Raw genomic sequence first — 71,613 nt, forward strand, 5'->3', positions numbered from 1 at the left:
CAAAATGGTACTTAGAGATACATAAGCCTTGAATGCTTAACAAAAAGAAAAAAAAGAGAGGCTATAACTTAAAGAACTAAGCATCTAACTTACAAAGTTAGGAAAAGAACACAAAACAAACCTAAAAGACAAGTGTGAACACAAAAACTTTTTTTTTTTTTTTTTTGGTGAGGAGATCAGCCCTGTGCTAACATCTGCCAATCTTCCTCTTTTTTTGCTGAGGAAGACTGGCCCCGGGCCAACCTCTGTGCCCATCTTCCTCCACTCTACATGGGACGCCACCGCAGCATGGCTTGCCACGCAGCGCGTCAGTGCGCGCCCGGGATCCGAACCGGTGAACCCCGGGCCGCTGCAGCAGAGCGCGCGCACTTAACCACTTGTGCCACGGGGCCGCCCCCGCCCCCCCCCCCCAAAAAAAACTTTTATCCGTGTTCCATTGTCGGTTTCTCATAAAATGAGACAGAGGGCAGTCCTGAAGGACAAGGTGGTACGGAACACAAGTCCAAAGGATGCTCTGGGTGGGGCACATGTCCCCGGAAAACAAAGGTTCATTTAATTATCACACTAGTTTCCAGAAGAGGGAGTCAGGCTCACTGGGTATGAAAATCAGTTCCTGCAAACCCCAGATGTCCCTAACCAAAAAAAAATTAAAACTAAATGCTTTTATAATCACAGCACAGAAATAGCATGTCCAGCTGAAAGCTGACCCAAGATATTCTTTAAAAGCCAGACTAGCTGGATCACAGGGAGATTAAAAGATCTGAGTCCAAATTAACAGCACAAGGGAGGGAGAATCTGTTCAGAATAAAGTAACAATCCCCTGTGAGAACAGGAATTCTCTATCTAAACCTCTTCTTTGTTACTACTAAAAATAAAATAACTATCTTAGCAGAAAAATACCATTAACACCAGCCAGTAAACTTTATACTTCCAAATATGAAATAATTTTAAATCCCAGAAGTTATATTTTAAGACAACTAGACCCAATATAACTCCTCAGCTGACTGGGCCACTTTGAAGCTACCCATAAACAACTTGGAGCACTGTTCTTTACAGCCGGTTCACCTAGGAGACTTATTCCTCTTGGTTACCATCTGCTCTGATCATATTTCTGTGACTATGATGCTTTAATTCTGTAATCCCAAATCTGATTAACTCACGTATCATATTAACACTAAAGGAGAGAGCCAAAATAATAGTCAGAGTATACCAACCTTGAATTATTTTCTCCTTGTTAAATCTTGTTTCTCCACTAAAATAGAGAGAGGGGAAAAAAACTTTTAATATAAAATTAGGTTATTTTTGAGAAGAGAAAAAATCAGCAATGAAAGGTAATGATATTCAAAAAGATGGCATATCAATTTTGTAACATAATTCATAGTCTAATCTGTAAAATTATAGTTTATTCTAAACTAATATTTGCAATCATCTACTCTAATGTACTTAATGAGCTAAGAATTTCAAACTGCCTCAAATTAAAATGTATAGATCATAAATCAATCTTAACCGAATTGAAGGTAGAAAATTCTATTAAAATATATATATACATATAATTTTTGTTAAATAATCTTGTTATAATAATGTCAACCAAAACTACCTTCCCAGGCAGCAGGACCAAAACATGAAAGTCAGTCCGTTCGTTGCCGGACCGAAGGAGAAAGCACAAGGGAATCTGAATGGATGGGAAAGAAGCTCACAAGCCTTCAGATCCCCTGCCTTCTCCTAGTTCCTAGATCTTCTCAAGCTGCTCCATTGTGCAGTGCTGAGAACGATCTTGCAGATCACACTGAAGAACAGAGGTTTGGTACTACATTTTTAAGAATTAGACAACCAAACCAAAGCAAAACAACTTTGAAGCAACCAGAAGAGTGAAAGGACTGCATACTGTCACAAAATAATGGGCACTCGACGCTGGAGGGGAAGAAAGTGGGGGTGCAGGTACCCGGACAAGACTGCAACGGGGCAGACCTACAGTAAAAGCCATCGTCAAATACATGGAAAGCTATCAAGGACAATTCAGGCGAGACTCCCTTGAGCTCCTCCTCCGTGCTAAGTACAGCGCTATGCACTGGAGACACAGAGACGCAAAAGACCTGTGGCTGCCCTGAGAAAGCAGCTGGCTTGTTCCGTGTGGGCACTGGACCTAGAATTGGAAATGGTGGGTAAAAACAGTAAACAGGTTTCTTCAGAGCAAGTGATTTCCTCATTTGGAATCAAACTTCTACAGCCCAAATTTATATCCCTCTATGTCAACGAGAGGTGAAAATCCTTTAAAATAAACTTCATTGCCATATAACAGGCTCGGGAATAAAACTGCTTCAGCTCTACGCTTACCAGCTGGGTTAATCTCAAGTGCCTCAGTGTCCTCATCTGTGAAATGGGGATAATAATAGTCTCCATCTCACAGGGCTCTTGTGATAATTGAGTGAATACAGGTAAAGCATTTAGATCCGTGCTTAGCTTTTAGTAAGCACTCAATAATTATACTTGTAAGTCATTTTTGGACAGAGCTATACAGAAATCAAAGAGTTAACTTAATGCATTTGTAATCTTTTAAAAATTGTGAAATAAACAATATAAGCAAATAACGTAACTATAAAGCCAACATCCACATAATACCACCCAAGTTACCAGATCACTGCCAGCCTCCTCGACCCTGTCCCTTTCCCATCACAATGCCCTCCTAGCCCCAGTGGATCCACTACCTTGGATGCTCTCTGCTTTCCTTTCCCATCCATGTAGAGCACAGATTAGTTTGCCTGTTGCTGAATTTTATAATAAATTGCACCTTACTACAGTATTCCCCCCTCATCTGTGTGGGATACATTCCAAGACCCCCAGTGGATGCCTGAAACCACAGATAGTACTGAACCCTATCTATACTACATTTTTGCCCATATTAAGTACTTATCATGCACTGTAGCTGTAACTTTTGCAGTTTGAGGTGTGACATGAAAACTAGCATGAATTTCTTTTTCCTTCACAATTTCACGGATAGAAGTTTCATTCTTACTGTAGATCTGAGTAACCTCAGCATACAATTTTTTTTCTTTCACCTTTTCACTTAAAGGAAGCACTTAATGGCTTCTCTTTGGCATCTCCGAATAGCCAGCATCTCCACTCTTGTACTTTGGAGCCATTACTAAGTAAAATAAAGGTTGTTTGAACACAAGCACTGCCATACTACACCAGTTGATCTGATAACCAAGATGGCCCCCACAAAGGGATGATTCATGTCCTGGGCGGGATGGAGCAAGATTTCAGCACGCTACTCAGAATGGTGAGCAATTTAAAACTTATGAATTGTTTATGTCTGGAATTTTCCATTTCATATTTTCAGACTGCTGTTGACCACAGGTTACTGAAACCACAGAAAGCAAAGCCACAGATAAGGGGGGCCTACTGTCCATGTAGTCTTCTGTATATTGCTTCTTTGGTTCAACACTGTTTGTGAGACACCTCAAGGCTGCTGAGTGTGGCTGTACTTCTTACACTCTCGTTACTGTGTAACACTGCACTGTAAGAATTTACCCCAATATATTTATACATTCTATCGTTGACAGATATTTAGATTGCTTGCGGTTCGGGGCTATGCTGCCATGAATGTGTTTGTGCAGTGTGCATCAGATTCTCTAGGGCAGTGGTTCTCAAAGTGTGGTCCCCCGACCAGCATCATTGGCATTGCCTGGGAACTTGTTAAAAACACAAATTCTCAGTCCCCATCCCAGACCCGAATTAGAAACTCAGAGGCCGGGGCCCAATCTGTGTTTTGGTTTTTTTTTAAAGGAATGAAGTTCTTTTTTCTTTTTTTTTAAAGAATTTATTATTTTTTATTTTTTCCCCCAAAGCCCCAGTAGGTAGTTGTATGTCATAGTTGCACATCCTTCTAGTTGCTGTATGTGGGACGCGGCCTCAGCATGGCCAGACAAGCGGTGCGTCGGTGCACGCCCGGGATCCGAACCCGGGCCGCCAGCAGCGGAGCGCACGCACTTAACCGCTAAGCCACAGGGCCGGCCCAACAATCTGTGTTTTAATAATCACCAGGTGATTCTGATGCACGCTCATGTTTGAGAACCACTCAAGGATTGGCAAACAACTCTTTTTATAAATCAAGTTTTATTGGTACATAGTCACACCTATTTGTTTATATACTGTTTATGGCTACTTTCACACCCTAATAGTGGAATTGAGAAGTTCAGACAGACTGTATGGCCCGCAAAGCCTGAACAATTTACTATCTGGCCCTTTAATTAAAAGTTTGCTGACCCAAGCACTAGAATTGCTGGGCCACAGGGTATGCCAATATTCAACTTTATTAGATAATGTCAAAGTGGTTATACCAATTTTTACCACCCTGCAGTGCTCCACATACTCACCAACACTTAGTAATGTAAGAGTTTTCAATTTGTGCCAATCTGGCACCTGAACAATTTATCTTACCTTGATTTTAATTTGTATTTTCCTGATTACTATGAAAGCTGATCACCCCTGCTTTGTTTTTAAGTGAAGCACTAGTTTAAAAAGAAAAAATCTCACATGGGATTGATTTTCTCAGATACAGAAAGGAACTCCATCAGATCTTAAAGCCAGAATCACGAACTCGGGTCTCTGCCCGGAACCTTGTCCCTTGTTTACAAGAAATAGTTGCCAAGCCCTGCCTAGAGCAGTGGTTCTCAAACTTGAGCACATATCAGAATTCCCTAGTGGGCTTATTAAAACACAGACTGCTGGACCCGCCTACTACGTGCTCATTCTTCAAGACCCAATACAGGCAGCCAGATCTTTTAGGCAGCCTTTCCTCGCCAGCACTGCTCCCCACCTACCAATCCCTCTTAAACACCCCAACTCTCTGCTCCCCTTTTACCCTGGCACTACTACTTTAAGGTATCATCTGTATGCTAACTAACTTTTCAGTTGTGTGTCTCTCCCGGCTCCAGTTTCTTAAAGGCACAGCCAGAGGTTGCATCACCCTAACATGCCCAGTACCTGGAGAAAGTTCTGGAAAATAACAAAACCTCAGTGTATGTACTCTGTGATGGAGGGTCATCTGGAAATATCAAAATGACAAATCCGTTTACCCTCTGATCCAGCAACTCTATTACTGGGAATACCTGCATTCATCCCGATTTAAAAGAATATTTGCTACAGTATTATTTCTAATAGCAAAAGACGGTAAATAACCTACATGTCCATTAACAGGGAACTGGTTACATTAACAAATAAACAGGGGCTGGCCCGGTGGCGCAAGTGGTTAGGTGCACTTGCTCCACTGTGGCAGCCCTGGGTTCGCCGGTTCGGATCCCGGGCGCGCACCGACGCACCGCTTATCATAAACCATGCTGTGGCGGCGTCCCATGTAAAGTGGAGGAAGATGGGCAAAGATGTTAGCCCAGGGCCAGTCTTCCTCAGCAAAAAAAAAAAAGGGGGGGGGGAGGATTGGCAGATGTTAGCTCAGGGCTGATCTTCCTCACACACAAAAAAATAAATAAACAGTGGTATATCTACATAATGGAAGACTGTGTAACTGTGTCCCCTCAAAAGAGAGAGACTATATGAAAAGATATGGAAAAATCACCAAGATATATTATTAAGTAGAAAAAGAAAGGTGCAGAATAACATAAAAAGATTATCTTTTTAGAAAGAAGAGAAATAAGAATAAACATTTGGATATGCACAATAAAACACTGGAAAGATACAGAAGAAACGAACATGGTCCCCTATGGGGTGAGAGAAGGACAACAGGAAGATGAGGAAGAATTGGTTTGGTTTCTAAATGTGTGGAATTATTAGCTTTAAAAAAATGTATGACAAGTAAATTAAATTACACAGAACTATTTACCAATGATTTGCCATTATCATTGTTGTTGTTAATATTAATGAAAGATTTCTTATACTCCAAAACTCACTCAGAATCATATGAAATGGATGTGAAAGAGGATATTAACCTCTACCACTCAGACAGATAAAGCACCCAGGGCAACGATGCAGTAGGGTTCCCAAACACTGGATTCACTTCCCATCCCAGCCTCATAACCTTGCTGAGACCAAGAATGAAAAAACTGCTGTTTAAATACAAGTGACATCCTCTTTAGATAGTGGTTTTGTGGCCAAATTCAATTTCCAGCAAAATTCAAAGAACCCCACCCCCTCTATCCCATATTTACTTTTATACAGAAACCTCAAAAGATTTTGCCTACTTTATGTGGATTACAAGCTCTCTTGCTCATTTCATAAATTTAAAATCAAGAGTGAAGGAGAAGTTAACAATTTTGGCAGTCCAGGTCTCTACAAATCACAGAAAATCAGCAGAGATGATAACTTTTTGTATGCTTGCTAAAAAGACAGCTCAAGATTTTAATTTAATCCCAAGAGCTGATTTGATAAAAGATTCAGAATAAAATAAAAGATTATATCACTAAAATGTCATCCTATAAAAAATGGAATTCCAGTACTTTGATAGCTTTGTAATGGCACTGCCCCACCATCTAACCATTTTTGGTGAAAGGAGAAAAAATAGCTATAACAAAAGATTTCATTTAGTTATAAGTCAGTAGAAACTGCTGCAGACATTATTCTATTATTAACAATCACTGGCATTCTAATGGGCATTTTGCCTTCAAATTACTTTATAAATATTACAGAGTAGGACTCTAGAAATAGAATTTATTTCCAAAAACATTCATAAATATTTAGTTTTATAGCTTTTATCAGCTTTATCAAGAGCTTTGTATAAATCCTTGAAGCAACCATTTAAAGTTAGTTTGTTTTGGGAGTGGCAAAGAAAAGTAGGTGGCTAAAATAGTTTTGCTGTTAATCTAATTCCCGATTAACCAAAGTCTGGCTTGTGACAGCAGCAGAGAAGGTGGAGGGAAGGTGAAAAGTCAGAGGAATATATTTGGAAGGAGTCAAGAATAACACCACTCATTTTCAAAATCTGCAGTGTGATCCATTTCCAGAACACAACACCCGACTCTGCAAGAATCCAAATGCTTATGCCAAGAAGCTGTCTTATGACCAGCCATTTATAGGCCCTACAAATATGCATCATTCACTTTGTAGATTATCACACTGTTCTTCACTTAAAAAGATATTTTGTTACTTCTAGTTTATATTCTAAGGCATTTCTTTAGAAATAATATGCAAAGCTTAATTTCCCAATCACATCTTTTTAAAGATTCAATTCAGTAAACAAGTACTCAGTTTGCCACAAGAGAGAGACAAATCATGAGAATTAGAATACATTTGGGACAAGTTTTCAAGATACATATGCTTTAGTGTACGTGGAAATGTAAAGCCTCACCTAGTATTTAATCATGAATACAGCTTTATCCTAATTGCTCTACACCAATTAATTCATTTGAAAATACAGAAGATTTCAAGTGTGAATAACAGAGACTTTCACTAGATGGTTTGAGGGGAAAAAGAACATAAGATACCCAACTCATGACACATTTTTGTTTATATATAGATTAGTCTTGGTTGCAAAGTCTCTCCCAACTGATCAACTCCATTCCCAGAAAACAAACATCACAGTAACATAACAATTACATACCTTTAGAAAACTTTATAGATGATAAAATTTATTTTTCTTGCTTTATTAATAACCAGAATAATGATTAACATTCAACAAAAAGTAAGTTAACTGACGCTAGAGGTAAAGAAAAACAAATCAGTGTTGCTATCAATAACTTCACTAATTTATCATCTTTAAGTCATTAAAAGTAAAGTAAATTCAGTTTGTAAAAATATTTTTAAGTTTTAGGAGCTAGTTAAAAATAGAAGTGAAATACGATGGTTTTTCAAGCAGCTGATTGCAAACACCTACAACTAACATTTCAAGGGCACTAGGGCCTTCATTGTGTCGTGTAGGTGATGGAAATGCCAGCCTACATACTGGAGTTTTCAACACGGCTGCACCATATAAGATCATGAGAAGTTACAGTTGAATAATATGAGCAGACTTGAAGTTTAAAATCTTGGGCATTCTATTCCAAAAATGATACATACTGGTACTTTCACTTTCAAATATGATGAAGAAAGATAAACACACATAAAGTAACAGCACAAGATTCATAAAGAATTTGGTTGAACTTAAAGAAATTGCTTTTAAAAGTTTTCTTGCATTGTCTGAAGGCGCACTGTTCAACAGAATTATCCAACTCTTCAAAAACACTGATCATGCCATCAGTTTCAAAGCATCTGACTATCTTATAGAGTTATACAGAATCAGGTAATAGAAAACTCAAGTGCCTATTCTCAACATTATGCTAAATGATCCAATCTTGCTGATTCCAGTACGAGTCAGTGTATTTAACTATGGTGATGATCAATCAAGATTGACATCATTTCTTTTCCTGAAAGAATCATCAATTTTTAGCTTTGAAAACTCTAAAAGAGAAAAGCAGGATGATCCAGACAGTGTAACAGCTAGATCTTAAGTTAGCACGAGGGAAGCCATCTTAGGGAAAGGAAGCAATATTGTAACTATATACGACCCTGACTCACTAGTCTCTGTGAATACATTCTAGCCTGCACGTAGCCTAGATGATTAAGCACCTGTCAATTTTGCAAAATACATGATCTGCTAGTTCTATGACTCTTGCTCACGTATATCTCCCAGCTGTGATAAGGTAACTTTGTTCTCCCCAAGAACATGAGGACCTCGAGAAAGAAAAATTCTGGGTTAGTATCCATCACGAGTGACAGAAGAGATAATGAGGCGCCTTGAAGTTCGTCACACTGGATGGTTGACATCCCTAAACCTCCTCCTTCCCTGCTCATTTCCCCTATATAACTGCCTCAAGATTCTATATGATTTTACCATCGTTCTTTAGGACACTAGTCTGCCATCTTCCGATTATGCTAGCTAATCGTATAAACTTTCCTTTCTCAACCACCGGCTTGTTTGCAATTGAACAAGCCCCTTTTTGCTCAGTTACAACAGGAAAGCAGCTAACCAGGGGGCCAGCCCAGTGGTGCCACAGTTAAATGAGTGCACTCTGCTTAGGCGGCCCGGGGTTCGCAGGTTCAGATCCCAGGCACGAACTGATGCACCGCTTGTCAAGCCGCATCCCATATAAAGTAGAGAAAGATGTTAGCCCAGGGCCAATCTTCCTCAGCAAAAAGAGGAGGATTGGCATCGGATGTTAGCTCAGGGCTAATCTTCCTCACAAAAAAATAAATAAATAAAAATAAAAAAAATAAAAAACTAAGGAAAGCAGCTAACCATAACTCTACCAATTATTTCAACACTCTCACAAATAAAATAGAACAAAGCAAACTATTCTTATCATTCTTCACCATTATATAAGGAGAAATAGAAAGTAGCCTCTAAAATGGCTGGTGATGTTCAAGCAATCTACAAATACTAAGCTTTAACTCAATAAAACAGGAGGCAAAAGAGTACAGTGGTTAAGAGGATGGGCTGTCAAGTTGCTGCCTCCCCAACTTGCCATGTGACTTTAAGCAAGTTACACACCTGCTGCGTCTCAGTCTCCTCACTTGCAAATTCAGGAGCAATCCTTACCTAACTGGATAGTTGTCAGAATTTAATTACAACAGTGCCTGGCACATGATAAATTATTAAGATTAATTGGTTTCTATAGAAATCCTACGAGGAATCAATTAAAAAACCAAGCCCTTTTTAAGAAGCAGAGAGGGGATAAAATCCACACTCCTTTAACTATTGTCTATTAAGAATCTGAATAGGGATCACCTGACTTTTCAAGGGAGTGGTTTGCTACTCAGATTTCCTACAACTTCTGAGCTTCAATTACATGCCAGACACTGTGCTGACTGGGTCAAGGCATCCAGAAAGTGCTCTAACACCGGAAGAAAGGGCAATCAGGACTCTAGTCCCTGTTCTGCTACTGATTAGCTGCTTGACCTTAAGTAGGTCATAAAACGGTGGTAAAGCATTCTATAAAATGGAGAGAGGTGGGGGAGAAGAGAGGTGGGGGAGAAGAGATAGAGAGGAACTCAATTTCTAGTTTAGGCATTAAAATCCTGTGTATCCTAAAGAGACAACTTCAGATGATTCCCAAGATTATTTTCCTATAAAGGAAGAACAGGACAGAAAAGACAGCAGGTACAGTGAGCTTGACAAGGTTAAATCATGTTACTGTTCCTTGTGAGCTCCATGAAGTCAAAAATGGTGTCTTACTTATCTGTGTAACCCAGTCCACTGGGACATAGCACCCACTCAAAATGCTGGTCTGATAAACTGTACAGACATACTTGAGGACTAACTGCATTTTTATTAGAGCTGTCCTTATAGAAGTTATTTAATTCTCAAATATATGTCTTCCTCTCCATTGTGCTATAGACTTGACCTTTCTTCCATTTAATTCTCACGCTAACCCAGTGAGGGAGGTATGATCACTATCCCCATTTTATATACGAGGAAACTGCCCTCAGAAACATTAAGTCAGTTAACAAAAGGCCAGGTTACGAGGCTCCTAGCTGGAGCATGGATTCTAACCTAGGTCTATCTTGCTTGAAAAATCTGTGCTCTTAACCACCCTGAATTTCACTTCCTATTAAGAGTCGGCAAATAACTGAGAAGAAAAAAGATAAGCGACATAAAAATATGCCAGCATTTAGCTCACTGTAATGTTATGATAAAAAGAGTTGTTCAGGGTGACGTGGTCAGCTGAGACAAGGGCGGAGGGCCCTTTTTTCTCTCCCAGAAACGTAACCTCTGGAGAGAAGAAATAAATCTCAAATATACGTCTGCGGGGCTGACTGTCCTGGGAAATGAGGGGGAACAGCAGAGACGGAGAGGGGGCATGGCGGAAGGCAGGCAACCAGCATCAGAACTCTCAGCCTTGGACGAGCTATTCTGCAAACTTGGAATCTGCTGGGGACCAAAACGGTGCAGAGAGACGTCCAGAGACACGGTTGTCTTTCTTCAGCTTTAGCTCTGCCGCCAAGCGGCTGGGAGCCTTCATCATTTTATGCTCATCCAGACCTCACTCTCCTCCTCTGTAACACAGGACTGACAATATCTAGCACCTGCCTTTCTGGCTCAGCGTTGCTGGGGGGAGGAGGGGTCGAAATGAAACAACACGTACGAAAACACCTGGAAAACAGCCCGGAGCAAGCTAACCCTCCGAGGAGTGAGCAAGCAGGGAAGAGAAGGGATGACAGACCAACGGTCCTTTCACCCACAACAAAACGCACTCAATGAAAGGCACCCCGCGACAGCAATACTCACTGTCGGACAACGGTCAGAGCGAAGCGCGTCATCATGCTGGCCCCGGAGGGAGAAGCAGACAAGGCCACAGCCCGGCCCGCGTCCCCCGCCCAGCTCCGCGCCGCTGCTCCGCACTGCGGGCTCCCTCGCCCACCCCACTTCCGCCTATCCCCGCCGGCCGGCCGGCTCCGCGGCCATAGGCCGAGGCAGCCGCCTACGTCATCTCCGGAAGGCCAATCAGGGCGGTAGGAAGCCGACAGGTCGGAGGAGACTGGTGACAGGTGAGGCCCCGCCCAGGGCTGCGGCGCTTGCGCCCCTGCGCGCGGGCCTGTGATTGGCGCCCGAAGGTGCGTGCGGGGCCCGCCCTGGAGTCCGCTGTGGAAGCGCCTCTTGCCCGGGCAAGCTCGCCTCCTGGAGACTCAGGGTAGATAACGAAACCGATGCCCGGATTTGGCGTCGTTCTGATTTGAGGCTGGACGGCAGCCAGTAGCTTACCTCGCTGATGCACAGCGCCTGACCCATTGGGTCCTGTGAGGTTTAGCTTTTAACCCCTAACACTGGGGATGTAGGATCAGCAAGGTCTGCGGACTTAGACCGACCCAGTTTCAGTCCGCTACTGCGCCCTGACAGACACCCCCTGGAGCAAGCTTTAGTCAGGCTCTTTTGAGCCCCCTTCTAGACTAGGCCTCATGCTCGCCGAGCCCGGTGTTGCCAAAGAATCCTGCTAAGCCAGTTTCCCGGAATACCCTCGCCCTTCTATCTAATCAAGTTCCTCTTCCTCCACTCTTGATTTCTGATCAAGTTTCTCTTCCCCCTCACCCTTGATACCTAAGTTCCTCTTAGTAATTTTCCATTGTCTCCCTCACCCTGGCCCCTGGCTATAAATCTCCACCGGTCCCTGTCGTATTCCGAGTTGAATTCAATCTCCCCCATTGCAATATTGATCCCTATTGCAACGGTCTTGAGTAAAGCTCCGCCCTGACGTCCCCTGTTTTTTTAAAGAGCGTCTGATGAATAATTTCTCTTTAACACCCTTCAGGGCCTTGAGAACTGAGTTAACCTCTCTAGCGCTCAAACTGCATAATATGTGAAATGGGATGGCACTACCGAGCCATGACACAGGTAAAGCTCATGTTACCTTTACATTAGTAAAGCTTGATAATGTTACCTTTACAATGTCTTCTATGCATTTTTACCCAAATTCTCATATTTGATAATGCATTTTTTCCCTTGAATCCCCAGTTATATACGAGAAGATGTGTTCAGAGAACTTAAGTGATGCATGGGACACTTAGATCTATAGCCACACTTTCAATACAGTGTCACATGTACAGTCCCATTTGGCCCCCAGAACAACTCTGGGGTAGAGAGGGTAGGCTGTATTATCGTCACTCAAGAGATGAGAAATCTGGCCTAGAGAGAAAGTAAGTAATTTTTCTAGGCTTACAGCTTGTCAGTGGTTACACAGGACTAGTTCAGAGATTCTCCAACCTGCCTGCGTGTTGGAATCATCTAGGACCTTTTGAATGCCAGGCTGCACCCCAGAAAAATAAAATCTGAACTTTTATTCTGAAAAATAAATTCTGAACCCAGGCATCAGTAATTTTTAAAATCCCCAGCTGTTTCCAATGTGCAGCCAGTTTTGAGAGCTCGAAGTTTAAAGCAGTGCTTCTCAAACTTCAGCTTGCACACACATCACCTGGAGATCCTGTTAAAATGCTGGTTCTGATTTAGTAGGTCTGGAGGAGGGGTCAAATTCAGCATCTCTAAAAACTCCCAGGGAAACAGCAGGCATTTTCAGGATGAGATTTTTCAGGAGGGGTCATTCAGAGTCCGCTAACAGGTGGGCCCAGATTACCATGGGGGTACACTGCCTGTACATAGTAGATACTCTCTCTAAATGCTTTGAATGCCTGAATAAATACATCAGTCCAACAGATTCTCCCGGAAATTTGAACTAGAAAAATGAAATTAATTAGGTAGTTATTTGTAAGGGCTAAAGCAGAAAGAAAACAGAGAGATACCGTGAGATAGAGGTAGAGCTATGAGGGAGCATGTAGACCGAAGCTCTGAAGAAACAACCACAAATAATACAAGCTTGAGAACAGATTCACAGAGTAGAGGACAAGAACAAGCAAAGGTAGTGGAAGACCCAAGGACACAGAGAGAAGCCGACACAGGCGAGTGATGCAGAGACTGCCTGGTCCCTAGTCCCTCAAGCTACTATAATACTAAGTACCTTATAGGTTCTAGTTTCTACAATAAAACCTCTTTCTCTTTAAGGTGGTCTGAGTGCATTTCTAAAGCCTAACTAAAAACAGCCTTCCACTTTGTCTCATTTAATATTCACAATAACTCTTCAAGGAATGAGTTATTATTTCCAACTTACAGCTGAAGAAACTAAGGCACATATTGATTAACCAATTTCCCATCTCTCAAGATCTCAGAGCTGAGTTTGACCTCAGGAAGGTATGCTCCAGGTGGTATCAGAATAATAACTATGGGAGTGAGAATTGGCTCTGTTCCATTATCTCCCTGGCTCCTATCACAATGTTTGGAACACGGTAGGGACTCAATGAAAATGTGTTAAATGAATGCATGAGGAATATCTGTTATGATCAATTTGTCAAATGAATCAGACATCTAAAAAGTTAGCTGACATAATGGGAGAGAATTGTTTTAGGAGAAATTTAGAAAATTAAAAAGCAATATTAATTTTTAAATTTATCTAAGAAATATGTATAAAAACAATGTTTCATAAACTTTAAGAATCAGGAAAAAAAACAGTTTGAGAAATGAGGATCTTTGAAAGAATAGACATTATCCTGCTTTATTCATTCAATGGTTCAAGGATTACCCTTCAGCTTATAAAATGAACAGGGAGTTCATTTAAATTTTGTTTAGATAGATGCTAGAAATAACCATTGATATAGTTTTGTTGACAAGTTATCAAATCACATATACCTTTTTTTTTTAATGAAAAAGGGTGCTTTGTTGTGTGGCTCATCACATGATAGAATTCTGAATTAATGAGGATAGGCCAAGTTATGCTGAGGTAACAAATTAACCATGAAATTTCCATGGCTTATCACATAAAAGTTTATTTCTCTCTCATGCTGCATGTCTAACATGGATCAGAAAGGGGATTTGCTCCACATTGTCACTCAGGTACTAGGGCTGACAGACACGTTGACTTCAACAAGTGGATTCATGATTACTGGGGCAGGAGATGAGAACGATTGAGGGTCTTAAACCAATTCTTAGGTGCTTCCTCCATTTATCGTCCAGAACTACTCACACAGCCCTACCCAACTGCAAAGGTGATGGGAAATGTGGGGGACACATGAATACTTAATAAGTAGACAATGTCATGAATACTGTGCATGTTGGGGTATCCTAGGATCTGCCCTTGGCCGCCTTCTCTCCTTGCTCTTGCGGTCTCCCAGGCAATCCTCTTGATATCTTCAGCCTGCAACTTTCCCCTGATCTCCTCATTCATTTATCCAGTTACCTACTCAGCATCTTCACTTCGATCTCTAGTACAGGCATCTCAAGCTGACTTTGTCCACTCGGAACCTTTGATTTTTTTCCTCCAAAGACTGCTCACTCCTCTCATCTCAGTAAACGGCAATACCATCTACTCAGTTGCTCATGTAATCCTTGATTCTTCACCTTAACCTAACACTCGCCATCAATTTCATCACAAATTTCTGTAGGCTCAATAATGCAGTGAGTGCTGGACTTGTACTCTTGTTTTCAAATAAAGATTTAATTAGTCTTCACTGAAGATAAGCCAAGTGTGAAAATGCCTGATCTACTTGGAATGTGGGATTGAGAAGGAGAGTGTAGGTTGGAGTCAGTTCCCCGGGCATTTAAATACTTTCAACAATAGCATTAAGGGTGAAATTAATTATATTGTGACCAAATGCTGGCCTGTTGGTTAACCCGAGTCAGTGAAATTTCTCTTCTTCTTGTTTATAATTTTTTTAAACTAAAGGTTTTTTTATTATTCTGATAGTAAGACTAAAATAGTTATAGACTTAAATCTCCAGGACTTCCAAGATCTTTAAAGATGCACATCTTTGAGATTTGTGGAGACTTGTTTTGTGAACTAGCCCACAGTCATTTTGTGTAAATGTTTCATGTGTGCTTGTGAAGAATGTGGATTCACTCATTATTTGGTGCAGAGTTCTATATATGTCTGAATCAAACTTGTTTATAGTGTTGTTCAAATCTTCCATAAGAAAGGAAGAAAGGAAGGAAGGAAGGGAGGAAGAAATCTGAAACCTTAAAAAAAAAAAGTTTGTTGGCTCTCACCAAATTATGTCTTGAGTCCACCACTTCTCCTTGTGGCCCTACTACATCCTACGCTAAGCCTCCCTCACCTCTTGTCTGGATGAATGTGAGGGCCTATTAACATAGCTCTGCCGCCTATACTCTTGTACCCTATAAACCATCCCCTACTCAGCCACCAAAGTGATGTATTTATAGACATATCATGTCACTCCCTTGCTGGAAAATTCTCTAATGGATTCTCACTGCAACTAGAATAAAGTCCCAACTCCTACAAGGCCTCTGTGACTTGGCCCCTCTCTAGGTCTCCAGTCCCATTCCCCTCTTCACTCTCCCTCTTCACCAAGCTCCAGCAGTAATGGCTTCTCTCTGTTCCTAGACCACGTCGTGCTCATTCCTGTCTCAGGGACTTGGTGTTTCCATTCCTTCTGCTTACAAAACTCTTTCCCAGGATATTTGGATAGCTACCTCCTTCTCAGCCTTCAGATCTTAACTCAAAAGTCACCTCCTCAAAAGGCCTTCCCTCAAGCAAAGTAGCCTTTCCAGTCATTATGTAACATCCTATTTTAGAGCACTTAGATCTGAAATTATATCATTTATTTACTGTTTTTACAGGTTCATTGCTTGTCTCTCTCTGCTAGAATGTAGGTTCCTTGAGGTTGGGGACTGTCTTCTTCTCTTCTGTGCCTTCAGTGCCTAGAATTGTGCCAGGCACATTATAGGAGCTCAATCAATATTTGTCATCATTAGAAATGATGTTCCTAAAGAATATTTAATAATATGATAACATTCCCCTGATATGTGATTCAATGGAAAAAAAAAAAGATAGAAAACTATTCACTATGAGCCTGATTTTATAAGAAAAAACACATACATTAAAAAAAAGACAACAAGAAATATGTCATTTGTATCAAGGGTTTCTCTATTTACAATGTTATAATATTATGACATACTATAATATAATGTTATAATATTTAGCATGTTAAAAATTCTTGTGCTTTTCTATTATTAAAGGATTTTTTTTCATGGGTACATGCATATAATTAAGTAAAATGTCTTTCATAAAGAAAATTATCCAGAGAGTGGATAAGGAAGAATGTATATATTGTTCTGTGTATGTGTCCACTCATACCTACGAAGGCAAGCCAACTTACTATTATTACCATTTAATAGACTACAACTCTGAACATTTGAAAAGAAATCTTAGTTGATGGGTATGTGCGTTCTTGGTATTTGTTCTGTTTACTTCTGATAACATCACTTTACAATTCTGAGATAAAGCAATTTAAGACTCACCAGAATAGAGACAAGAAGATTTTAAGTTTCAGACTAAAACTGGACAGACAACACTGACATCAGATATTAGTATAAACTGAGAGTCTTTGGGACCAACTGAGACTTGTGGTTTTGCAATTACCCAAGTTACACTTCTACTTTGCTTTCTCCTTCTATTGCTTTTAAGTTGGAAATTAAAGTGGTTTATGCAAATTTAATAAGAGAAACTCCTGGACTTTGACTGGCAGGGATTTTCTTGCACCACCCACTGTCATAATTGATTACATGCTGTACCCTGATGGAGGAACAGGATTTCTAGGCCAACGGAAAATCACAAATACATGGTAAACCATCTGCTTTGTCCAGCGACTGAGAAATAATAATGTGACCAATGATCCAAGTGAGAAGGGGCTGCCAGTCCAACTGTGCCCAGTCCTCCATCAGCTTGATGTCTGAAGGTGGAGGGAGATTTGTTTTGGCAGCCACTCTGCCAACATCTGACGTCTGTCACCCATAGTTCCCCATTATTGCTGGTTCCAAAAAATCATATCTGCCAGTCAAACAGCTTTTCTACTGATGGACAGTCGAAGGATGCCTTCTCAGCCTGACCTGCTTCTGGGGAACTCCCCTTTATTTGAATACGTGTATCCACTAATCCCTTTTCATGCCTTTCCTTTTAGCCTGTCACTTAGTGGGGAAAAGAATTCTCCCCAAGCCCAAGTTCATTGCTATTTGGAAGCATGGCAGCAGCACAAGGAAATACTATGAAAGCTGTAAATGCTATGGTTTTACTGCCATGGTATCAAGAGTAGTCTCCTCCATCAGGATCCACAGAAAAACAATATTCCTCTCCACCTCTGCCTTTTTGGGAAATTAACATTTGCCTATGTAACACCTTTAAAAATAATTAACGCGGTACTTGATGTGTTTGCATGTATTCAGATTGGCTGATTCTTGTTGAAGCTTCCTATGTATTAAGCACTTTACATAGACTACCTCATTTAATCCTCTTAATAATCCAGCGAGGTTTGCTCTTTTATAAAAGAACAAGCAGAGGCTCAGAGCTCACACAGCTAATAAGTGGCAGCCCTGGGATTCAAACGCAGATCTTCTGCTTAAGTGAAACTCTCTTTCCACTACAGCATCCTGACTCTCCCTGTCACAATATTTGTGACAATTTGTATGTAACAACTAAATGATACAGTCAATAATACTCCAGGCAGATAGCAAGCATTGGGGGTATTGATTGGGAAGGCCAAAGCGCTTGCATTTGCCAGACCCCTGAATGCTGAGGAAAAGAGAAGACATTTAGAGCCCTAAAATCCTGGTCTCCTGGCCTGAGTATCTGGAAAGATTTAGGGTAGAAAGCAAGTAAGGCAGTAGGAAGTGCCACGTTGAAGCAAATCTTCTGTATCTCTTGATTTTGATTTTACAGAGACACACGGAAATATCAGTGAATGATTGCCTTCAACACATCTGAAGCATCCAGACTTTCTAGGAAAGTATTGACCAAGACGTCCAGAGGCTCACTAAACGGAGCCATGAACGAACCCTGCAGAAGCCAAGCGTTCTCTCACCACTTCCATGCCTCACTGCTGGGCGGTCCTAAATAATGACAGCATGAACCCTTGCAGGGCCTCAGGTTATTATAAGGCTTATCCGTCCAGGATACGAGTTTTTGGAATAATAATCAGTGTTTTTCCTCCAGTATTTTTCCCCTGCATTTTTTGACCCTTTATCTTGTGTCCCCTTTTTCAGCAAAGAGAAGGTGACGACACAGAGCTAAGGAAAAGAATCTCTCTCCCTGGAGGATAATGAAAGTAATCTCGACATAAGCAAAGGCTTGAGAGACTGTGATGAGAAAGCGCCCCTGCCTCCTGGACTAGAAGGATTCTCTGGGCTGAGTCAGGGGGGAGGGTGTTGGAGGAGAAATGATGAGAGCATGCATGTTGGTGGGTCCCTGAGGAACAGGGACAAACTAGAGAGAAACGTGATTTTTTAAAATGACGTAAGTTTGGGGGCTTGGGGGGAAGGCAGAACCCATGCCCCTTTCCCAGGCGGAGCTCCCCTGGATGTGCCAACACCCCAGAGAAGTGGTGGCTGTGCAGTGCCCTAGACAGAGCCTTGGATAATCTTTTGGCTCCAAGCCCCAGCATGGTGTAGGCACAGCAGAATATTTCTTTTACATCCAACAGTAGCAAAAAAAGTCATTGAGAAAGTCACAGTTACAATGTTTGCAATTTTCTTTAACATATTTCAGGATATTTTGAAATCAGCCTATGTGGGTGATTTATGTAAGCTATAACCCAGAAGCCACAAGCATTCTGTCTCAGTCTGCTGGGGCTGCTAGAACAAACTCCTCCTTGGCGTAGACTGCGTGGCTTAAACAACAAACATTGATTTCTCACAGTTCTGGAGGCTGGAAGTCCAAGATCAGGGTGCCAGAGTGGTCAGGTCCTGGTGAGAGCCCTCTTCCGGCTTGCAGGCTACTGGCTTCTCTTTATATCCTCACAGCAGATAGCAAGCTAGCAAGCCCTCTGGCTTCTTCTTAGAAGGGCACTAATCCCATTTTTGAGAGCTCCACCCTCACGACCTCATCACCTCCCAAAGGCCTCACCTCCAGATACTGTCACACTGGGGTTAGGTTTCCACACATGAATTTAGGGAGGACAAACATTCAGTCCATACACATTCTAATCAAGAATGTACAATCTAAGGATGGTCCACTGGCCTCCCAATCAGGAGAACCATAGTCCACAAGAACTTCTGTTATCTGTGTCTTGATTGACAATGGATAATTTAATTAGTATCCTGGATTTCAGAAATGGGATTTTATCTGTCTAAACAGCAGCCTGTCAACTATCACAATGCAAGTTAGATCTGGGCCTCGCTGAAGCCAAGACGGGTGTATTGGCTTATTCCGACATCTTAGAGACACTCCCCACCTCTGAATGGACAGAGTGAAGAATCTGGGGGGACTGCCTGTACCTCGGGGGGCTGCTGGGCCTTGTCTCTTTCACAGCCCTCTGCCCTGCCATAGGATTTGGAACCCTTCTGGTTGTTTGTTGCTGCCTCTAAAGGTAAGAGAATCCTACCTTTGGAATGTTTGCCTGGAGGAGCGAAACTTTCATGCAAGGCTTGAACTGGAGGCCGGAGGATCACACTCTTGCCCAGCCCCTCCAGCCACCCTGAGTGCCGCTGCCAGGCAAACCCAAACTGAAATGCAAAACTGGGGGAAGAGGGAGAACAAACTAAGAACAGCCTGAGAGTTGGATTCTTCCAGTCAAAACAAGTTTTAGGGGAAAATAGTTACATTCCTGTATGTATGAGTTCTGGGCTGAGAACCATCGTGGCTACACATTATAAACCACACATCCTGGGAGAAACCTGAACAGGATTACTGTGAAGAATAACGAAGAAACAAGGCAAAAATGCTGGGAAAGAAAAGGCTACTTCCAGAGCGTAAATCCACCGACAAACTCCTTCTTAAGGTTGTGAGGCCCTTTTCTTCTTGGACCGTGTCTTCACTGAAGGTGGCAGTCCAGCTCCCAATGATCTGAACAAGCGACATCACCACCCAGCCACCCCACCTCGGCTGAAAGTCTCACTCTTTCAGCTCCATTCTCACTAGCAAAATACAAATAAATAAAGCAGCCCAGCGTGGTGGAAGAGGCATGATGTCTGAAGTCAGCCACATCTGGGTTCTAGCCCTAGCCTGACTCCTTACTGCAAGCCGTGTGGACAAGCTGTGTGTGCAACCCTCAATTCACTTAAGTCCAAACTGAGGTATCAGATTGACTATGGGGTTGTGAGACTGACACGAGGAGCCATGAAAAGCTCTTTTAAAACTTCGAAAAGCGCTTAGCTGCCAATTATCTAACAAGTCCCCTTCGCTTCAGTGCTTAAGTTGGCAGTAGTGAGTAGCTAAAAAATTGGTACTTGTCTATAAAATTAACCTTTAAAAAGACTGAATTAGGGGCAGGCCCGGTGGCATAGTGGTTAAGTTTGCACGCTCCGCTTCGGCGGCCCGGGGTTCACAGGTTCGGATCCTGGGTGTGGACGTGTGCACCGCTCATCAAGCCATGCTGTGTCAGGCGTCCCACATATAAAATAGAGGAAGATGGGCACAGATGTTAGCCCAGGGCCAATCTCCCTCAGCAAAAAGAGGAGGATTGGCAACAGATGTTAGCTAAGGGCTAATCTTCCTCACCAAAAAAAAAAAAAAAAAAGACTGAATTAGGTGCCTCTCTCACATTCTGCTGTGGCCTTGATGACAGCTAACATTTACCAGCTCTGGCTATGTGCCAGGTGCTGTCGAGGTGCTAAAACGAATGAACTCAGGAGGTACTGCTATTATGTAACCCCATTTCACAGATGAAGAAACTGAGTCACTGAGGGGCTAAGTAATGTGCCCAAGGTTACAAGCTTGTAGGTGGACTGGTGGGGATCCCAGAGCAGGCAGTCTGCCAGAGCACTTGAGTTCCCTACCACCACACTAAGGAGCAGTCATCCTGTGACTGCTCGTCTGTTTCTGCCATTAGCCATTGAGATCAAGGAGGCAGGGACGTGGGACCTGGAAAAGCAGGCGCGGAAGAAACCTTTGTTGAACGAGGTGTGTGGTGCAGGATGCCCAGAGCGTGCTAGCCTTGAATGAACGAGCAGTGCCCAGGGGCCCCACGTGTGAAAGAGGACGATGCAAAGTTGTCATTTTTAATGGACGGAATGATTGAAACACAGACGTGGGATCTGTACTTTTTCAACGGATCTAAAAATTTCACAGGTTTGTCTCCTCATGGGGTCATTATGGTGCCATGACAACTAAACATGACTACAAAAACAGACAGCAGAGGAAAAGCTGATCTTTAACCTAGTCCACCTGGCCCACCTACAGACCTCAGTGTGGGCTGAGGGGTCTCAAACGAATTTCAAGAATCGGGCCCAGCCCCCGGTTATCTGGTAACTAAAACCCCATAAAGAGATGAGGAGGTCACAGAGCCTAATGAGGAGTGGAGGTCTCTTTTATTTGGGGTACAAAAGTGCAGGGAGGGTCCCAGGCCTGCTCTGCTCCACCAGGGGCTTACTGCATAGCCAGAGAGGTCACAGACACGTTTTGGGCTGCAGAGCTGCAAACTCATTATGGGACAGGCAGGTGATGTCAATGAGTGACACCAGTTCAGTAGGTGCTGGGGGGGGGGGGGCGCAGATAAGGGAGCCAGGCATCCTCAGCTGCAGCCCTGAAGACTCTGCAGGTCTGTCGTTGCCGGAACGTAGATTTACCAAGAGTAGTTAAAACCCTGACTCTTATGAGAAAGCTCTCGTCTTATACTGGTAAGTCCAAGGCAGTTTAAATCATGGTGGGAGGCAAACTAAGTACATCTGCAGCTGGATTTGGTCCGCAGGATGCCAGTCTGCCAGTCTGCCATCTCTGAATTAGGCGCCAAAAAAGAGTTGGGAGAAGTCGTTAATCCCGCCAGCCACTCGCAGATGGAGTCAGAAGTGACAGGACTGAGAGAAGCAGGGGAGGGAGCACTGGTCCTGCTGGTTTGCTGGAGAGGGCTCGCTTCTGGGCAGTCATCCTACACCTGCCTGCACAGGTTTTTTCAAGTTGTTCCCTTCTGTGGCATGAGCGCCACCTAGTGGACCTCCCAGGAAGCACCTACGTTTAAACCTCCACGTTGACTCCTGGAACCGCCAGAGGGTGGTGGACGAGGGCCACAAGAGCCAAAGCAACTCACCACAAGTGAAATGGAAGCCATGTTCTGGATAAGCATAAACTCGAAGCTCCAGGGGATACTGAGGTAGGGTCAGAGCGACAACAGCAGACTTTGTCTTGCTTCTTTCCCAGGCCACCCAGTCTGCTTGACGGAGCCTGCAGTCAGAGCTGACAGAACTGGCCCCTCCACCGCAGGGAGGCCCCTGAGCCCGGAGTGGGGAAGCCACCACTCCTTGTCTGGAAACTACCAGCCTTATTTCTTCAAGCCTCAGGAGAAATGAGGTGGGTGGGAATCCCAAATCCACGTCTGTGGCTGAGTTCATCCTGTTTCCTGAGGATAACATCTGTGTTGATAGTGTTTAAAATACCTTATATTGGGTGTTCTTCAAGCTATTTGAATATTTTCCCTTCATTTTTAAGATCACTTCCCATCTCTTTATTTTTGGAAAAGGTCAAATTTTGTTTCTACTGTTTCCAAACTATGCTGCCTTCTACCAAGTGTTTTCCTAAAGTGCATTTGCTTGAGGAAACCTGTCCTGTCTCCTGGGAAACTGGCCCCTGCCACACCAGGGCATCAGTTTACTCCACAGGCATTGGCATGTGCTGTCACAGCTCTGCGCAGTCTCATAGGCTGTGTGTTTTGTTTCCCTGTTGCAAGCTTCTTAAACCACGGGGCATGGGTTTGTTTTCTCTGCTTTTCCTTGAAGGCCCAGTGTAGGCCCTGCACCCACATGTTGGCTATGGATGCTCATGGACCTTCATGCCCAATCACCAGCATTTTTGCTGTTGTTATTGCTGTAAGAGCAGGGGAGAAATAATCTGCTGTAGTATTCAGCTTGGAATACTTGCTTCATGACAGTATGTTGAGAAGATTACTAAGCCAACTGGAACGTTTTATTTTGATGTTACTTCTGGGTACTGAATAAAAGTTCCAGACTTCTGGAAAGTCGTTAAAACACAAAAATACTCACTAGAGTGCAAACAGAAGACCTAGGATTTCTAGGTCTTCACCCCATCACCAACTTCCACTTTCAGAAGGGCACTTTTGTCTCAAGTTTGAGATGTTCCAATTCTAAGATGAAACGGGTCTGAGAGAGCGTGCAAAGGGGCCATTAGATCTATCACTGGCCAGGTGTGTGGGATGCGGCGCTGGCTTTGCTTTCTTCCCAGCCTTCAATATCCACAGCTCTGAATGGGAGAAGCCCTGGCGTTACTGGATGGCATTTGAAGAAAGAGCGGTGGTGTAGTGTTATTAACAGATATGCCACCAATCCTGCAGGGCAGAGGAGGAGGGGAGGGAGAGGGACCGGCTGTACAGCAGGGCATGCAGAAGAGAATTCCAAGGATGGTTCAGAGTGGTAACCACAGACCTTGGAAACTCCCGGAGGCCCAGCAGAGTCCACTAGGCAGAAACCCAAGAAAACGTGATCCCTGTTTGTCTCCAAGAACGGTGGCTATCAACAGGGGATGGAAACAAAGGGGAATTTCTAGAGTCCTTGTAAGATTAAAAATCCTATTAAATGGAGTTACTTGAGAATAACAGGGAATGTCTTAATCTGGACTTTCCCAATGACTGGTATTAATCTTACTGCTGGCAACTCAGATCAGAATTAAACAGAAAACAGCCTTCAGTGTCTTTGAAAGCGACAGAGAACTACAGAGAAAATGCATTTTTATGATAACATCAAAACGGCTAATAAGCCACTGCCTTTAGCATACCCACCTCTCTCAGGAAAGAAGCTGGTCTGAGGAGCTGAGGTCCAGGAGCAGCTAGGACCAGGACCTGGCAATTCGTTTAAACGCTGACTTGCTTGCCCCTTTCCCTGGCTCTGCCTCACCACCGCTCCACCAAGGGCCGCTGTGGCCCAGTCCTCACAGGAGGCATACAGAGAAATCAGGAATCAGATGGGAGCCATGAAGAGCAGCAGGCAGGAGCCTGGAAAGCTGCAGGGGGAGGACGCTCCAGAGACCCCCCCAGAATCTGGAAATGGCACTAGGGGCTTCTGGCACCTCCAGGCCAGGAGATGCTCACTCACAACCAAGACTAAGTAGCTCGCAGTAATCAGGGGACTAGCATCTGAGGCCCAGTCATGACAGCAGTGGCTTACCCAGGTGGGCTGAAGCTTCTAGTCTATCAGATGGTTGCATGAATGACCCAAAAGGAAAAAAAATGTCATCAATTTCTTGTACGTTATAACACAGATGCACGTGTAGATTACCTTTCAGGTTAGGATTTGTATTTTACGCCACTACCAATTGTTGCCAACAGAGTTCTGACATGAGAAAAATGTATTCCATTCTGAGGACTGCTGGTCTATAAATAATTCAAAATGGCCAGAGAATTTAGGTCAAGGTGAGTTTATTGTCCAAATAGCATAACCTAATCGCATCCAAAACCATTTTCAAATCCATCTTTAAGCTACTCAGAATAACAGGTTATTATTTTTAAAAATCACTTAACACTGAACAGATAGGACCTCTTAAAAGGTAGCTGACTATACCACGTCACCATCAGAGCCAATAAAACATTTTTCCATACTTCCTAAAAACCTCTTGTTTATACCGATCATGCTACTTTAGCACTTGCTAGCATCCCGACCAAATAAAACACCCACACCTCTTATAGAGTACACTGTGAGAGAATAACATTGACTCGATATGGCATCACACTCATTTTAAAGCAAAAAAAAAAAAAAAAATTATAATAATAATAAAAGAAGTCCAAGACGAGAAACTGTAACTGAGAGAGAGAGATCTGAGGTACATGGTACAAGGGTAATGAACATAATGGAAAAAATCCAATGGCCCAGTGATTTGCTGGGGATTGAAGAGTTGGCCAGTAAGAACTAAAACCAATTTAAAAAAAACCCAAAAAACAAATTTTTTTTTTAAGGACAGTCATCTGTCAAAATATATTGGTTACTGTAATGGCTACAGTCAGTAAGGCACTTTTTTCCCCAAAGTAGGCTGCAGGCAAGGGAGTAAATGCTGCAGCTCCAGCGTGCACGTGTACACTTGCTGATGGCTTCTTGAGACCTGAGCCAAGAATCGGGTCTGATGGCCCAGCCAAGTCTAAAAGCAGAGACACACAAATGTAGGAGAACTGTTCGGGCTGAAATGACCGTTCTGGGTTGTTGAGAATCCAGAATCATGAAAAGCCACATGGTACGAGGAAGTCATAAAATCCTCTGGAATCTTCCTGCCCTATGTTGTACAAACGGATGACGGCCTGAGCAGCTCTCGAAAGCCGCCCTGAGCCCACATGGATAGAAGCCTGCACCCACTCTATAGCTACGGAGTTTGCCGGCTTAAGGGGACTTCACCGTCTCAGCACTAATTTCCCTTTTAAAGCTATTCTCAGGGTTGGACTGTCTCAAAGATAAACAAAGAGGAATCCTTTTGGCTTAGAAGCCAACTGGCTTACTCAGACTTCCTCCCCATTCCTACCTCCCATTCCCACACTACCAATATTATCTTCTTGAACTAGAAAATCATTATTTACATGATATAAGGTGCAAGTCTATTTCTTCTCCCAGCCCTGCCCCCTGTGGCCCATAGAGAGAAAATTCCTCTGCCCTCTTTGAGAAAGTCCCCCGATCGTGCCTGACATGCTTAACCTGTCAGTCCCAGAGTGGGGTGAAAAGGCCCCACAGGTGCCGGACCCCAGGAGAGCTGCGGCTGCCTCTGAGGAGAAGCCATCCTGCTCGCAAGGGACACAGGGTGGCACTGTCAGGGCTGCCTCCTCCGACCCACGAGGGCCCCTGACCTGGGGGGTAAAAGAGGCAGGACAGAGCCTCCTGCACAGGGACCACAGGGGACCTGGCTGTGAGACATGGTGAGCTCTTCAGTGGGGTCCTGGGGCAGTTCCAGAATAAAGCGTCCTCTAAGAGAAGCCCCTTCTCAGAGGAGCTCTCCTCTCAGGACGGGGAGACATTCTGCCGAGCGATATGTCCCCTGCGTCCACCGGCAGGCTACTTGGCTGTTATGAACCTGCATGGACTGAATTATGCTTAGCATATATTTTTGGCATACTAGAATTTTCCCCCCTACGATTTGGCCAAAATAGGGGAAGGAACAAAATTTGGCAGGCAAGGGGAACAACTTAGCCCCAAATGATGGAGAAAAACAGAGAGAGGAAGAAGTAGAGAAGAGACAGAAAGACAACAAGGTAGAACAAGACCAGACTAGGTCTGGAACCCCTTGAGTGGGAGGGGAGAAAGAGAAAAACGGAATCCACAGGGAGAAGTGAACTCCCCTGGGACAAAAGTCCTACCAAGGAAACCAAGACCCAACATTAAGAGGGTATTAGCCACTTGAACAAATCCAGGGTTCCTTCTTTTGTTTAAGGAGGGAGCAAGAAGAAAAGCCACACAAGCTAGCACCTTCCCCATCAGCAACCCCACAGCTCCCATCACACTAGGCTCCAGGAAGAAGAAAAAGCTAGAAGGCCCCATTGGCCCCCGGGGCTCCAGGAAAAGTGGAAAGTTACAGATGCAGGGAGAGTCTGCAGGCCTGTTCCCTTCCTTATTTGTCAGGTTCTCTCATTTGCTACTTCAGTGTGAGCCTAAGGGCTAGTCACTGTTAAATGAACGTGTACCATGTTTTCTCTTTAGGCTCCAAGACTCCCAAGAACTCTACAGACCATGCCTTCTTCCATTCTTTGGGACTCCTCAGGGCCCAGAAGAGAGTCCTGTGCAAAGTGGGCTCTTGATAAAACACTGGCTGTTCAGCTTTCCTCTCCAAAACTTCAGAATTCACCACCCACTGCCCCACCAGAAACTCCCTAGAATTTTAGGGTCATGCTAACTCACCAAATCCTGAACCCTTCTAAACACACTTCAAGAGAGACTGACTCATCTGGAATTGCCTCTCTGTAGAGAAGCAGCCGTTCCACCTCCCTTCCACGACCAACCCAATACTCATCTGACCTATTTTTCCAATCATGCCAATTCAATGCAATTTAAAACCTGAAAACCATTGAGTGACACTCAGCAGAGGACCTGGCCTTGCATAGTGCTTGATTGCCGCAGTCCGAGACGCGTGGGAGAAGGAACCCCCGCAACGCTGCCTGCTACAGATTCATATACCCACAGATTCAGACCTAGAAAACCTCTGAGATTATCCTAAACTGGGGATGCCCGGGTCAGGGACGGGGAGAGATACAGGGGAAAACTTCCAAGATGAAAGGACCCTAAGCAGATGAAAGCCCTGCTTTAGAAGGGCCACCAGATGAGGATTTCCAGACAGCCTGCTGGAATTCTTTTTAGTCTGTCTCCTGATACCTGGTACCTAAGTGCAAATTATGACTACCTACTCCACTGCCTCAGTGTTTGTGCTGAATGTCTGCCTTGCAGGGGAGGGGAAATCCCTTGGTTCAATTGTATTTTTTCCATCATGATGAGGATACCGGAGTCAAAATGGAAGCCCGATGACCTTCCTGACTGAACAGGTCCCTGGGTGTGAGACCCTGGGGCCAAACCCACCCCTCCTTCCACCTGAGGGGCACGCAGCCTCCTCCCCGCCTCTGTCTCCACGCTGATGGGCTCCCAAGCAGAAACTGTACGGTTGTGAGGTATTATGAAAACAAAAATATGAATCATTGTCTTTTGTAGCTGTTGATTTTGTCCAGTAAACCTGAGGTAAAGAATACTCTGTCTTTGAAGAATGTGATCAGAGAGAAAAAAAAAAAAACCCAAAAAGGAAAAAAAAAAACCCATGAATACGCTACCAGAAGAAAACAAACTATGGAAGGGCTTTTCCAGTATGAAGAACTCATATCTCAACCATCTACTTCAGGACTTGGAATTTAAGCAGTAAAATAATATATTATAAAAATGTTTATAAAATAGCAGCACACTCTGTGAAACATTACAGCTAGGTACTGTTAATGTGAATAAGGATGAATGATCTTAGCTTCTTAGCAGCGCAAAAAAAAAAAATAATAATAAAAACTGAACACAATAAAATGAAAAATAAGAGACCCTTAGATTTTTCTCCATCTTCAACCCTCATACTACGAAACAAGGCAGAATCTGTGTATAAAATAATTCTTCAAAGTAGCCCTGTTCTGATTTTTCTTTTTTACTTAAAAAAGGCAAATATTTTAACAAATAGCTTCATTACCTGTCAATTATAATTGTGCAAAAAAAAAAAAAAGGTTGTTGCTCCAACCTCTTTGCTAACTGAACGCTTCTAAGAAGTGGAGAGGAAAAAAATTCAAGTACGCTGAATACAACTTTGCAATGAAATTAACAAAAAACGGAAAAGGGAACAAATGCCACACTGTGATGGTCAGCTGTCTTGTCTTTGCACCAGCAATAACTTTTCTTTCCATGTCCAAAGGAGAAGTATATAGGTGGGAATTAAGATCCTTCTGTGCCATCAAAATGGTAACAGATCTTTGTTTTTAGGCTTTTCTGAGGAATGTTGTGATGGGAATGTCAGCGGAAAGGGGTGTCTCTTGAATCCTGGTAGGGACACCAGAACTATGTACCAGAGAATGTCAGATACCAGAGGTGAACAGTTACCCGACTGGGGTCAGGAGGGGAAGGGGCACAGGAGAAAAAGGGGAGGAGTCTATTCAGCACGATTTGCATAAACCATCCCATCTATCCCTCAGGAACAATTTTTCAAAGTGCTTTTCGAATGGAATGGTTTATAACAATGCTAAACTGTGGACCAGACATGCCAATCAGCACCAAAAATTAGTAAGGGATGCCAAGGTCACATTACTCTCTTCAATACATTAACAGAAAAGATTCCATTCCAGATCCCACCCTTGATCTCCATCTGCCTCCATTTCATATGAGTTTTGGTTATGGCCCATAGCTAGATTGCCCCCTTAGATAAAAATATGGTGGTGTCTGCAATGAACCATGTTTGGAAGAAGAACCAAGATGTCAAACCCCAGGAAACCCAGGATCCAATCACCTGTGTCCAACTGGCAAAATCAAACATCTTTTTTAGGTAGCAGCTACTCTAGACAGCAAGTTTGTAACTAGAGACCCAGTAATGCTCCTGACTTAGTAACAAACAGGTGGTCGAGAGCAAAGGTGTTTCTACAACCAAAATGATTCAGTCACGTTGAGAGATTGGTTTGTACTCCCTCCCCATCATGTCCCTCCTTATTTCTAATTCCTTCTTGAGTTCATCGCTTTGCAATCTAATCCTGCCATAAATGGCATACGCAGTTCCTTGAAATTATACTAAAAGGGGTGTATATGTGCTAGTTCATAACATGAAAAAAAAAGTCTCCTCTAATTTGTTCCCATATTGCAGGCGTACATTTTCTCTAGCTACTCTGCAGGTTTTCCTGTAAGCATTTTACTATTACTTTTAACATAATCAAACAATAACTGTTCGCATATACAAGGGATTCCCTTCTGTTGTACTTGAAATAGGCACCAAATGCTTTTAATTATTCCGTTTTTATAGGACCGTTTTCTCTCACTTCTAAAAGATCTTTCAATATGATCTAGGTGGGGGCAGAATTTTTTTTTTAAGTTTCATCCTAAAACATAAAGAACAAAACACAATCAGAGAGAAGGAGAGAGCAGATTTGCACATGTCTCTCCCGTTCGGCCCGACTGACATCCTCACAGGTCAATATCCCGCACGTCTGTGGGGGTGCTGGCTTGGTCCAGTTCATCCTCCGACTTGGCTCCATCGCCCTGGTCCTGACGGAGCTGCTGCAGGCTGTTGAGCAGCACCACCTCAATCTGCTCCTGGCAGGCTTTGAGGCAATCCTAGAAGGAGAGTGGTCCAGACCAGAGCTGTTAGCAAGGTCAACAGTGCACAGAGCCTTTTATGAAGCAAACATACACAGTTCAAGCCTCGCATAATTCCGTGCTAGTTTTCCAGTAGAAATAAATGTGACGTAAAGGAGATGTGTTCATGAAGTGCCATAGAACCTCTACTCCAGGTGGGGTCCATGGGCCGGCAGTATCAGCATTACCTGGAAGCTTGTTAGAAATGCAGAATCTCAGCCCACTCCAGACCAATATAATCAGAACCTGCATTTTTAGCAAAAGCCCAGGTGATTCATATGCATGTGAGACTCTGAGACACACTGCCCTAGAGGATGAGCCATTTATGGACATGCAGCACCTGGTAAGCAAAGGGCCAACGAGATGCCTTCCGCTTGGGGAAGCTGGGAGGTGAGAGAGAAGAGAGGAAGGCCAGGACTCCAGACACTGCTCCAGGACTAGACAACACAGCATGTGAGGAATAGATAAGAACAAAGAGGATGGACTGAACTGTACTAACCTTTACATAAACTGTGTGAGTGCTTAAAACGAAAAAATCTGTTTTTCTGCTTATTTACCACTCCCTTAACGCTGATAAAAATACAACACAGTATGTTTACAAAATTCTAGACACTTGAGCTGTCCAATTTGGGAATAAGCAAGACTTTGCAGCATTGCTTTGATATTAGTCTATATTTGGTAGGGAAAATTCAGAGTGTTTGCCCCAGGCAGAAGCTTCTGTTAGCTGGATGCCATGGCAATTCATGGTGTCACTGGAGAGGGATGGTGGTTCATACTAGCAAGTGGCGTATGAACTGAAGAAATTGCTCTTAGTAGAGACTTCCCAGCCTCTCTCCTCTGCAAGGCTGCTTTTCTGCATTCCCTTAAGCAGCATATACATATGGGAAATATGTTAAATTGATTCTGCCTGGGTCTTCCCACAGTTTAATATGTGCTTCCCTTTTGTTTGTTTCCCTGTGCAATTTTCACTGCTGAGGTTACTCTCTGCCAAGCACAAAACCATTATCTTTATTTTTCTAAGACCTAAAATAAACGGGGAGTTAACTACTCAGAAGCAAAGTTTCCATACCCCCCAATTTTCCTTTCCTAGCTCTCGTCCATTTCACATTTCAAACTACAGCTTTTTATGAAAATTAAGATTAGGAACAAGAGCACAAACTGAGTGCTAAGGGCAGAGATGAAGTCTCACCTGGAATGTAAGAAGGAAGAGAGGGAAGGTGGTACTTGCTATCCACCTACCACACTTGCAGGCAGCAGCTATGTTTTTTAACTTCTCTGATCTCAGTTTCTCCACTTGTAAAATAAGGATAACAAAATGCTCACAGAGTGAAGATCAACTGAGATCATATATGTGAAGTGCTAAGTTCAATAAATGATAATCATTTATTATGAATAGCAATAAATCAGTCCCGGAATCTGAAATAATTCTTTAGATTTCTTTAAAATGGGGTACTGATTAGCATTTGCTCCAGATTGGGGAAGGGGGCACTGTGTGCCTGGCACCAGGGATCGAGTGTCAAACAAGACAGACATCACCCTGCCAGAGAGGCCTGCGTGCCACCCTAACAAGCCGAGGAGGAGTCAGGGATGGGCAAACCACCACCATCTCTCCAACTTTTCTGTGGCATCTCCTGGTCACATCCTCCACCCTGTCTGATCCCCCAAACTTGGGACTAGAAACCGGATGGCCTCGCCTGCCACCCTGCCCTGCTCTCCCTGCTCCTCCTCCAGCCCACCCTACAGTGGCTATCCTCCTGGGTCACTCACCACTTCCCAAAGGTACTTGGTGAAGGCTGAAGGCATATGTTTCTAAGGGCACTTGCATTTCAGTAGAAGATAAGTGAAAACCTCAAAGCCTTATAATCTAAAAAAATCAATCTTAAAACAAGTCAAAGCTAACATGGGGGTTAACAAGGCAAAAAACAACTCTAGTCAAAACCGCTCTTAGGAAAGTCCCTTAGGAAGGTCCTGAGTCCGAGATGGACAGTGAGGCCCACTCTGTCAGTTTTCCGCTCAAAGCTGAGGTTGACAGCTTGTTCTCCATTAGCACCATCTGAGGGAGCTGACTTCTTCTTAGGGGCCATGCTGGTGGCATAGGACCATCTTCAAATACTGGAATCCTCATAAGATGCCCCCACCCCCCAGGGGTGCGCAGAGCTGAGACAGGAGCAGCGGCAACAGGTCTCGCGTCTCCAGCGCCTTCCCTCACTCCCCTGCCTCCCTCACAGAGGAATGCCGAGCCACAGGGCTTAAATTAATATTATTTTCCTCTTTCTTTTTTTCTTGCAGAGACTAGTGACTTGAATCCAAGCAATTCCTGTGTGATGCCCCTCCACTACACAGGTCCTTCAAGAGCTGCTGAAGGTTATGTTTGAAATTTTTTTCTAGGAGGCAGGGGGAATGAATCAGAACCCTTCCCTACCATAGAGGTAGTAACTGTATGCTTGCCTCCACAGAAGGCAAATCCTACCCAGAGCATACGGCATGAAAAAGGCTTTGTTATCTAAAGAAGATGGCCAGATTCTCAGCTGCTCGAGGGACCGTGTGTGTGTGTGTGCAGGGACAGACAATAGCTCTGAACCATTAAATCCAAGAAGAAATGCCTGGCAGGTGCCAGCAACGAGGCCCCTACACAGAGAGCTTCACACGGCACAGCTACTTGGACAGACTTCTCGACGTGAAGTTCCTGGGCAAGACCTTGCCCACAACAAGAAACCTCGTGTCTCCCGGCCCATCATGTCTGGCTTTCTTTCAGAGGCTCTATTTTGGCCCCATAGAGAGGTAATCTGGGTCAGCACACTTTCCACCTCAACAATATGACCAGCTCAGGACGCCATGATCATCACTGCGTTAGCCACAGCAGCCTCTCTGAGATAGACGGTCCTTCAAATGGGGAGACAGGGCTCCAGAAAGCTAAGAACTTGATTTCAGGCCAAGTAGAGTCTTCCATTTGGGGTCATCAATGTTTCTACTGTTCCTGGCGTTCAGCCTTCCCTTCCAGCAGCCTGAGACCCTAAAGAAATAGTTCCGAGAAAATCCTACAGGGAGGGCTGGGACATTTGGCAGTCACTTCTACTGGCCTTTCAGAACCATGGGACTTCAAGATAACACATGCATCAAGTGTCACATTTATATAAATTCCAGCCAAGAACACATGCAATGGCTTTTCTGAGTAAAATCAAGGAAGATTTCATATAAAACATATATTCGCCTTTCTTCAGTCCCATTTTAAGTTCAATCTAAATCATTACTATGGCCAGCTCTTGCTCTTTGATCCCTCTTACTTGAAGAGAAAAATGATGACTACAGCAGTTATCCCAGAAATGAGGGACCCTGAACCCCATTCCCTGCTCTCTTCTAGATTCATCTGTGACAGAGCAGGAAGCTAAAGCTCTGTGGGGTCACTCATGTCCCCCATTCCTGGAAAGCTCGCTGGGCTCTCTGCCTCACCCTCCTTCAGGTTCTACTTCACAACTTGGCTGTTATCAGCTCGAGTTTCAACTGTGTGGATCTCTCCTTCTTAGCTGGATGAAAAACTTCTTAAGGGCAAGAGCCTGTCTTGTACAGACGATGTTGAACATTCTACTCTCTGATGACGGCGAGAAAGAAGTCAGCACCACCTTCCTTGAGACAGCCCACTCCCTGCATTTTAATACCCTTGTTTAGTATTGTAGGAACCCTTCTTGGATTTCCAACGAGCAGTGAATTTTCTGTGAGCTGGTGGGAAGTTAAGGAAGAGGAGAACGTGTGGTGGTGCCATTACGTGCAACCAGACAGGCCAGCTCCACGCAGCCCCATTCTGGCCCCAGGAGCTCCCAATCTCCCGAGCAGCGGGCAGCAGAGTGCCTGGGATTGGGGTGCGGAGGCGGTGACCTGGGGGAAGGAAGCACCCTGCCTCACGTCCAGCGAGGCTGCTTGTGCAGGAGGTCAGGCTGAGAGAAGGAAATGGAAGGGGAGGCAGTTGAAGAGCCTGAAGGGAAAACGAGGCAAAGCTAGAGAAGAGTGGAATCACAGTATTTCCACAGGGCAGAAGTATAAGACGACACACACAGATAGTTACAGAATGTGAGATTTTGGGGGTCCAACAGGCTTTTGGAGATCAAACAGCCAGATGCCCTCATTTTACAGCTAAGAACTGAACAGAAGCCCGGCTTGTCCCACAGTTACATCCAGTTAGAAGATAAGCCCGCCCTTAGAAGGGCGAGCCTTCAATTTCAGAACTCTTTTCCTTATGAACCTCTGCTTCTTCCCAGCTCTAAGTAAAGACATACAAGGCAGAGAATCTCCAAGAAAGGGAGACCCAGCCCAAGCAGCCAGAAAAAACTCAACAGCGCCTCCGATGAAAAGATGCTACGTGCATGTAAAGTGCAGCGGCTCCGGGACCTCTGCTTTCCGGCAGCCTCCCAAAGCACCAGCCATTGTGTTAAGATGCCCCAAATCAAGCTGATTAAAAGGAGAGCCATAATGCTCGTCTGTCGGCCTGGACAGGTGGCACTCCACAGCGCTGGAGGTCGGGCAAGCCTCCAACCCCGAGGATGATAGGCCCCTCCCCTGCACCCCCCAGCCTCAGAGCCCTGACAGCAGTGTTTGTGATCTCCAGCTCGTTACACGGGCCTCCGACTTCCTCTGCTCGCTGGCTCAAGCTCTGCGCCCTGCACCCTCCTCGGCCCCCATGAATGGGCTGACGGAACTCCTACCATTAGCCCTCAGTGTAACTGCATCACTCCATTGTCACCACACACGCACTGCACTCAACAGGGAGACAAAGGGCTGAATGAGCCCCAGACCCGCAGCCAACTCAGGCAGAGACAACTTAGGAAACTATCTCATTCTTCCTTTCTTCACAGGCGGTTTGGCTTATTTCCTTGCATACCAAATGAGGCCTGCAGAAAAAATAAGGCAGGAGAGGGAAGCACCAGCTCCAATTCTGTTCCCTCCACCTCCCCACCCCCAGCTTCCTTCCCAGCAACTCTTCACAAGGTTCTCGACCACAGGCCCTGAAAAGTCCAAGGACAGTCTCAGTGATACGGAGGCCTCTAGAATAAGGTGTGTGGGAGAGGGCTGGTGTTTCTAGCTGAGGAGGACCAACACACAATGCTGGAGACCCTATGGATAACATGTAGTCAAAATCCAGGCTTCTTCCATGGCACCGCTCACTGTTTTTTAATAGCTCATTGACAACCAGAATCATAGCATGCCAGGATGACCCTAAGGAAGAAAGATCCTGGAATCTTCTCTGGGAGATATTTTAGAATGTGACCGAGTTTTGATGTGACCTAGGTAGAAAAGGATAAATATAATGGCCACATGACTAGAGCCTATATCTGTTCTGTTAAATATCTTCCAATAACTTCACAACATCTTCATGGCCTGTGAGCCTCAATTCTGCTGTTTCATTAGTGAATTAGTAAAACTGTCATGTGAAAATGAAGTGACTTGTTCTAAGATAAAATCAGGTAAAACTCAGAGGACCCGGACATATAATTAACGTGAAGAAATAGCTTTCCAAAAGACATGCAGGGCCAAAGAATTAGAAATACACTTGAAACCCATCTGCCACCCTTTGTCCTCCATTCCTTCCTTCCTCCTTCCCTCCCTCTTCAGCATCATTCCCCAGTGGCTCTGCCAGGGGCTCTGGAGAAAGAGCTGAGTAAAAGTTGGGTGTTGTTCAAGAGGTTCTATAGACAAGTGAAAAGTGAGATAAACGCTGGCACCAAGCGTGAGCAAAGTGCCCGGGGACGGAAGAGGAACCCCGATTCAGCAGGGAAAGGTTCACTGGGGAACCAGGACAGTCCATCCCCCCCTCAAACTTACCCTTGGCAACGGAAGCCCCGGTAGAAGTTCCCCTAAAAGCCAGAACTGCCTCTCTGGCTGGTGTCTGTTTTTAGCAACACTTATGAGTGGAAGGAAAAAGTACTTAAAATATACCACCCTCTGAGACTTTTATTCCCTGTAAAACTGTCAGGCTTCTCACTCAGCCTTCTCTTTGGAATGAAGCGTTCCGGTTTATTTTGGCAACCAGAGGGAGCAACAAAGACCGACTTTCTCAGAGCTGCATGGGTCCCTCCTATCAAAGCTATCTGCTGTGGCCAACGAGCCAGAGAAACTTGTCTGGCTGTTGCAAAGGACTCAGGGCAACCCTCTTTCAACAGTTTGATCCTTGACAATCCATGGATAGAGAACACTGTAAGCTTGAAGAGATCACAGCTAGCAAGGTGCGTGGAGGCAAGCACAGGACTGCTGGGATTCTGGGGTGAACTGTCGGCTCTTCCTGATTCCTACTCGTTAGTACATTAGAGCCTGGGGGACAAAATGCGATCCGTGTGTGTGTCTGTGTGTGTGTGTGTACATATATTTTTTTTATTGTGGCAAAATATATGTAACATAAAATTTACCATCTTACTCATTTTTAAGTGCACGGTGGCATTAAGTACATTCACATTGTTGTGCAACCATCACCACTCTGCATCTCCAGAACTTTTTCATCATCCTAAACTGCTACTCCATACGCATTAAACGCTGACTCCCCATTCCCTCCTCCCTCTAGCCCCTGGTAGCCTCTATTCTACTTTCTGTCTCTATGAATTTGACTATTCTAGGTACCTCATATAAGTGGAATTATATGATATTTGTCTTTCTGTGTCTGGCTTATTTCACCTAGCATGTTTTCATGGCTCATCCATGTTGTAGTGTGTATCAGCATTTCATTTCATTTCAAGGTTGAATAATATTTCCTTGCATGTACATACCACATTTTGTTTCTCCATTCCAAGGACAATTTCTATCACCAAGTTTACTCTGCTGGGAGGCCTGCGTTTACATTAGGCCTGGTGAGGTCCTTCCTCTGAGCTGATTTCCTACTGCATTTATAGTTCTCATACATTACTGAGTACTCGTTCATTGACTGTCTTCATTTGCTAGAGTTTACATGCTTTACTCTTGGTTCTCCATACAATCGCTAAGTTCCTTGAAGGCAGGAACCTCATCTTTCATTTCCCATGCACTACCCACCCACCCCAACTTCTACCATGCCTTGGGTCCATGCCTTGCTCATCTCTTATGCCTTGCTCATAAGGCAACAGTCTGCAAAAAGTGGACCTTTAATAAATATTTTCAGAAATGATTGGAGAGTAAGTGCTTGAAATGGACTTCTTGACTCATGAAATGGTAAAACAGAGCTCAGGAAGCAAAACTCACCTCCCTCCAAATGCTCAGGCCTTCTAAATTCTAGTCCCTTTATTTGCCTTCACTCTGAGCTTCACTCTTCAGAGCACACAGGCTCATGGATGCGGGGAGACTTAGCACTTGGAAGTTAGGCACACACCGATAGCCCAGCCCAGGGCTGCTCAAGCCTTTCCACTAAGAACATTTCTAGGGAGAGAGTGAATAAGTCTCTGGGGACCAGAGATAAGCTTGGAACTTACAGAAGTCTCAAGTTGTTATCTGAAGAAGTGGTATGAATTTTATATTCTATTATGTTCACGCTTGGTTTTTAATACTAAAATGTTTAACCCCAGGCTCACTGGTGAGCATGAGGCACATGCCTGCATATCCAGGTTAATAGCTGGGATTTATAGGAGGAGACCTCTAAGCTGGTTTTGTATCCATTTAACTCAGTCTGACAGCTGACTTGAACGGACTGGCTACATAGTATCTGGAAAGAGCCAGCAGTTTCTCCAGCATGAAATGAGAGACTGATTGCAGTCTTGAAAAGCAAAGCATAGCCCAAGAGCCTCAGTGGCACCCCAGGAGTGACCTCTGTCCATGTGAAACCAATAAGGGGTGACAAAAAGATGTGGAAGAAGGCTGGAGACCGGGTGGGGCAATCAGCCAATCAGAGCAGGTCTATAAATATCTGAAAGAGCTTACAATGCCTGGGGGTCAAACTCTTGTCACTGACATTTTTGTCTCTGGGGGTCGAGGAAGGGCTTGTCTTAAGCTGGTTGGGAGTCCTTTTTGCAAGGCAGCCTTAATAGGAGATATTCAGAAAAGGAAGGAAGCGTAACATTTCTATAAATGTTAAGTTCTGTCCAAGATTTGTCTCTAGAGGATTCAAAAAGCATTCTTCACGTGAAGCTGCACTGGAGGGGTCTTTTCAATCTGGATTTTGGAAACCGTGTTTAAAAAGCCTATGTTTTGGAGCTGGCATTTTACAAGCATATCTAAGAACTGTTTCAGAGGAGGACCCCAGGTTTGTTCCATCACGCCGTTCAACACCTCCCTGAGCCATTTCCCTGAGATGGTAATAAATGCCACGGCAAAATATAGGGGGGGGGCGGTGGACGAGAAAACCAGCAAGCTGCAGCCCTGGGCTCTCTGAGGTCTAGCCTCCTGCTCAGCATCCCTGGTGGAGGCATCCGGCTGGCCTGTAAACCACATTATCCCCTACCTCAGTGTATTCCCACAGCAGGGCATTCAGAATCCCCCTGGAACATCCCGACGGGGTCCTCATGAAGTTCCCCTGCATTCTTGAGCATCTCCATGGTGACTCACGAGGGCCACACAGCTAACACCCCTCTCAGTTGTCTTTAAACCAAAGGCCTTTTTCAAACAAAAAGATCCCAGGAGCAGCAGCAAGGGTGGAGTGCAAAGTTCCCAGGCCAGGCGTCCGAGCTTCCAGGTTCTCATCCCAGCTCTGCTGCTGCCCTCCCCTCCCCCAGGCTGTGACCTCCGCCCTCTGCACCTCCCACCTCCTGCGGAAAACTATAGGAACTGCCTCTGACCTCTCAGAACCACCCTGGCTCGGACCTCCTGAGGATCACAATTTCCAACCAGCTGAATCAGAGCCTTACTTGACCCTGGTCTGTCTCAAAAGCTTTCTTCTTCTAAGGAGCTTCAAATTCTGGCAACCAGAATTACAGCCTCTGGGCCGTCCACAGGGCACACACAGTGGAAAAATCTATAGCTAATAATAGTTCCTTGAATGTGTAGGGCACTTGATTCTTTTAAGAGTGCTTTCGAATCCATTACCACATTGAACAAAAGGGAAGTGAGAGACAGGCAGGCTTGAGAGGTCTGTCAAGGCCGGACACCATTCTTATGGTGGGCACCTCTTGTACCTCTGCTCCGTCCAGTGCAGCAGATCCCTGCTCTAGCTGTCCCTTCTGCTCTCTGTGCCTTCCAGCTTCAGTGTGTGTGAGCAGACACAAAAGATCCAGACTGTGGAGGAGAGGCAGCCTGACAACGTGGACATAAATGGAAATGAAGCAACAATTCAGCCCCATTAGGAAGCCCAGGCCATAAAGGAAAACTAGTAAACAGCCCTCCCTCCCCCTTGTATCTGCTTGCTAAATTCTTTTCTCTATTTAATGGCACACAGCCTTTTGAAACCTTAAGAGGAGGCCTCATCTGTATTTTGTACTACCTTGGATATTGATCTTAGAAAACGGAAACCAACCACAAAAAATACCTCTGACACATCATCGTCAAACCGTCTCTTTCCCTGAGCTGAAAAGAGAGAAGTCTGGTCTTTACCAAGATGATGGCTGCCACCTACCACGTCTGTGTTGGTGATCTTGGCCAGCAGATCTACCAGGGCATCGCCAGTGAGCGAGCTCACGTCCTCATCCTGCTGGAGCCCACAGATGGCAGCTCCCACACTTCCAGTTGCAATCATTGATGGCGGGTACATGGCAAACTTAAAGTCTGTGAGAACAAGAGGCAAAAGGTTAGGGCACAGGAAGAATCTGGATCCAGGAGCTCCCCAGCCTGAAGATACTCAGAAATAGGGTGGTGGCAGGTCAGCTGCACAAGTGACCCCTTACTCTACAGACGCATACTCTCCTGACTCTTTCCTTCACAAGACAGCCTTTATTTATTTGCCATCACTGTGGCTGTTCCAGATTTAAAATGAGGAGACCGATGCAGGGAAAGTAGAGAGCTTATCCGAGTGCACAAAGTGAATTCACCGAGGACTCAGGGCCCCCAAGCCTCAGCCCCACAATCTTGTGAGGGGTTAGTGTGTGCAAGGGACTATTCTGGGGAGGAAGGTGAGTGAGACACGGTCTCCTCTGGAGGTGACGGAGGAGCAGAGCGAGGAGGCCTGAGACCAGTAGAGGCAAGACAGCACACGTGCCACACAAGTGAGACAAAACAAGGGTTCTAGATGTTGGAAGGAGGAGGTAAAATTTTATGAAGAATGGTAATCCTAATGTAACTTTGCCATATTCTCTGGATAGGCATCGAGGACTAATATGGCCCAAAACAAAAAAAGATGCTTTTACTAAAAAAAGGAAATGGGGGCCGGCCCCATGGCGTAGTGGTTAAAGTTCGGCTCCACTTCAGCAGCCTGGGTTTGCGGGTTCGGATCCTGGGTGCAGACCTACACCATTCGTCAAGTCATGCTGTGGTGGCAGCTCACATACAAAATAGAGGAAGACTGGCACAGATGTTAGCTCAGGGTGAATCTTCCTCAGCGGGGAAAAAAAAAAAAAAAGGAACTTAAGTCTTAAGTGAGAGAAGCAGCAAAGGAGGGGACAAGGTGATGGGGACTGAGTTTTACACAATTCCCAACTTCTAGCCCAATGCCAAGGACCTCAGAACATTAGAGAGAGAACAGGAATTTAATCAAGTACCCAAGATTAACCACTGCACCCTAACCAGATGGATGAGCTGGTTTAGATTTTATGGCTCTTGGGCCTGAAAATCCCATTTTCTTGCTGGAAAAAAAAAAAAAGAGTAGTTTGCTAGAGAGAAGTGCAAAATGAGGATAAATTTGAGGGGCTCAAACTCCCTCCATTTCCATTTCTCCAAGAGCAAATACAGAGAATGCCCTTATGCACTAGACGGCTCAGCTTGGGAGACCAAACATCCAATTTCTTCTGAGCACTCCCCAAAAGGGGCTGGTGAGCAAGATCAGCCACTGCTCCATCCATCAAGGGGAGATAAGGAAACCCACACCTTACTCCTGTTAGTGCTGCTAACAGGTACCACCTACCAACACATACAGTACCTTACACGTTACGTCCCATTTAAGCCACACATCAACCACATAAAGTGCACACAATTATTATCCTAATGTTGTGGGTGAGGATCCGAGACTTCTGAGGGTTTAAAGTGCCCTCACCCCTGCCCTGAGCTGATATATTAAAGAGGCTGTAGTGTCATCACTCATCCTAACAGTCCTGGAGTGGAGCCAGTCTTCCGCAGTACGCTCTTTCTAGTTTCAGCATACTCCAGTGAATTTACTGTATGTGGAAGTGGAAGGGGGTCGGGAGGCAGGGTGCGGAGGGAAGACACGGGTCACCTTTCACATTATAGCATAAATATTAGGTTGAAGCTACAAAAACAGTTCAACCTAATATTTCTCCTTCTTCCTGTTATAACAATATATTCCATGGACGACACCATCACGTCGGTGGTGTTCTTAGAAACCCCACTTGATCACAGAACCATGCACATGCCTTCCCTCCCATCTCCGCTGAATCCCATAACAGAGCAGGCCTGGCCGTCTGTCTGTCTTGCTCCTTGGCTTTCTCTCCTTAGCCCATTCACATTTCTACCTCTTGAGGGATGTATATTGTGGCGTTCCACCCACAACCTGCTGTGCACTAACCCCTCCAGGGCCTTCTCCATCCCCGTGGCCAGTGACAAAGCCGGCCTCTCTGCCTCCTGCTCTGCTGTAGGTCTCTTCCACATGGGGTCACAGGAGAGTGTTTCTCTGCCCAATAACCTCGTTAGCTTCCCCCTGTGACATTCATAATGCAGACGAGGCAGCCAGCCCATGGCCCTGGGCCCACGGTGGGAGCATCAGGCAGGGAAGGGCATCTCTGCCCCAGGCCTCAGACCAGGAAGCACACCTCACACATGGGTAACTTTGCTGTTCCACTGCATGCAAAACCAACTCCTATTTTTAGCAAATTAATTAACTTCTGGAAGCCAGGGAATTTATATGGGTGGTCCTGGGGTGCAGCAGGTGCTAGAGTTGCCCAGAAGGACTCTACCTCCCTTCTTGCTTTGCTAAGATACTGCTGAGGGGAGTTCCCCTGGGGACATTGTCCGCTGCCCCCAGAATTGGGGAGCACTGTGTGCATGAACATGGCTGCCTCTTGGCAGCTCAGAGGGGCACACACTGGGCAGAGTGCTCCAGTGGCAAGAGAAAAAGAGCTGCTAGAAGCTGGGCCAGCCCCTGTGCCACTCCTCCGCTGCCCACAGAGCAGCAGACCAGTGTCTTCTCTAGAACCCTGGGCAACTGCCCAGCTCCTCCGAGTTAGTCAGACAGGAGGCGACACTAGCACTAAAGCCAGGTCCACACTGCAAGACCCTGGGCAAGTCACTTCGTCCCTCCAAGCCTGGGAATTCCGTTTGTCTAAAAAGGGGTTACATGAGTTACATCAGCAGTTTTAAAACTTCCAGTTGCAACTCATTAACGGGCCATGAAGTTCATTTGTCGGTCGTGACCAGCATTTTCTGTTGTTTAATTGAACAGAATAGGATAGAAAGTATCAGGAAGTAATGCATATAGTAAGAGTAGGTATTGTTTTGAGAAACTTTTGTATCAGTTTGACGTACCCTTATGAGTATCCTGAGTTGTGTTATAAAATGTATTTCTTCCTTCAGGGTTTAAGTAAAAAGCTGGAAGACAGTAGGCTGACTAATCTCCCAGGTGCCTTCCAGCTCTAATTTGCTTTTACTTAAGGATCTGGAATAAGAATGAGTCCTAAGAAAAAGCACAAGTACGAGACAATAGAAATAGCATGGCTTCCACCAGCCAGCAGTCACAAGGCATCTGTCCTCACAGAGCAGTGCTAGTTCTGCAGGGCATCAGCGGCTGCCCCACCACCACTTGCAGGGACACCCCCTCTCTGCTGGTAGGGGAAACAGCAGAGAGGAAAACACCAGAATGAAACATCTGAAGGGTCGTGTCCTTGTACTAGCTCTATTTAGCCAACTTCTACACTCACCCGTGGAAATTTCCACCCAACCCGTTCAGCCATTCCTGGAAACCTTAAACTTTGGCTGCGTAACCATATTGAGAGATGCTCATGATATCCACTTGAGAGAAGGGGGCAGAAAAATCAAAACTTCATGCACGCTTGCTATGATCAAGATTGCAATCTTCCATAAATATATAAATACATATATACACATGCATATGGATGAACTGGGAGGATACGCAGAAAATGTTCGTAAAATTTCCTACCATTAGGAGGGGGAAATACTAATATGTTCGTAAAATTTTCTTTTAATATTATTTTATTTTAGCAAATAAAAACCAACTAAAAACCTCTCAAATCTCTACATCTCTTGGTCAAAAATGCCAGTAAGCTGCATCTTGGTGCAGAAGGCACACTCAGGGGTGAGGGTTTATTTCCACCCTCAGTTGCCCACCTGGAAAGGAGAGATGTTTGTGACTTCCTGAGAGCCCTCCTCCTGCAGCAGAATGACAGGCAGTTAACTGACCAGGGACCCATCCAGACTGAGTTATTACAACGTGTTCCTCCCTGTGCCGGGCAGCACGGATAACTCCCCCAAGATATAAAACACAGTAATACAACGCAGCATGGTGCGTCCTAAATGGCTAGGTACGTATTACATGGGCAACTTCTCAAGAAACTTAAAGAAAGGAGGTGCTCAAGTGGACAGGAGCATTGGGGATACCTAGGAGGACTCTCCCAGGAGCTGGCAAGGATTTAGACAGCAGAGTCAAGAAGGTCCAAGAATCAGAAGGTGCAGTGCGTGGAGGCTGACGTCCCACTACCTACCAGCTGTGTGAAGATGGGCAAGTTAACTGAGCTCTCTGAGCCTCCGTTTTCCCCCCTTCAAGTAAGGATAATGATACCCACCTCACAGGGTTGTTCTGACTAAAATAATCCATGTAAAAGTACAGTGCCTGGCTCGTAGTAAGCAATAAACATCAGCCACCACCACCACCATCATCGTCACCACCATCCCTATTCTTACCACTGGAACTTCCTATGGGCTTGTGATGGGCAACTCTGACTGCTGGAGATTCTGTTCAGCATCTGCAGGGGTGAGGAGAAAGGTGCCCAGCATCCCTGGACTGCAGGCAGATGCTGAGAGCAGGCCAAGCATGCCGAGGCCAGGAAGAATGAGAGCTCTGGGCTGCCTGGAGAATCCTCCACTGTCAATCATGTGTGTGTCCCAGAAATGACCTCATTGAGTCCCCAAAGCCTCCTGCTGGTCTGTCAGGAGTGGGAGAAACCGAGGTCCCACAGGAGAATGGAAAGAGCTCACAAGCATGCAATGAGTGAAAGTCAGAAGTTGGCAACTCTCTTCCCAGGGTACCCCATATTCATCCAGAGGCAAGAACAACGCCCACACACTAGAAGCCTCTGCATGACCTCCTCCCTCCTAATGAGGAGGTGGAGGCAAGGGGCACACTCTAGGGGGATCCCAGCTCTACAGATGAGCACAGGCACCTCGGGTGCTGTGTGCTCATCCCCGTGGTAGTGATGGTGAGGTATTAATAAAAAACAACTCCAAATTCATCTCTTTCAAAACACTTCCTTTGACAGGTGAATCAATGAAATCTTGAGAGGTTAAGAGACTTGTCTAATGTCTAATGCTGGGCCTGGGGTTAAGATCGAGTCTTCTGGACTCTGGATCCAGTGCTCTTTATAACTCACCAGAAGGTGACTAGCTCCTCAAGGTCACCTCCCACATCCCACCAAGGAAGACAAGGTCGTCTTTCCTATCAGAAGTGGAGGAAAGAGCCCTGGCTCAGGAGTCAGAGGCAGGTCTCAGTCCTAGCCATGGCACCAGCAAGCACGAGCTGTTCACCACCAGAGCAGCTCCTCGGGGCCCCGCTGGGCTCCTTAATCTGGCCGTGAGAAGTGCTCGATAGTCATCAACTTGGCACCTGCCCTTCTTGGTAAGATTTCACGGAAGAAAGAGTTCTGAGCTAGACGGGTTTAAGACCATGGATTACCCGGCCCTATGAGGTGAGTCCAGCCCTGCTTGTTTTGGCTCCAGTGGCAAGGCCTAGTGTACGAGTGCTTTGCTTTTGCTCACCACTAGGGGGCGAGAGACACTTGTTCTGAGGCTGAAGACAAATAGGGAAGCCCCAGTCAGGCATTTCCCCCTCTCTCCCCCCCCCCAACCTGCAGTCAGGTGGAAGTTTAAAAGGCCAGAACCCTGGGTGCTCATTGGCCAACAAATGACGTCAGCAGCACGCATCTCATCTGCCACCCCCAGAATAGGTTCAGCACGCCCTGTCCTTGACAGCTGAGGCCATTTCACTCCTAAGGCCTCAGGGGAGGTGGAGGGGGGGAGATGGCTGGAGAACAGCAAGCAGCCTGCTCCTCATTCATCTCCAGCCAGATAGGAAATGAGATAGCCCTCCTCACACTGCCTGTCCCCACGGGGCGCACTCACAGAAAAACCAAGACTCCCGGTTCCACACACCACTTCACCTCAGCCCCGTGACCTCTCAGCCATAGAGGCAGCTCAGAGGCTCACAGATGGAAAGGCGGTTTCAATTCTTCCTTCCTGACAACCACTGAGGCAAACCTCCCTTTCTGAGTCAAGGACCAAGTCATCTACCCTCTCTGGGCCACCACTGTCTGACCACCACCTGGGGATGAAAAGTCAGGAAACACCTTTAGGTAAAGCCAGGAGGACCTGGAGAGCACATGAGTTGTCATTGTCTCTGGGGCTCAGGCCCTGGGTGGGGAGCCCAGGACTGGTCTGTGTGGCACAAGAGCGAAGTACAGCATCTTGAGGTGGGGCTCCTGGGCAAAAAGGGGAGACGGCGGTGGCCAGGGGCAGGGAGCTAAGCACCTCCTCCCCACCCCCGCACCAAGCTCAAACTCAACGCCACTGGCCCTTCTAGACTAACTGGAATCATCTGTTGAGCATGATATCATGCATCAAGAATCTCCCAACGCCAGAGCGCAATCCTGAGTCATCTCCGGTGGTCTTCTTTCCTCATCTGCAGACCTGAGGGGCTCTACCATCAGAGCTACAGCCAGGGGAACACTAAGGCTCAGTTCTGCTTCCCGGGCATCAAAAGCTCTAGGAAAGGGAGTACCAGGAGCTGGTAGTTATAAAGGTCGCCCCCTCACCCTCAAGGCCTCCACTGACCAGGACCAGCCCGCAGAGGGGTGCCAGGCAGTTGGAGGCAGTCTCGCTCCCAGAAGCCATTTGGGGCTGTGCAGGGAAGGGAACGGGGGCACCTCTCGTCTCACCACCATCTCATCCTCAAGCCCCGAGAGGAAAACTGACGCTCCACTACCCTCCCCGCTGCTCTCTGTGCTCTCCCGCTCTCTTCCCCTTTCACACACACATACGCTCTCCACACGGACGGCAGAACCACAGCCAGCTCTTTCACAACCAGCTTTTCCCATAAACTAGCCCCACAGCCCGGCTACCATCTCCCCGGACCCACTGTGGGGCTCCAAGACCCTGGCTGCAGCTGCTGCTTCAGCTCCACGGCAGACTATCCAGGACTGGGGGGACAGGAGAGGGCACGAGGCTTAAGGAACAGGCTGGAGGGTCTTGGTGTTGCCTACTTCTGGTCCTCAGTTACCCCACCCCCGCTACCTGCAGGACAGCCCTCACCCAGCCGTCACACCCTGGCCCCAGAATGTGGAATCTCATCTAACTGGAAGGTGCTTCCTCCAAGAAAAACAGCCCTTGACTTTCATTCTGTCAGGCCGACTGCTGTAAACCTCCATGCAGTGGTGACTCGACGTGACTCAGTCATTCATCCAAGCTCAAGTGCAGGTCAGGAAAGAAATGCCTTGAGAGCCAGGCCCATCCTTTCTAGACCCAGGAAGCTTCTGAGAGCCTCCCTCTGCTCTGACCAGTCCACGGCTGAGCTAGTACTTGGCATGTGGTTTTCATTTGGTTAGAGATGTGCTTTCTCCCATCCTTCCCCACCTCCTGCCCAAAGCTAGCTCAAGGCTCCCAAAAGGCAGTCTTCACGACTTCCTCTGCCTCCCCTCAGACCTCTGTCCTCAGTCCTTGAATCCCAGGCTCCCTACTCTGGCCCCAAAGTTGGCTGCCACCCCAAGGATCTGGGCAAGAAGGCCAAGAGTGGGGGATGGGATCCCCAATTTTAGAAAATGGACCTTTACAGAATCTGGGGATCTGCCTATGCCTGGGTATTTCTACCCACCATCCCTACTCCAATCAGAGATCAGAGAGGAGGAACGGGCAGACAGACCCCAAAAGATCTGTCAGTCAAGAGACAAGGTCAAAGCAGAACTCTGGCCATCAACAGCTGGGCAACGGCCGAGCTGCGGGTCGGGGGTCAGCTGTCCTAGGGCCAGAGAAAAAGACTGGTTGACCCCTCCCCCAGAGTGAATCATGACAACAGAGAGGAAGGGAACAGCCAGGCCTGGGAGACAAAATGAAAAGTCAATGAGGGACTGACCTCTCAGGCCCAGGCCAGACAGCAGAAGAAGGGAGGAAGCAAAAGAATGGCTACTGTCTAAAAGGCAGCAAAGATCCATGGGGGCTCTGAAGAATCGTCCCCCAGGGCTGCAGGAAGGGCAGCTAACTCTCCCCTAAAGGGGCACAAGGCACAGACGCAAGCCGTGAGGCCCGGTCTGGATCTGGAAGGGCAGGACTAAACAAAACCAGCGAAAGGAAACCTGTGCCCTGGAATCAAACATGGGTGGCTTGGAATCCTACATTCAAACCAGCGAAGGCAAAGCAAGGGGTCCTGCTGGAATCAGATGAGGGCAGCTGGAAAGGCCATCATATCCATCTGAGCTGGAACAAATTAAAATCGGAGACAGTGGCATTTTCACAGTTAGTACCGAGGCATGTCGTCCTGCACAGTCCTTGGTCTACAAAGTACTTCATCGCATATCATCTCTTTCTCATTTTCATTTTCCTAACCACCCTGAAAATGCTGTAGGATCACGTATCAACAGGCAGGTTTTGCAGAAAAAGCTGAGGTTCAGAGAAGTTAGGCAGCCTGCCCTAGGTCATCCAGTGATAAGCAGCAAAGCCTGACCTTTTGACCGTGAACACAAAGCATATACACTATTGCATATTGTATGATCATCTGCACATACTCATGAATAACATGTAACAAGATATGGAAAAAGTTAACCCCTGAGTCCCACCTATGCCATTCAAGCACTCCTGGCAAACTTGAGCTGAACTCCTCCCCCCGCCCCCTGGGGGCGAAAGATCTGCCCAAACGGTCAGTTCTTTGCTTAACATTTCTGAGTGTGAAAATATGAACTCCTGACGTCTCTCCCGGAAGATTAAGGTTCCAGGGTCTCTACCATGGCCACTACCAAGAAAGAAACAGTAGAAAACTGTCCCAAGTTCAGTTTAATGAGACAGCATCAAACCACTGCCTTTAGTTTATTAGGAAAATGCAAAGCAACAGGGGCCGATAAGAACTATGTATCAACTGTGGGATCAACATGGTGAGTGGAAAGCTTTTAACATGAGAAAGCCAGTTGGGATTGCTACGTGAAAGGCTGTGACCCAAATCACAACCCAGGTGCATGAAGGGAAGGCATCAGGACCCAAGGCTTAGAAAGTGCGTCCTTGCTGCAAGCCAGCCGGGTTCACTCCCCGGACCAGCAGAGGGAACAGCTAGAAGGCTATAAATGCCCCACAGTAAAAAGAATTCCTTCGGCCTCCCTTACCACTTATCAGGGCAGCAGCACATTTATCTTGACGGTGTTCCTTTAACCTGTATTTGCTCCCATCCCCCCAAATTTCCTCTTGGGCTTATCTCCAATCCATCCTTTTCCTCAAAAGATTAAAGATTCAAACACAACCAGAGAGCAGTATATATAATCTTCAAAGAGCACTTTAGACATCATAAAGAATATTTTAACAGGCACAATTTTTTTCCCTTACCACACCTGTCCTCATAAACCATTTATGAGTTCAGCAGAGAAAGAGAATATACCAGCTCAGATAAAGTAAAGGAAAAACAGCCCAGGAATGAAACCTTGGACTCTAGATTAGACGGGACCACCCCTTCCCTAAACCCGCAAACCCAAGGTAGTACCCAAGTCGGCCTCCCCTTGAACACCCCCCCAAGGGCTCTCGGGCCTCCCCTGGCTCCAGGCTGCTCCTACCAGTGGCACACAGAGCAATGAAGGTCTGTGCGTGCTTGCGGATCAGAGACAACTTCTCGTTGGGCTGGGGCAGCTTGCGGAGGATGTGCTCGATGAAGTCATGAGGAGTGACGGCTGCCAGGTTCCACTTCAACTTCCCCAGCACCACCAGCTCCCACTCCTGGTGAGGAAGGGAGGAAGAGAAGAGTATAAAACCCGAGGGCCGACCTGGTGTTGGAGCTGGGGGTTGGGATCCAGACCAGTTTTAATGATGCTCATTAGGACGCTGCTAGATCGTAAGGCGGGCCCATTCGTCAAAGTGCCCCTAAAGCTTTGAAGTTGTTGATGGCTCTTCTTATGCTTCAAACGTCAGGCTCCACGGGAAATAATAAGAGCCCAGGTAGCAGTTGCCAAGATTCTACTCTCTTCTATATATCTTTTTCTCTCCAGCTCCCCCACTCCCACCCACCCTGATTTCCACGCAGTGCTGTTGCCCGCCCACCCAGAAGGTTGCACCTACAGTAAGACACTGCCAAGGTCATTGTGGCCCTTTGGTAGTAATTTAGTGTCTATGTCTCTATCACTGGATTAATAGTCTTTTTAATCCTCATGGAGAAATGATGCACACAGATAAAGCTCAAAATAAGGTTCCTTGACCCAAATCCTTGGCAGCCAATTAGCTTGCTTGTAGTTGGTGCCAAAAAGTGCCATTTTTCTCTCTGCTGTTAAAACTTTCCCCTCGACATATAATGCAGAAATCTTGGGGAAATGATACTCAGCCAGAGAGCAGCCTCTCACCTAGATGTTGCACAGGCCTTTGTCATTGTGACTGAAGGACCGGAATCCCATGAGTAACCTCATTTTGCAGTTAGACGTGATTCTGGGCAAGGTGATAGTGCTTGTCCAAGGTCACGGAATCTCTCAGTCCAAATGCTGGAACAATCAACCCCCTCCCCCAGGGGCCTCTCCCCACAGCCCACCTAGTGCAAAACCTTGTTTCTCTGCCTTATGGAGATATTTTGGGGGAATTGTGGTCACAGGGAAAGAAGTCAAAAAGAAAACCTTAAAAATATGTGCAATCAGAGGGAAAACAGGCCTATCAATCAATCATCATCAGAAGAATGAGAGGCAGAGACCAGCGCGGCAGTGTACCCCACTGTCCCATTCACCCCAAGATGCCCGACTCTTCTCCATTTGCAGAGCCAGCAACCAAAGCCCCATCCCCCTCCTGCAGCACTAACTGGCTGTGTGGTCTGGGGGGATCCCTCCCTTCCCTGGGCTTCAGCTTTCTCATTTATAAAATACGAGGACTCCTCCAGACCCCAACTTCTGGGATAAAGAGACAGGGAATGGAAAAAGGCAGGTTTGTCTGGAGCAACATAAATGAGCTTGGCTGGTCCTGGAAAAATTGGGGTTGTTCTGAAGTATACCTCAGTCCACTATCACGTTGAAATAAATGAGCCAAATGAAAAGCAAACTGGTTCCCAATTCTAGCAATTTTTTCTTTACAAGCTTTGAAGTCTGCCTTGGCGTTTTACAGAAGGTGGGGTAAAAAAACCCCTGATAGACTACTAACAACCAGGGTCTTCAAATATAGCTTAAAATTCTAGCCCTCCCTCCTCACAGGCTAATGTGAGTACAAACCACTCCACTTGTCCCATTATTAAAGGAAGCAGATCTCCCAGAAGAAAGCACCTTTCTGGGCCTCTCAGACCAAACCAGAAGCAGCTGAAATCTGGCAGTGGTTCAAAGGTGAAGTCATTCATGCCCCTCTCTACATTCTCGGCAATTCTATCCTTGCACATGTCTGCCACTAGATGGCAGCACAGCCCCAGAAAGGAAGGCCCCCTCACAAAGAGCTCAGTTCTAGCAGCCACTCTCAGCCCTGTGGACTTCGTGCAGGCCTTGCCTGTAAGGAGGGGGAGGGGGTGGGAAGAGGGGGCCCCTTTTTTAAACAGTGCAGAGAAAGGTGTGCAGACCACTGAAGGTGGGCCTCGGAGCTGCTCTACCATTCCAGTTCTGCTGCAACACCGACGTCTTAAGTGTGAAGCTGCAGGGAAAAAAAAGTTAGACGGGGTGGGAAAAAGGTTTGCTGGCAGAAAACCAGAGTCAAGACAGGACCCCTGTGGTTGTACAGAGGTCACAGATCCACTGGAGCTAGGAACCAGGGCCTCAGATTCCTCCAGTAAAGGGCCAAATTTTGACTCTGCTCAAAAGTCCTTGAGCTGATATTTAGTGAACAGCTACTATGTGCAGGTCACCTCGAGACTTTATAGATAGGTAAGACACTACCTTTCAACTCTAGGTTCTTAGGAGACAGACCACGACACATTCCTATCATGTAAGAAGTTGGACTATTTTCTCAGAATTCAGTGACTGAAAAATCGGAATTTAATTAAAATATCATCACTGTGTTCCAAGCTTCCCCTACACACACGCACACGACAGCAAATGAATCTCCACAAAACAAATCTCGGTGAGGATCGTCTTCATGTATGTAGGCTCGGTGCTTAGCACAGTGCCCGGCACACAGTAGGGATACACACAACCTAATGTTAAAAGACATCTCCCATCAGTGTGAAAATTCCAGTGGTGGGGTAATTTTGCATCCTAAGAATCTGGTTTGGGGAGCGGTGAGTAGAAGCATATTAGGCCTGGAGAGAGCCACGAAAGAAGAGCAGAAATGGAGGGAGAAAGGGGACAGTCATTACCAGCAGCTCCTGAGGCTTGATGGAGTTGTCAGTGTAAATGCACAACTTTTCTGCCGTCAGGGGGATGGTCTCCTTGAGCTTGGAGGCCAGGAACATGCAGACAGCACCCAGAAGCTGCAGATGGGTCTTAGGAGTCGGGACTCCAGCCAAGAAGCGGTCCAGGTAATTCATGGCCAAAGGGAAGACCTCCTCTTCACACTTCTGTTCCTCACAGACCTACAATGGGAGTGGGCAAGCGTGGGGGGGGGGCAGGAGAAAACAGTATGAGGAAAAGAGACAAAAAAAGAAAAAGCATAATCTATGGAAACAACAAAAAATATTTAATTTTTTTTGTGGGGAGGGGGAGGGGAGTAGACTATGTGATAGGAATAAAGACGAGGAAATTGGGGTAAATCTAAATAGCCCATCTGTGCTTGGGTCTTCCCCAGGAGCCTAAGAAAAGAGGGGAATTCAAGATCCGAAACCAGGAGGCAAAGAAATGCGCAGTAGCCGCCGCGGCTCCGCGACGCTCCCTTTGGCTCCTCACTTCTTCGCTCACTCTAACTCACTCACTCTCTTTTTTGGATTTCGTCATCTTTTCAAAAAATCAATAAAAATATTCTGGAAGCTCCGGGGGTCCCCTTCTTGGTCCCATCCGGACCCTCAGACCCTGCTCTATCATTCCCGACAATTGGAAAAAATCTCCCGAGGGGTCCCTGCAGCCCAGGCGCCGCTATTGGGGGGGTGGGTGGGGAGAGGTGGGGAAGAGAGGGGGAGGGCGCAGAGGAGGAAGAGCCGCAGCCTCGGCGGCTGGAGTCTGAGCACGGGGAGACGGTTTCAAAAAATAATTAAAAATCGAGGAAATATCCTAGAAAAGCCCTTTTGGCGTGAAAACCCCAAAGAGGATGCAGGCTTCCCGAAAAGGAGGTTTCGGGTGCCGGGAAGGTCTGTATCTCGACCCCTGGGGCTTTGGATCCCGAGGGGACACTTGGAGGGGTGAGCGCCGCGGCGGGAGTGTCCGGCTGCGGCCCACAAGGGCAGAAACTGGGGAACGTGGTGACGAGCTGGGGGAAGACGAGGATCGGGGGGCCGCCGGAGAGAGGCCGGGGGACGCTGACCTCTCCTTTAGGGGTGCCCCGATATCTCCCCTACACACACCTCCTCCCCCCTTCCTACCCCACCCAAATCTCCGCACCGAGGAAACTGGAAAGCCAAACCGTAAGTAACCTTTGTGAGGTGGGGGTGGGGGGAGAGGGCACTATGAGAAGTGGGGTGGCCGGAATAACGGGGTGCGAGGGCGAGAGGGCGACGTTTTCCAGTCTTTCCAACCGGAGTTTGCAAAGCAACATGGCGAAACCACGGCAGGTCCAGAGCTGTGCATACGTGGGCACACGGCTTGCTCGGCAAAGATTTGGAGCAAGGGTAAAGAAGTGGTTCTTTTGGGTTCCCCTAAAACACAGGTTTCTTCAATATGACTTCCGGGGCTCCTGAATTCCCCATTTCTCTCCTCCTCCCTCCTCCCTCCCCCTCCCCCCTTAAGTGCCAACGCGGAGTCGCGACCACATGCGGGGACCTGAGGCTAGGACGAATCTGCTCTGGCCTTTTGGGGGGCTGTTTTTTTATTTTTGGTTCCCGATTCCACGCTCCTAGTCCCTTCTTCACTGCACCGAAAGCAGCCGCGGCTTCGCAAAAGACAGGTCGGGATGGGGGTGGGAAGAAGAGGCAGCCACATGCAAGCACACGCGCACGGGATGCTCCCCCACCCCCGCCCCAGGACAGCCTCGTTTCTCCCAGATTTTCCTCCTCCCTCCTCTCCCCCTCCCCCAGTTAATCTTGCATCCTGCAAGGAACAGAAATGAAGCCACGCGTCTCGCCAAAGGGCGCGGGGTAACCTCGCGCACAGGAGCTGGGAGGCGAGCGCGGCGACTGCCCTCTTCCAGTTTTAGGGTCCCTGCGGGGGAGGGGGCGAGAATCCGGGTGGGGACAGACAGAGCGTCTGTCTGCGGACCTACCTCCAGCATCCAGGTGGCCACCATCCTGCGCATGTAGGGCTGGATGTCCTTCTGGACGCATTTGAAGTAGGAGCACTGGGGAAGGTAGCGCTCCTCGATGGTGAGCAAATTCTGCAAAACGCGGTCGTCGTAGAGCAGGTTGGCGTCCGGCACAGCCCTGCGGACCGGGTCCACCTCGCAGCACAGCAGCTCCATGGCCAATCCGGTGCCCACTCGTTCCCCTGCTCTCTCCGGACTGGAAAAGTTTTGTTTTATTTTTTTGGAGGGGGGAGGGGAGAGGGTTCCCCTTACCTCCTTCCTTTGGCTAAATAGGGGGTTCTCGGGGGAAAGTTAAGAGCTGAGAGAGAAGCAGAAGAAGAAGAGAGGAAAGGGATGGGCGGTGGGAGAGGAGAGCCTCGGGGGCTGCTAACTCTGCCTGCCCTCCCCTTCAAACTGGTCTAGCTCTCCCCAGCTCGCTCTTCTCTCTGCTCGGCGAGGCAGTGACGCAAACTGGCTGGGCAGTTAGTTCTCCTCCCTCTCGCCTCGCTCCCCTCTCTGGTTCCTCCTCCCCTTCCCTCCCCTCTCGTCCCTCCCCTCCTCCTTTCAATCTCTCCCTCCCTCCCTCCTTCCCCTCTTGTTATTAAGGAGAACAGCAGCTGGCCCGACCTAACTTCAAACGCGGTCCCCCGCCTCCCCCACCCCTCTCCTTAGCTCTCCGAGGCCCTCTCCCTCCATCCAGCCCCGCATGCCTGGGGCCCCGGATAGGGGAACCCACAAAAAAACACCGCTTCTTATTTATTCCCTCTAATTTCTCACATTCTCTAGGTGTATCAGACCAAAATACAACTCTCCAACTTTGGCTTCTTCAAAACTGATCCTAACACTCCTGCTCAAATATTTAAGATCCAGGGTGACGGGTAGATTACTTGAAGATGGGGTGGGCCCAGACAATTTAGAAATAGATTCCTTAAGTGAAAAATAAGGAGGACGATTTTAGAAAATAGCAACCTCGCATACCCAGAGATAAAGGTTATGTCCCTGAAATTTATATGTTCCTAATCATTTCTAAGTAGCTTCAAAAGCCCAATTAAAGCGACTAGAACAACGTCCCCCTGCTCGCCCCCCGCCCCCCGCCGATGTGTGTGCAGAGGAAGAAGAGGAAGGGGTGGGTGTTAGGAGGGAGGGGGCGGCTTCTCCGACGTGATAGAATGTGACCCTGGAGCAGAAACCGTCCTGTTCTTGGGGGCGCTACGGACGCCATTGGGAGACGCGGCGAAGCGGCAAGGGCTGCTGCAGGCAGGGGGCAGGGCTACCAGCGGTTCCTCCGCGGCCAGAGGCCACGCAGGAAAAACCCGCTTCCTCGCCCCTGCATCTGCTGACAAGCCGCCCGAGGTGTCTGCGCCGAGCGTGGCCACACTGATACAGCTTTCTAGGAAATAGTCCGGGAGGGGGAGGGGAGGGGGCGAGGGAGGGATTAGGTTTGGCTCCCCCTCTCTCCCCCTGCGCAGGGAACACCACCCCTTCCTTTCCTCGGAGGCCCGAGACTTCCACCCTTGGTTCTTCGCCTGCATCCTCGCCGACCCCTTGGGTTCACGCGTCACTCGCCAGCCCAGACTTTCTCCCCGGGAGCGGGATTGCGGTGGAGACGCTGGCAGTGCAGGCGGCTGTGACAGGCTCAAATTCATCCTCGGGTCAAGGCTGCTTTTACAGGGGATATGGTGGCGTTTCCTCACCTCCTTCCTCCCGCCACCCCTACCCTGCCTCTCAGTGTTATTTCACTTTGGGAGTTAGGGGAGTGAGCCCAGCGTCCCAGCCTGTGGGCCGAGCTGGCACGTGCAGCGAGCATGGCGTGGGTCGGGGCTCCCTGGACACGCGGATGTCGACCGAATACCTCCTTCGCCGAGCAAGGGGGCCCGAACCGGGGCGTGGAGAGCAAGCGGGGGTGGGGGTGCTGGGTGAGCTGTTCGCTGGGTTCCCTGAAAGGAGGAGGGAGGTGGAATAGAGAAGGCGGAGAGTGAATAAACCAGAGGTGCTGGTGCTAGCGATTAACTCAGGCCCCGGAGCCAGCCCCTTTAAACGAGGGTGGGGCGGAAGGGGTGGGTGGTGGAGGGGAAAGGGGGGGATATCGCTTTAAAAGGGTGAGGAAGAGTTTGGGGCGCCGTCTCCCCTCCCTCTATTTGCATAGCCAATAGCTCTGGGGCTCCTGCTACTGCGCGCTGATTGTTACCGGGCAGATTACTTTTTTTTTTTTTTTTTTTTTTTTTTTTTTAGTAGGACGCCTTCCCCGCTACATCAAAAGGAAGCCAAGGGAGGGCGGAGGGAGCGCGGGGGCTGGGGCGGGCGAGGGCTGGGGAGAGGCCTGCGACCTTATCAATAGCCGCAGGAATTAGTATCCAATCTACAGTATGTAAAGAAAGGGAGGGAAGGGGTCGGGCGAGGAAAAAGTCTAATTGCTGGGGAAGCCATTAGCTTTCGGGAAGGAAAAGAGCGCACTGAAAAACCCAAGTTGCAAACTCAAAATGAAACAGTCCTGCGCAGCGGATGACACTCGGCCGAGTACAGTGTTCCTCGGAACAGAGTCGGTCCGTAACAGTTGCCTATTGATTTCAGTCAACTTGGACTTCCCGACTCAAGCTTTTGAGTCACTCTGGATAAATACGTTAACTTACATTTTAAGACCCCATAAAGGAATTACTCAAACTTCACCTTAGGTACCTTTGAGCGGATCAAAGAAAGCTGCGGGGGGGGGGGCAGTAGGGGTGAAAGGTATTTTAAAGTATAAATCTAACCCGACAGGCAAGGACAGAAGCCGGCGAGGGCTTCCAGCCTCTTGACATCACTTGATAACCAGCCGAGCGCAGTCTTTCTCCGCCTCCTTGCAGTTTCCCTGCATCCCAGGCCCTGGGTCTCCTGAAGTGGGGGGGTCGGAGGGGAGGCGGGTGGTCGTTCTTGGGGCCTCGCCCACCCTGGGGAGAGAACCTGGGTGGCGAGTCCTCAAGTCTGTGGAGCGAGCCCAGGGCGCTCTCGTCCCTTCCTTCCCCCCCCCGCCCCCCGCCTGGCTTTCCGGAGCAATTCCGGCGAGGAGCGGGGCGGGGGAGAGGTGGCTGCGAAGGGGAGGCGCGCAGAGGGTCGCGGGCGTATGCCCCCTCTCCCCGCGGCCCTCTTCATTCACCGAGACCCGCGAGTTCGGACGCTTCCCGCGTGGCAGGCTCGGCTCTTCCAGTTCCCCATTCACTTCCCCTTCCTATTACGGGCTGTTCCCGAACATTAACCTCGCATCGAATCCGTCCCCGGGTCGAGCTTCAGTCTCCAGCCCATGCGGTGGGGCGTGAGAGGGTGCGGAGGTTGGCAGGAATGTCTCCGGGAGGCTTGGACTGGAAACTGAGTTTTCCCTTTTGGTCGCCACTCCGACCATGTGTTAAAACCTTAATTTTGCTTGTTAAAAAGCACTACGCCCAGCACGCGGGAAAAGGCACGTTGCCTTCTGGGCAAACGTGCGCGTTTTCTTTGAGTGTAGACTTAGGTTTGGAGAAGAAGCCCAAGCCCGAGGCTCTGGCTTTGAAGTCAAAACTGATCCCTGAGGGGGAGGGGGGTGGTGGGGGGGAATGTTGGTTCTTCCTTTTCCCTTTTTCATCCTAAAGGAAAAAAAATAAATATTGTGTCCTTTGTAGGATCAGTGATAAAAACTTGAGAGAACGCAAGTTTTATTGGACTTTTATTCCCTCCTTTGCCGGCTTCCCACCCCCTACTCCTGCGTTTTGGAGTTTCGGTTGGAAAGTGTACAAAACCCTGTAGGTGTAGGGTGCAGCTGGGTGTTGGGTGTTTATAGGCACATTTCTGCAGGAACCTGCAACGCTAAGCACACATACTGCCAAGCTCACCTGGAGGATGCCGGCCAGCTAGGTGATCCCGCCGACGTCTCAAAGCTTCCCAGCTGCTCGAGTTCGAGCCCCGCGGCCTCCGCACCGGGTGGGGGCAGGGGTGTGAGTTCAGGCTCAGGAATGGGAGCCATCGCCCTCGCCCCAACTCTCCCAAAGACTAGTGTTCCTGTTTTTCCACTGAGGGATGGATGGTCAGATAATCAAAACCGAAAACCCGACGGTTACTTAAAAGGAGATGGGAAGTGTCCCCATCCCGGCTCCGGGCTCCCGGAGTACCAGGAGAGAACTAGAAGAGGTATAGCAAGAGGAATTGGGAGGTAATAGGGAGTGAATGAAAATTAGAAAAACGTGCGAAAGGAAAAGAGGGACAGGTCGGCAACTGGCGAGCACAGGGGAAGAGGGTGGGTGGGGACGAGCCGACAGGAGGCTCCCGGATGCCGGCGCAGTGCGATTCCAGGTGTGGCTACGCTTCCGGGACCCTGTCACCGCCGCGGGTGCGTCCCCGGGCGCTCGGGACCCAGCGGGGCAGAGTCGCCTGGTCTGTGCATTCACGTGCCCTCTCGGTGTTTCGGCTTGGACCCCGGGTGTGTGCCGGAGGCAGCAGATGCCATAGGCGTGGGTTCGGAAGGCGCGCGTCTGCCGTCTGTTCACCCACCTAGCATCTTACTCCCCTCCCTTGGAAATAAAATAAAAAATAAAAAGACCCGAACTTCCCCTCTTCCTGTCTGATTCAGCTGCAGGGCACGCCTCACACGGCCGAAAATAGCTCTGGAAATGCATTTGCTTTATGAAAGTGAATTTTCCAATAAGATTTGGGGCGGGGGGCGTCAGGCTCCCGGCGTCGGCGGGGCCGTGCCTCCCAGAGGAAAAGGAACCGGCAGACTCGGTTCTTCGCCCTCCCCAAGGCGCCCCGGGAGGGGGCCGCTGGGCGGCGGAATCGCGCCTCCGCTGGGGGAGCCACCACGCGGCTTTTTCGCGGAATTTTGACGTCACCCACACGTGGGGGAAGGGGCTGGGAGAGCGAGAGGAAGCGGCGGGGGAGGGGGCCGGCGGGCGGGGCGGCGGGCGCGTCCGGACCTCGCGGGGGGCGCTCGGCGCGGGCAGCGGGCGGTCCGCGGCCCCGCCGGCCTGCGGCGTGCAGGGGGCTGAGCTCGTTTGCCCCGGACCTCGAGTGGCGACCCTTCTCCCAGACCCTCCCCGCCCCCGCCATCTTCCACCCCCAAGGAGCTTATTTTTTAACTTTGAAATCCGGAGCAGCTCTTGGCTCCGGAAAAAACTTATTTCTTGCGTTGTGGTCCGGTTCTGCTCGGTAGCGACGTCAGACTGAGTATCGCGATTGCTGGTCGCGACGCCCCGCCGCTTAGCTTTCTCCCCTTTCTCCAGGGACGGAGACTTGAATGTGTTTTTCTGTTCCTCGAGCATTGAGTTCTGCACTGATTTTTACACCAGGAGTTTTTCACGCGCGACTTATTCCTCCCTGCCCCCCGCCCCATTCACTATTTAAATACCAGCTGGGTTGGTTGATGCTATGATAATTACACGTGAGGTCGATCTCCCGAAGATGGAGATGAGCGGTATTGGACGAATTTTACTCTATTAGGAGCAAATCTGTCTAGAAATATGCTTGTCAAAAGAGTTCCACAAGTAGATGGGCAGAAGTGCAGAGCGACTCCCCTCCCACCCGCTGGATGCCCGGGTGGTATCCGCACTCGTGGAGAACCTTCTAGTCTGCAGGGGCTGAAAACTGTGGCTGCTGAGTGAGCCCACGCACACTTATTGCCCCTAAATTTGGGCAAAGTCTTTTTAATCTTTCAATCTGGGGAGTGATATCTGAAATGTGTCATTTTCTAAACCCATGGTGACAATTCTGAGTTGTGCTGAAATTTACAAGGAGCTTCAGTGGGAATGTTTGGGAGAAAAATGGTAAATGTGGACTGGCTTTACCTCAATGAGGTAAGGAGAGTGTTGTAGGACTCAGATGCAGAAAGCTAGGGGCTTCTTTGAAAATGTGAATTTGAGGTGGAATTACTTCTTTCAAATGTAAAGGAGAAGCTTTCTGTTTGAATCAGATATGCTGTGGAAATGTTTCTTTTTTTAAGATGACAGAGTTTGGTTATGAGCAGTACTTTCTTCCTTCATTTTAACACATTGCCTCTATTTTTAACTTATTATTTATTTGTTTTTCGTTTAATGGTTACTGATCTGACCCAAGAGACTTTGTTTTGTTTCTTCTGGAAAAAAAAAAAAGTTAAAATTAATAAAAATGTCAGTACTTGCTGTTGAAGCTCAGCCTGAGTGAATTGTATTTGAGTTCTTGATTTTTGGTGCCTGATTTGGTGGACACTTGGTTTGTGTGTACAAAGGTAGGAAAATAGAATAAATTATTGGGGGAGAAAAAAGGGAAGAAGCCAAAGGAAGTGTTTAAAAAACCAAAAAGACAAATGTCCTTTAAATTTTGCTCCTGCTTAATTTCAGACATTTAAGTTGTGGAAGGTCAAGTTAAGCACTTTGTAGATCTAAATTCTTAGTAAAATGTCAAGACTACCCACACCAGAATTTTTTTTTGAGCAATAGTCATTTTTATTTGTTTTCTAAACACTTCAATTTTGTCCAAGTTCAAACACTCATTCCCCTTTAAAAAGTCCACTTTCCCAGTGTGATTGAATATTCTTTCGATTTCATGGTTTTATTCAGCTGTGTATCAGTTACAACCAAATTGAAGCAATATAAAATATTTCTAATAAATATTCCTTATTTCATATTTTGTTTTTCAATCGTTAAACACAAGAATTGCCAGCATCTGTTAGTACAGTTTATAACATAATTCTATAACATGCTGAATTCATCTTCTGCAAACTTTAAAAAACTAATTAATAAAAACTGGAGAAATAATTTTCTTGTTAAGCCTTTTTTTTTTTTTCCTGGTGGCAAATTTTAGGAGGCAAACTGAAAATTTTTCTAAAATTACTTTCTTGGTGGTCTTTTGTTGGCATTAAAAGGAATGAGTTTTGAAATGTGAAACAAGTTGATTTTAAAGTTTTATAATCTTCAAAATGTACACCTCTGGAGAGAAATTCTTTCTATTTTAGGATTGACCTGAAAGCAGGCAGTCTGTATAAGTGTGCTAGACAATCCGAGCTAGGTTGCATTTAGACTTTTAGGAGGAATGCATTTCCTCTTTGCTCAGCCTTAAGTAAGGGCATCTGCTCTTACATGAACTTGAAACAAAGTCTGCGCCTATGCATTATGTAAACAACTTAGAAAAGCACAAATCCAGAGCAGAGGGGTTTATGTGGAAGGTGAAATTAGAGCAGAAAATCCTAATTTATTTCTGCTGTTAGCCATCTCAAATCACACTTTCCTTGTGGTCCCATCAGCTGTAAGACAATTCTTTCTCTTTGATGTATAGAGGTGAGTTCCTTCAGCCCTATTTAGTAATAATGATGATGATAATAATAATGATAATTCATCTCTCTCCTCCTCCTTGTTTCAATGAGTGTGTGTGAACCTTTATTTTTCTTTAGAAATCGTTATCAAAATGTAAAGAAATATGGTTACTAAAGTTAGATTTTTGTCCTGGGAAATAACACAAAAAGCAATCAATTTTGTGCTTTTGCAAACAAAAAGTCACCAAAATTTAGTATACCTGTTGCTTAGGGGAAGGAAAAAACACACAGGATTACAAAGGAACAAGAACATTCCTTTGCCTGACTTCCAAATCTTTGCCTTCATTGTGCCCACATATGTTTCCGTTTTTTGAGAGCAGCCAGTCAGTCCAAGCGCCAAATGGAAACCCAGGACCAAAAGTCTTTCCTGGTGTCAGGGAAGATGCTCTGAAGCAAATGGTTTGGGTTACTTTATAAAAGGTTTCAGATGAAATGTCTTACATCTGGCATCCCACGGCCACCAATTATTTCAGGATCATGAAACATTATTTTAAAAAAATATTTTGAGAGGGGGAGTCTAGATTATGGATTAGATCTGTGCAGGCCGTTTTGTGTGTGGGTCTTCCTGAAATCATTTCAACTCAGGAAAGTTAGTTGTATCAAGTAGCAGCACGTGAGATCTCTATTGTGTAATTCCAGTAAACTGGTGAATAGCAAGTTTTTCTGTCCCTTACTTCTGAATATTTTTCTTCTAATGTTTCTCTTTTTAAACAAAATGGTATATCTAATTAAAAATTTCCCTAAGAGAATATTGAATAAAACTCAAATTTACTTGCCTTTGTACAAGGAAAGTTCATATAATTACTCTTTGTAGTGTAATTACCAGCCATTTTATGTCATCTAGCCAATGATCTGAGTAAGTCAGTAATGAAACTCCAGTGAAATTTGCCACACACGGGATGAAAACCATACTTACCTCAAGAAATCAATGTCTGACCTTCCATTGAGACATGAAGACTTTACCTAGGCTGCCTGTAGATTTCATTCAGTGGAAATCTTTCAGACTTAGGAAAGCTTCCTTCTCTACCATAGATGAGATGCAGTCTTGCTTGGAAACAGGCGAATGGACTGTAGAACCTTGTGACATTTTGGCCAGTCATAGAATATGCCTCCTGTGTCAGGGAGTCTGCGATTGAAATTCTATATCGTATTCATCAAGGTTACTCATGCTGAGCGATCACATATGTGCTAAACTGATAACATCACAGGTCTGTGCACAAATACATCAGAGCATGTCGGGGGCATGCTTCAGATTGGTAAGGTAGAATTTAAATGGTTTTGATGGAGGAGTCACATATGCTGAGGTTTCTGTGCTTTGGAGAATGCCTTTGGCTTTTGTGATTTATTCATTTGTTTATTTGATAACTGAGTTCTTACCATGTGCCAGTGTGCTAGGCATTGGGGCTGTAGTGGGCATGTGGTTAGATACTCAGTGAATGTTTTAGAAGGCAGGCAGGAAGGGACAAGAGTTGAATAATACAGTCCCTGTCCCCGAGAAGCACGTTGTCTAGTGATTAAGTATGGGAAAGAATTAACATCCCATACTTGAATGCTTTAAAAAAATAATAAAACCATAGAACAAAAGGCATAGAACGAGATGCCGTGTTTTATCCGTCTGACACAACCTATTTTAAGCCAGGGACGTGGAAAGTTATCTTCTCTTTATAACTTCAGTCTAGTCAAGTAATTATTACTTGAATGGCATAGTGTTTTTTTATTATGTTCTTAAATTATTCATAAATTATGTTCTCAATTTGTTTATAATCTATTGGAACTAGTTGGTTGGTTGCCTGGGTCATGTGTTTGGGGTTTGGTTAGTCGTTTTCAAGTGGCCAAAGCTAGAGCCGCTTTCTTGGTCCATCAGTCTGAGAACACGCCTTTCTTTAAATAGCTGTATTCCCAGAGCACCTGTCTCTCGTCTGAAGGAACCCTCCCTCAGTCTGACAGGGCATTGATTAGTCTTTCCCCCGTTTGGTTAAGAAGCTGATGTCATAGCAGCTCCTTTACTTGCCCTGAGTCACCCAGAGCAGAATATAGACCTCTGACTGTTAGCTTGGGTGTCTCCTAAAACTGACGCAGAGAATATCGTCCTTGTCATTGGCATCACGCTGGTGAAATGGCTCTAGGCTGGAAGTCAGAACACTTGCATTCTGGTTCCTACTCTGCCACCAGTCAGCACTGTGACCCGGGGATAGCGTACGTGTTTCCATTTCTGAGGTTCCTCAGCTACAAAATTAGCTAGCTGTAGTGAATGCTCATTAAGTTCCCTTTCAGCTCTAAATTTCTAAAGTTCCCATGGCTTTATTATTATCATCATCATCATCAAAATAGGAAGCAAGTCTTATAGCATCTTTTATATATTTTATTTTTTACATCACAGTTCTTAAATTGTGGATTTAGGTATATTCTCGCTCTCTAGGTATCTGGGAGATATTAACTCATCACTGATTGGAACCTTTTAAACTCAGTTCCTTATATAGGTGGGCACCTGATGTATGTTTTCAGCTGATGGAGAAGGCTATTTTCCTTACCCTAAGTCAATAGAACCCAGTCTTCAAAAATATTTGGAAAGTATGGGGCCAACCTGGTGGTGTAGTGGTTAAGTTCACACGCTCCACTTCGGCGGCCTAGGGTTCGCAGGTTCGGATCCCAGGCACAGACCGATGCACTGCTTATCAAGCCATGCTGTGGCAGGCGTCCCCCACATAAAGTAGAGGAAGATGGGCACGGATATTAGCTCAGGGCCAATCTTCCTCAGCAAAAAGTGGAGGATTTGCAACAGATGTTAGCTCAGGGCTAATCTTCCTCTCACACACACACACACACACACACACACACACAAATATGTATGGAATATAAAGATATATGGAATTTATCATTGTTCCAGGGTGCTTAAGGAAATCCCAGCACATAGATTAACCTAATGCTTATTCCTACAACTCAAACACAGCCCCCATTAGAGCACATATAGACATGTAGTTTTGAATGGACCCTAACTTGCAGATCCTTCTTTTAGGTAGTCTGACTGAGTGACAGCTCAGAGCCTTGTGGGCCTATTTAAATGAGCCTTATTCTGAACTACATGGAACTCATGGTGCGTCAGGAGGCTCCTTTGGTGAAGAGGGAGTAAAGCAAATTTCGCAGAGCTGAAATCTTTAGACAAGACATCCCTCCTTGCTTTCTGGCATTTCCTAATAAGTAGAAATAAGCAAGTACAGCTTTCTGCTGTTTCCTACTTTTCTTCAGCATGTTTTATTGCTTTGAACATATGAGAAACTTCATTTATTGGGGTTCTTTGTATTCCAATGAAATCCACTTAGATGTAAATTATTTGCTTTACAAAGTATGTGTTTGTAGACACATTTCCTCTTAAAGTGTGGCTAGTAAGAAAGAGAAACTTGTAATAATTAACAAACAATTACATTTGGAATAGTTTCTGGACAATGTTCTAAATAATTTTTTTAATATGTGGTATATGGTGTCATGGAGAGAGCACTGGACTAGGGTTGAGGGAGGTGGGTGCTAGTCCCTACTATGCCACAAGCTGTATAACTTGAGACGAGACTCTTACAGAATTACAACATTTTAGGATTGTAAAGGAGCTCCATGGGTCTCCCAATCCACACCCCCACTGATCATGGAGGAACCCCTTTAGACATCCTTGACAGATAAAGATGATACCTTAGCTCAAACATTTCTACTGATGAGGAACTCATGTTCTGTAAGGCATCCCCATTGTCTATTCTAAGTTTATACATTGCTTTCTTAGGTTGAACAAGATGCTTCATCAGCATCTAAACTTAGCAGCGTTGGTGAGTGTCTACTTACTATTTGTGGGCCTTGAGCTAGATCCTTTGCTTTATAGGATCTTTCCAGGAACGATTTACCATTAGGATCCTGAAGGACAGATAGGATAAATGACTTACTGAGGGTCACACAGCTAGTTAGGGGCCCAAAACTTCCTACTTTCTGGCAATTTCTTCCCACAAATGCTGTCTCTGGCCACTGAAACAAGGTAGAACTAGCCATCTCCCTCATTTATGCTGACAGTTGGTCAGAGATTCAAGGGTGCCATCCCTCCATCCATTCTCCTCCAGGCTAGCCTACCTTTTCTGTTCAGCTGTTCAGTTGGATGCTAGCGTCTCGCTAGCAGGCTGCCCTCCTCTAGATCCTGACTGATTCATAGACATCCATCTTAAAGTATGGTATCTTTCTTAATGTGTGGCTGATGAGAACGAGCAACTTGGAGTAACTTCAGAAACCTACAGACCATCAAGATGGTTACAGCAAAACACAGTAGGCCGTAGACCACCATTTGCCTCCCCTCACCCCACTTTCCTGATAACATTGAGGCATCCCCCAGTACCTCTGAGGATAGTGTAGACAGGAAAGAGAAAATAGTTATCCCATCTTCTGGAGGCTGATTTTATTAATGAAACCCAGAATTGCATTCCATTTTCTCCTCTATAAATTGAATGAATTAAACTATGGATGATTTTACCATATCTATATTCTGTGGCCCCAGGGAACAAAACTAGTGTCTCTAATAAAACGTTAGAAGGAGGCAGATTTCTGCTCATATAATAAGCTTCCTCTGCAATCCATGCCAACAGGGCAAAGGTTACCTTTAGTGATCAAATAGCGGACCTATAGTAACTTATTAGGGATGTTTCATGGGGATTGGTGAGTCATTTATTTGCTCTGAGCCTAGGTTTCCTCATCTGTAAGATGGGGATAATAATATCTACCTAGCAGAGTGGTTGTAAGGAGTAAATGTTTGTGGTGTGCTTAGCATCGTGCCCTGACATACAGTAAGCACTGAGATAAAGCTAAATGGGGTTTATTATTATTAAACTCTATTGTGTTGTGTTCTCCCAGAATCAATTCAGCACTAGGATTCCATGGAACTATTAGCGTATTTCATACACTCTAAAACAGTATGGGCATTTCTGTACCAGATCTCGGCTCTAGGCTAGCTCTACCTACTGTTGATCACCACCATGTGGTCAGTGACTGCTGCCAACATGATTTTATCTGAAACCAGTCCATTCTAAACTGCAGAGTACCTCATCCTCAGACAGACATGTACTAAGAGGTAATATTCCAACCTGGGTAAAAGGGACAGGGGAAAATGAATCAACACAATCACAGAAGTGGAAAGAACCTTTACATATTGAATCCATTGTTTACCAAAGTAAGGGGTTGGTACATGGAGGAGCATTTTGTATTTTAATGGTTTGAGGTTTATTTTAATGAGTATTATAAAAACATGTAACATATCAAACTCATAATTTCACAAATATTATAATGGCATTTAAGTTCAAAAAATAATCAATTTTTTAAAAATTAAGTAAGTTGAAGATGTGATATATAGATATGGTTTTTAAAAATCAGGAAGGTTGTGTGCAAATAATTAAAATTTGGGAAATAAACTCCAATTCTTCCTTAGAAAACTGAGGGACAGCAGCTCACTTACACCCACAATCACACAGCCTGTCAGTGGCAGTGCTGGGACTAACACCCCTGACTTCTGAAAGTAAAGACGTTAAGGCTTTGCATGGATTCTTTTTGTTTAAACAGTATTGTTACAATTTCCCTTTCTTCTTGTTTCTTCTGTCAATATTTTATTGTGTTTCACAAACGTGTTCTTTTCTCTGAATGGCCTTAGATATATCTTATTGCTCATTTCTGTTTTAATGATTTTTCCCTACTTTGGACTTTTGGACTGAGTGCTCTGCTTTTTCCAGACCACTGCTGCCTATTATTTTTGCCTCTCCAAGTAGGTTTTCCTTTTGTCTTGTCACTTTTACAAACTTTGCTGCCTTTAAAAAGGCAGAGAAATGTCATTATTTGACTAATTCAGCAGTTCGCTGGAAAACCTCCATTCTCGGTGAACAGCCCTATGCCCAGCGTGTTTGTCCAAAACAATCTGTGGCAACTGTTTAGCATTTCAACTACCTGAGGTGGCAGTACCCATGGGGGCAAACAAGAGGTGGCTGAAAAAAATTAGAAGGAAACACTGGGAAATGTGCTGTCCTCGGGGGCTTTGAAAAGCTCTCGCATATTCTTGGGAATCTAGAAGGCCATATGCATGTGCGTGGCTTTGCATGTACCCAGGAAAGAGCTGAGAAAGCCCTAATTACTCACCACCAGCTGACCTTGAGACTCTGTGCAAACAGGAAGTGATAGTTAAGGCAGAGTTTTAAACTGCCTGCTAGATTGCTGAAGGCATGCCCCCCAACACACACAGTCCCTTGACAAAGGCTAGGTGACATACTGGCTCAAGACATTTAAAGAAATCTCCATCTAATCATTAGCTGATCATGAAGCAAACTAAACAGAGACTTCAGTGGTTGCACATGACCAAGAATACAGACTTTATAGAATTAGTCTAGGAAAGTCCCTAAGTAAACAAATAGCAACAATAACAATAACAAAAAACAATAAATTCGGCAGCGAGTGTGCTTGGGGGATCTGACTTGCAGAGTTGTTACCTTATATTATCTGAAATGTCTAGTTTTCAATAAAAAATTACAAGACACACAAAGAAACAGGAAAGTATGGCCTATACACAGGGAAAAATGCAGTCAATAGAAACCATCCCTGAGGCAGCCCATATATTGCACTTATGAGACAAAGACTTTAAATCAATTATTTAAAATATAAATATGTTCAAAGCACTAAAGGAAACCATCCTAAAGAATTAAAGCATAAGAAATAGAGACTATCAATAAAGAGACAAGGTATTAAAAAGAACCAAATATAGGAGCCTGCCCAGTGGCATAGTGGTTAAGTTTGTGCACTCTGCTTCAGCAGCCTAGGGTTCATGGGTTCAGATCCCAGGTGCAGACCTACACACCACTCCTCAAGCCATGCTGTGGTGGCATCCCACATATAAAATAGAGGAAGATTGGCACAGATGTTAGCTCAGGGACAATCTTTGTCAAGCAAAAAGAGGAAGATTAGCAACAAATATTAGCTCAGGGCCAATCTTCCTCACCAAAAAAAAAAAAAAAAAGAACTGAATATAAATTCTGGAGTTGAAAAGTACAATAACTAAAATGAAGAATTCACTAGGGGGCCTCAACAGGTGATTTGAACTAGCAGAAAAAAGAATAAGCTAGCTTGAAGATAAGTCAATTGAGATTATCCAGTCTGAGGAACAGAGATAAAGAAGAATGAAGAAAAATAAACAGTCTCAGAGACTTATGAGACACCATCAAGCATACCAACATACACATAATGGGAGTCCCAGAAGGAGAAGAGAGAAAAAGAGGCAGAAAGAATATTTGAAGAAACAATGGCTGAAAACTTCCCCATTAATCTTTATTTTAAAACATTAGTCTACACATCCAACAGGCTCAACAAACTCTAAGTAGGATAAACTCAAGGATAGTCACACCTACACACATCACAGTCAAACTTTCAAAAGACAAAGAGAAAATCTTGAAAATAGAAAGAAAAAAGCAACTCATCATATACAAGGCAGCCTCAATAAGTTTAACAGCTGACTTCTCATCAGAAACAATGGAGGCCAAAAAGCAGTGGGATGTCATGTTCAAAGTGCTAAAAGAAAAAGACTGTCAACCAAGAATTCTATATCTGGCAAAATTATCCTTCAAAAATGAAGAAGCAATTAAGACATTTTCAGATAAACAAAAACTGAGAGTTTGTTGCTAGCAGACTTTCTCTACAAGCAATAATAAAGGAGCTCTTGTGGTTTAAATGAAAGGACATTAGACAGTGACTCAAATCCACAGAAGTAAATAAAAAACACTGGTAAATGTAACTACATAAGTAAATATAAAAGACAATATAGATGTAGTTTTTTTTCTTTTTTGGTAAAAATTTTCTTCTCTTATCTAATTTAAAAGCCAAAAAGCATAAAGCAATAATTATAAAACTGTTGACAGGCTTATAATGTATAAAGGTGTAATTTATATGACAATAATAGCACAAAAGAGTGAAAGGTAACAGAGCTGTATTGGAGTAAAATTTTTATACACTATTAAAGTTAAGTTGGTATTAATCTAAACTTCATTGTTTTAAGTTAAGATGTTAACTGTAATCCCCAGGACACCCACTAAGAAAATAATTTTTTGGAAAAAAAGGAAATGAAACAACAAGAGAATTTAAATGGCACACTAGATAATACTATTTAACACAAAAGAAGACACTAAAAAATAGAATACAAGAACAAAAAACACATAATACATATAAAAAACAAATAGCAAAATGGCAGACATAAATCCTACCTTATCAGTGATTACATTAAATGTACAATGGGCTAGACACTTTAATCAAAAGGAAGTGATTGGCAGAATAGATAAAGAAAATATGATCCAGCTGCGTGCTTACTACGAGAGAGAAACTTTAGATTCAAAGACATGAATAAGTTTAAAGTAAAAAGATGGAAAGATGGACGTCATGCAAATACTAACCAAAAGGGAGCTGAAGTGGCTGTGCTGATACCAGACAAAATGGAATTTAAGACGCAAATAGTTACTGGAGACAAAAAGAATAATTTATCACGATAAGAGTCGACTCACCTAGAAGACCTAACAATTATAAACATATATGCACCTAATAAAAGAACCCCCAAAATACATGAAAAAAATTTGTTTTGTGTTGACCAGAAACCTGCCTCCGTTGCTTTTACTCCTTGGTCTTATTTCTGCCCTCTAGAGCCTCACACAAAGGAAGTCTAACCCCTGTGTGACTTGAATTGTTCAAACATTGGAAGCCAATTCTCATGTCTTTTCTCACTTTCAATTTTTTAATGTGAACTTTGTGCTATAAAATTTTTCCTATAAGAAAGCTACTGCAGTGTCAAGAGTGGAACCTACTTTCATAGAATTGCAGAGTTGGATGGCAACTGAGATTATTTTTTACAAATCTCTAATTTTATAATAAGTAAGCTGGGGGCCAAGCTGAAAAGATCACTGAGCTAGTTAACGGCAGACCAATATCCCAACTCCTTGTCTAGTGCTTGTTCCAGCATTTTCCTTCTGTGATAGTGTCCCCCACTCTGGGTACTAAAGGAGGGCTGCTGGCTTTGGGTGAGAGGGACTAAATAACTCTTCTTTCTTCTCGCTTCTTTCAATGGTATCTAGCATCCTTCAACTCAAATTTACCATGGAAGAAAAAAGCTAAGAGTAATGGAAGGAACTACACCGGGCATTAAAAGACATGGATTTTCATCTTTTTTGGTCACTAGCCAACTTCTGAGACCTTGGATAAGTCACTTGAATAAATAATAAGAACTACTATCTATTGAGCACCTACCGTACCCTCGAGCCTCTGTATATAAGTGTTCAAATGGGTCTCCTTTCTTCTCTATAAAACAAGCAGGTTGTCCTGTGTGTTGTCCATGGTTCCATCCAGTTCCAGAATTGGGTGATTGTCAGCAGCTGTCTTCATCAGGGTATGCTTACAGTTCCTGAGGCTTCATCTTCTTCCCCCACTTTCCTGTTTCCTAGCTGGCAATGGTAAGGCTGCTGGAGAATAACTGCTCTAGACTTGTCACTAGAGTGAGTCCATGGGTTGTGGATTCCTGTTCTCTATCCTCCCAAAGGGCTTTCCATTTCACATAGGATTTAGCTTGACTCCCACTGGTCCTTTTCAGGGTTTCCAAGATTATGTTCTCTGACCTCTTCTCTCTTTAGATTCTCCCCATGGGCCTTTGATTCACTCTGATGGCTTCTTATTTCAACTATGGTTTCAGAGAAGTCAAATAACTCAGAAAGGGTCACTCAGCTCACACATAGATGGCAGACTTGGCAGCTGTATGATCCCATTGCCTTTGTTATTTCTGCTATCACATGACTCCTGCTTCTGAAAGTTCACTTGATCTAATTTTCCCACCCTTGCTTGAGATGTGGCTAAAGCCCTGCCTTTTCCATCATCACCTCAGCCTGGCCGAGTGCTCTTCCCTCCCAATCTACCCAGCAAGTGCTGTCGTGCTACAGATCAGGCACCGCCTGGGGACGTATGCCTTGGGGTTTAGTGGTTATGAATGCAGCTCTACTACTTCTGTGAATCCTGGCTCTACTGCTTATTAGCTGTGCAACCTTGGGAAAATTTACTTAACCTCTCTGGGCCTCAGTTTCCTCAACTATAAACTAGAGATGCTAGTAGCACTTACCTCATAGGGTTGTTGTGAGGATAAATGTGTAGAGGCAGACAGCACAGTGCCTGACACATGAAAGAAGCACTCAATAAATTGACTCCATCACCAGGTCTAGGGTGAGCCTTGACTAGCCTGAGCTGATCATCATAATCCCATCCATCTTGCCAGAATGATTGGGTTAGAGATGGGTACATGAACTTGACTAGTCTAGAGTGACTTTTGAGACTGCAGTTTGATGCT

At 45.6% G+C, this 71,613-nt stretch overlaps 2 protein-coding genes across 2 annotated transcripts in view; both read right to left on the reverse strand.

Moving 5' to 3' along the window:
* TIGAR (TP53 induced glycolysis regulatory phosphatase) overlaps positions 1 to 12,127 on the reverse strand; it is a 24,749-nt gene extending 12,622 nt beyond the window's left edge. Inside the window, exons 1-3 of the mRNA XM_087441929.1 lie at positions 12,061 to 12,127; positions 11,216 to 11,465; positions 1,215 to 1,252 (exon numbers count right to left, since the gene is read on the reverse strand). Coding sequence (XP_087298055.1) covers positions 1,215 to 1,252; positions 11,216 to 11,465; positions 12,061 to 12,127 — 355 coding nt within the window. The remainder of the gene's footprint in view (positions 1 to 1,214; positions 1,253 to 11,215; positions 11,466 to 12,060) is intronic.
* Positions 12,128 to 24,817: 12,690 nt separating this feature from the next.
* On the reverse strand, positions 24,818 to 54,416 carry CCND2 (cyclin D2). The gene is made up of 5 exons (XM_004438753.3): positions 53,939 to 54,416; positions 51,948 to 52,163; positions 49,258 to 49,417; positions 39,738 to 39,886; positions 24,818 to 30,220 (listed from the first exon to the last, which is right to left on the reverse strand). The coding sequence occupies exons 1-5, from the start codon at positions 54,131 to 54,133 to the stop codon at positions 30,071 to 30,073; spliced, it is 870 nt and encodes a 289-aa protein (XP_004438810.1). The 5' UTR covers positions 54,134 to 54,416; the 3' UTR covers positions 24,818 to 30,070.
* Positions 54,417 to 71,613: the final 17,197 nt, after the last annotated feature.

The sequence above is a fragment of the Ceratotherium simum genome, chromosome 17 (assembly GCF_057802395.1).
Source record: "Ceratotherium simum simum isolate JZ-2026a chromosome 17, ASM5780239v1, whole genome shotgun sequence".
Taxonomy (NCBI): Eukaryota; Metazoa; Chordata; class Mammalia; order Perissodactyla; family Rhinocerotidae; genus Ceratotherium; species Ceratotherium simum.

Bases quoted from the DNA above. Each gene is read 5' to 3' on its own strand.
- CCND2 (XM_004438753.3), bottom strand. From the start codon at position 54,133: ATGGAGCTGCTGTGCTGCGAGGTGGACCCGGTCCGCAGGGCTGTGCCG. The intron at 39,887-49,257 runs GTAGGAGCAGCC...TTGTTCTCACAG, and splicing joins CATTGCTCTGTGTGCCACTG to ACTTTAAGTTTGCCATGTAC. The intron at 30,221-39,737 runs GTAGGTGGCAGC...CTCTCCTTCTAG, and splicing joins AGATCACCAACACAGACGTG to GATTGCCTCAAAGCCTGCCA.